Raw genomic sequence first — 62,272 nt, 5'->3', positions numbered from 1 at the left:
AGTTATTTTAAGGGACTGGCTCGCATGAGTGTGGGCTGGCAAGTCCACAGTCTGCAGGGTGGGCTGCAGGCTGGGAAACCAGAGAAGAGTTGGTGTTGCAGCTTGAGTCTGAAGGCTGCCTGCTGGCAGACTCCCACCTCCAGGAGGGTCAGACTTTTGGTCTACTCAGGCCTTCAACTGATCAGATGCGGCCCATCCATACCATTTACTCAGAGGCCACTATTTCCATGTAAATCTCATCCCCCAAACCCTCTCTCAGAAACACCTAGAACAGTGTTTGACCACACATCTGGGCACCACAGCCCAGTCAAGGTGACACGAAACCCACCCTCACAGCATGAAGATCCTGGTGGGGCTGCCACTTGTACCAAGTGGGCCCCCAGCTCTGGGCTAAGCTTGGGCTGCAGTGTAACGCTGTCGACTCACCTGGTGAGCCACAGCTTTTCGCCGGAGCCTGCCCCTTCTGGGCCCTCCGCTGACGGCCGGCAGCCGCCCTGCACGGGGGGCACACCCTCCCAGCTCCCGTTGTGTGGTGGGCCTGGAAGAGCCCTGGTGAGACCACGGGCGCATGTGTCTCCCTGGAGACGTCGCTTCTTCAGGAGCGAGCGCTTGCCAACTTGTGGTCCATCTCCGGTTGATTCCGCGTGCCATGTCTTGGTTCATTTGGGCAATTTTGTCCAGTTTCACACTTTTTTTTTTGGTGGAAATGAGTTACTTGCATCCTCACCCATCACTTCTGTAAGTCCCACTGGCTTCATGTACTCTGAGGGCCCGTCCTCAGGCACACACGCAGTTACAGGTGTGTCTTCCCAATGAACTGACCCTTTCAGCAGCACAAGACGTCCTTCTCTGTCTCTCGACACTCCTTGTCTCCAAGTGTATTCCGCTGCTGCTAAGTCACTTCAGTCGTGTTCGACTCTGTGCGACCCCACAGACGGCAGCCCACCAGGCTCCACCGTCCCTGGGATTCTCCAGGCAAGAACACTGGAACGGGTTGCCATTTCCTTCTACAATGCATGAAAGTGAAAAGTGAAAGTGAAGTCACTCAGTTGAGTCCGACCCTCAGCGACTCCATGGACTGCAGCCTTCCAGGCTCCTCCGTCATGGGATTTTCCAGGCAAGAGCACTGGAGTGGGCGCCACTGCCTTCTCCGCACCTGATGTTAATGTGACAACTCCAGCCTTGCTACGCTTGCTGTTTTCATGGTATATCTCTCCTCTGCTCATTTACTGCCAACCAGTGTATGTCTTTGTATTAAAATAGGTCCTCACATAGCCTGTGATTAAATCCTGCTTTTTCCTTCCCTCATTCCGGCGGTCTCAGCCTTTTGACAGGGCGTTTCACCCACTCACAAGCGTGCTGCAGTCACTAGTGTGCTTGGGCTGGATTTATGAAGAGTTCTGAACGTCTTTCTGTTTCCCTCTATGATTTTTGTTTGTCCACTCTCTCATTCCTTCTTCTGGATGATTTGAGTCTTTTTGAATTCTGCTTTATTTGCCACTGAGAAGAGCAATCCTGGTTCTTTAGCAAATCAAGGAAAGGCCAGACTCTGCACACACACGAGGAGGGGGATCTTGCTGTGTTGAGGAAGGTTCAGGTGGTTTGGGTTTTCACGTTTTATTCAAACATCTCCATCCCAGATCTTGGGGTCCACTTCTTCTTAATTAGCTGCTGCTGCTGCTGCTAAGTCGCTTCAGTAGTGTCCGACTCTGTGCGACCCCATAGAGGGCAGCCCACCAGGCTCCCCCATCCCTGGGATTCTCCAGGCAAGAAGCAATCTACCCTTAATAGGAGAGACTTGGTAGGACTGTGTATTCAACTCACACCATAATCTACAACTCAAACAATCAGGATTGGAGTCTGGTCCTCAGTTCTGATGACTCCACAGGTACAGAATAAGAGATTTCTTCTAGGGCTGTTACTGGGGCTCTCTGGTTTTGTCCATGACTGCACCTCTAGCTAGAAATGCAAGGCCCCAGCTTTCCGCAGCACAGCCCACACCACACGGTCTCTCTGCAGTCATCACCACCACAGCAAACCCCCATCACAGTGGCTGCTGAAATCGCCAATGTCTTGTCATCAGCTAGGTCTTTGTCCCAAGAAGCCACACAGTCATCTAAGCCTTTTCGGTGGTCCCAAGGCCGGCCCCCTCTCCCACTGCTGTGTGATTAGTTATCTGGGGCTGGGGGCCTTGCTGTCGTTGTTCAATAGCTAAGTCTTGTCTGACTCAAAGTGTTGGAACCTCAGCTGGGGATGGGGAGGAGCCAACACTGCTTTTATAAGAAGCTAGAAAGGACTGTCATCTGGTCCCATCACTTCATGGGAAATAGATGGGGAAACAGCGGAAACAGTGTCAGACTTTATTTTTTTGGGCTCCAAAGTCACTGCAGATGGTGACTGCAGCCATGAAATTAAAAGACGCTTACTCCTTGGAAGGAAAGTTATGACCAACCTAGATAGCATATTGAAAAGCAGAGACATTACTTTGCCAACAAAGGTTCGTCTAGTCAAAGCTATGGTTTTTCCAGTGGTCATGTATGGATGTGACAGTTGGACTGTGAAGAAGGCTGAGCGCCGAAGAATTGATGCTTTTGAACTGTGGTGTTGGAGAAGACTCTTGAGAGTCCCTTGGACTGCAAGGAGATCCAACCAGTCCATTCTGAAGGAGATCAGCCCTAGGATTTCTTTGGAAGTGAGAGAGTCATTTGCTAGGCAGGTTGATAAGGAGTCTAGGGGTCCCCAAGGAGAGAGGGGTCTGGAATTGTCAAGGAGAAAGAAAGGACAAACTTTTTTTTCTTTCTCCACATTCCTTAGGATTATATAACAATAATGTATCCTGCCTAAGGACAGTCTTTGGATTAAACCTTCTGTTATCTTAAAATGTAAATTATGGGAGTAGACCTGGTCTTTACAAAGATGTATCCTGCCTGAGGACAGTGTTATCTTAAAATATAAGTTATGGGAGTAAGTCTGATGAGGTCTTTACAACCTCCAGACATTCTTTGGATTATATAACTTCATTGTTAACACTAGCAAGCGGGTACTCTTTCTGCCCTCTTCTGATGCCTATGTCAGAAGCTTTCTCTATCTCCTTTATACTTTAATAAAACTTCATTACACAAAAGCTCTGAGCGATCAAGCCTTGTCTCTGGCCCCGGATTGAATTCTTCTCCTCTGGGGGCCAAGAATCCCGGTGTCTTCGTGTGATTCAACAAGAACCTTTCAGAAGGAATGATGCTAAAGCTGAAACTCCAGTACTTTGGCCACCTCATTCGAAGAGTTGACTCATTGGAAAAGACTCTGATGCTGGGAGGGATTGGGGGCAGGAGGAGAAGAGGACGACAGAGGATGAGATGGCTGGATGGCATCACTGACTCGATGGACGTGAGTCTGGGTGAACTCTGGGAGTTGGTGATGGACAGGGAGGCCTGGCCTACTGCGATTCATGGGGTCGCAAAGAGTCTGACACAACTGAGTGACTGAACTGAACTGAACTGAAGAAAGGACTGATGCTGAAGCTGAAGCTCCAATACTTTGGCCACCTGATTCGAAGAACTGACTCATTTGAAAAGCCCCTGATGCTGTGAAAGATTGAAGGCAGGAGGAGAAGGGGAAGACAGAGGATGAGATGGTTGAATGGCATCACAACTCAACGGACATGAGTCAAGCTCCGGGAGTGGGTGGTGGACAGGGAGGCCTGGCGTGCTGCGGTCCATGGGTCACAGAGTTGACACGACTGAGCGACCGAAAAATAACAAGACCCTGGGGCAGGTGCGGATGCTCAGCCAGTGTAGAAAATCATAACACCCTCGTGCTTCCATAAACGGGCTTCTTCCACCCAAAATGAAAGTAGAACCCAAAATGAAAGTAGAACCAAAGACCTTGTAAAATCGGCGTGCCCTGTGAAGGCGCTCCTGGGCGCCCAGCGCTCCCTGCAGGTTCAAGCCCTCTGCCGGACGTGTTTGGGGGCGTCTGAGCACCGTGTGCGTGAGCGGCTGCCGCGCCTGCAGCCGGAACTCTTCCGCCGTGGCCGCAGTGCTCGGGGGGAACTCTGAGGCCTGCGCCCCTGCGGCCCCTGCGCGCCCGGAAGAAGCGGGGCATTGTGGGAGGGGCGCGCGTTTCGGCGGGTTCCGTTAAAATGGCGCCCTTCTTGCCGGCGCTGCCTGCGGGGCCTTAGCCGGTGGGGGAGCCGGGAGCCCGCGGGGCCGGCGCGGGCAGCCCCGGGCGAGGATGGCGACCCCGGACCAGAAGTCGCCCAACGTCCTGCTGCAGAGCCTGTGCTGCCGGATCCTGGGCAGGAGCGAAGGTAGCGGGACTGCGGGCGGCTGCGCTGCGCCCCTGGGCTCTCAGGGTCGGGGCGGCCGGGCCGGCTGAGTCACGGCGGCCCCGGGCGCGTCCGCCACCTCAGGCCGCGGGGCCGGGCGCGCGCCCCCGCGCTTCTCCGGCCGCCCGGGCCGCGCGCGGCGCCTCCTGACGGGGGCGAGGAGCGGGTCCCGGGTGACGCGGAGGCCCGCCCGCGGCCTCGGTCCCCGCAGTGCGGGCCGAGGGGCACCCGGGATGAGCGCCGTGCGGCCCCGGGCCCGCGGGGCGTCACTGCCCGCCGGTCCTGCGCTTGTGGCGGGAGGGGGCGACGGCGCGGCCTTGTGAGGGCCCTGCGGGCGCTGGAGCGCTGGGTTATTTGTCCCCTAAGCACCAGCGTGGGCAAGAGAGTCTGCAGGTTTTGCAGGAAGACGTGAAGCAGAACCGGAGCGTTGGGACGGCCCCTGGTCCTCCCGGGACTCTTGAATTGGCCCGCGCGACTTGTCTGGCGGTCTGTGATAGCCTCAGGGGCGGACGCTGGCTGTTTCGGTTCAGCCCATGCGGTGACCCTGACTCCACACAGCTCTCGCTCGTTTGTGAAGCTTCTCTCTGCCGCTCTGTTCTCTAAGAAGCCTGGGCTTCTCCCACCTGCAGGCACTGCGCGAGGTGGCGGAGGTGCAGAAGGGGGAGGCAGGGCCGCCTCCTTCCTGTTGGCCGTGGAGGGGAGCCTCCAAGATCAGCGCGCGCACAGTGCTGAGTAGTGGGGTGCCTGGGGAAAAAGCAGGCAGGGCAAACGGCTGTTGAGGGAAAGCTAAGGAAACTCGAACGCAGACCCGAGTGCAGACGGGGGGTCCCCGGCACCCCTGGGCCAAGGTCTTGAGGCGGGTGGGGGCCTGGCTGTCTCGTCTTTTGCCCCCAGCTCTTCTGCGCTCTGAATCGCCTTTCTGATTTGACACCCGGATCTCCCAGACCTGAGGATACCCGTAGACACCAGGGAACTGACTCTGGTGGTCGGGATTCAGTCAGGTTTCACTGGGGTTTGCTTTGAACCAGCGGGCCCTCGGTTTTCCCAGAGTGAAGCCACACGCCCGTGCGTTACCGTGGTCACAGCTCGACTGTGACGCTCACGGTGCCCATCGTGTTTCTCAGAATACTTTTTTTTAACATTTGAGGATCCTGTCGATTGACTTAGCTTCACCCATTCTAGGAGGTTGAAAAACTTCTTTTCAGAAAGTTCTGCACCACCCTCTCATTTAGAATTTTGTCTAAATTAAGAGTAAATAGGCTCCTGTACACCTTAAACTTACAGAGTGATACACGTCAGTTACAATTCTACAAAATTAGAAGGAAAAAAAAGTAAATAACCTATGAGATCCTCTCAGAATAAAATATAAAATCCACTAAAATGATGCTCTCTTTTCTCCGTTCTGGGCAACTAGGATTGCCAAACAGTTGTATTCATGTTTCCAAATTACGCTTCTGTCCACTGAAGAATTTGTAAGTCTTTAATCGCTTCCCTTGTTCTGTTCTAATTTGTTCTACCTCATGAGTAAAGAAGCAGTGCTAATTGCTGCCTTTACAGGGTTTGAAGTTTTAAAAGAGTTTCATTAGTGGGTGTTTTGTTTGTTCACAAAGTAGAACATTTGATTAACTGCTTCGTTCTCTAGTGATGTTACAAACAACTGGCCTTCGGCTTTTGTGATATGCTTTTTTAATACTATGGAACTGAAGCATTATAGACACTTGTTACTTTTTATGTGAATTTCATATGAATCATTTTTTCGTATTTTTAAAAATTTGTAGTTGGCCTCAACAAACCTTCAGAAGCCAAGCCCTGAGCTCTAACGGTGCTTGACATTTTTTATAAAGTTAGTGTAACCATTATTTCCCACCTTTTCCTGCTTATAACACGTGTGGGTTTGCTGGAAACACCCAGGGCCAGCCAGTGACAGGGGAGGTCTCAGCACCCCTGAGCCTGCCCTGGAGAACACTGTACTTCCTATCACATCTTTGGATAGCCAGTGTTTCCGTTTTTGGAAACACTGTCCTTGAGGTCGCGTCGCCTCCCCTCTGCCAGAGGCAACATTCCTTTTCTCACTTTGCAGTCCTGTCTAGTCGGAGATTAAGGAGAAGAGCAGGAGTTTCTGTTAAGTGTTTAAGTGCGAATGCTTAGGTGGGACTACAGTCCCCTGCACAGTGCGGTCAGACGATGACCTGACCTGGAAGCCCTGTGTGAGGGTCGTGTGAGCCCCGTGCGGGCAGGGATGGGCGTTGTCTTGGTAGCTCATGGGCCGCAAGTGGTGTTGCTGTGGGTTTTTTGATTTTTGAAGATGGTGAAGAGCTCTTGATGAAGTTCCAAATAAAGAATAGTCTTACTCTTGGGGAAATGAATGTGTATTAGATATACATTAAAATGTGTCATGTATTATTAAAATGTTCACTAAATGTTGATTAACGGGTATGTTACTCTTTAAAGCTTTAGGCTTCATTTGAAAATTGTACTTAATGGGCTTGTTATTTTAAATGAATTAGTATTTAAAAATAATCTTGGTTTACATTTCTAATACAGTATAAATAGATAGATGTAACCCCCATAAATAAAAACTTCCAGGGGTCCTCAATCTTAGAAGTATAAAGGGGGCTTGGACTGAAAAGTTTGGGAACCACAAACCTAGAGCAGTGTTTTGGTTTTGTTTTGAGTACTGCTTTTCAGCTAGCTGTGTGATCAGAATGGCCTGTGGTCCCATGAGAAGCTGATGTGGTGCTGCTGCTCTGGGGAGAGGAGCTGGTGGCCAGACAGTGGTGGCGGGGAAGCCTCCCCGTGCCCGCTGGTGGCCTTTCCACTGTGAATCCTCTCAGTGTGGCGCTTGCTCCGAACAAGTCCATGCGCCCCATCTGCTGAGACTGTGGTGTCTGGCACACAGGCATTCTGACCTGCATCTGGGCTGGGGATTGGTTTAAGAAAAAGCTGATGGATTTTCCAAATGTTTTATCATTAACAGGAAAGACAGACTGGAAGCGTGGCTGGCGGACAGACAGGGGAACTGCAGCGTGGCTGTGGAGGTGGGAGGGACATGCGAGACACATGGACATGTGGAGAGGGTGTGAAGATGGGGGTGTGCCTCTGGTACGGAGGAGGCCTGGATTTGTGGTGGGAGAAAATTCAGAGCTTATGAAACTCTTAGACTGGGATTTTTGTCTGACATGCCTGAGCATTTTGTTAACGAACTGTTTGTAGAACTCAGGATCCTGGTAGTCAAAATAATTTTTAACTAAAATAGTTACACAGCTCTCCTTTTAAATACGTGATTTCACTGACCCTTTTAATATTTATAAAATTAAAGTATTCTTGATGTAGGAAATTGTTTGCGTGTGGAGCAGCGTGAGGAGGAAAATCCCCCTTGAGCCCCGTGACCCCACGGGAGCATTCCGCGTTCCTCCCTTTTGCTCTTCCCTCCGCGCGTCTCCCCGTGTCCCAGGAAGACTCCGTGCGTGTGTGCGTGTGTGCGCGCGCTCGCGCGTGCTGCTGTGGGGGCGGGGCGGCGCCCTGAGGAGCTGGGGGGAGGTCGAGGGTCTCAGTGAACGTGAGCGAGTCCTCGCTGGTGCTGTGAGCCGGGCTGGGGGCTGGCAGGGGCGAGGGGCGGGTTTGCGGCCGCCGTGGCTGGAGGGCGTTCGCTCCAGGGGCAGGAGGAGGAGTCGCCTGCTCCTCAGGAGACGCGCTGTGACGGGCTGGAGGCTGTGGCGTGGTCGTGGAGGGACATGCTGGAATGTGACGGGCTGGAGGCTGTGGCGTGGTCGTGGAGGGACATGCTGGAAGAAGCCGAGTCGGCAGGTGTAGGGAGAGAGCAAATTAGCCGAGATGGCGGTGGTCAGGCCCTCTCGCCCACGTGCTGTAAATCCCGGCTGTGTAACAGCCGGGATCCCCTACAGCACTGCGTGTCTCGATGGACCGCTAGGCCGCAGGCCGCGTGCGGCCTGTAAGCTCCACCTGCCGCACCCTGGGGGCGGCTGCCTTGTGGCTGTGTCCGCTCGGTCAGCCACGAGAGAACACAGTGAACCTGCAGCGAGGGCTGCGGAGCCCGTCTGTAGTTCCCGCGGCTCCTTCCGTCGTCTTCATCTTCCCCGATCCCGCCTCCACTCCCCGGGTTCAACCAACAGTGAGACACGGCGGACAGCAGGGTTTACTGATCACCGTGTTTTCTTTGCTCTCGTAGCTTTATGCCTTCAATCTCCCTTTTTCTCAGTTTAGTGGGGTTTCTGAAGGGCGTGGCAACACGCATCTGTGTTTAAGCCGTCCTCTTATCTGGAATGGCACACGTGATCAAAAGTTACTGCCCCTGTTGGCAGCTTGTGGCCACTCCTGGTGTGTGTGTGTGTGTGTGTGAATGCACACGTAAGCCCTGCTCTGCTGCTACTGTGGTGTGTGTGAATGTATGTGTGTGTGTAAGCCCTGCTCTGCAGGTACCATGGTGTCTGTGTATGAGTGTGTGAGTAAGCCCTGCTCTGCAGGTACCGTGGTGTGTGTGTGTGTGTACGCACGCGCGTGTGAGTAAGCCCTGGTCCACAGGTACCATGGTGTGTGTATGTGTGTGCATGAGTGTGTGAGTAAGCCCTGCTCTGCAGGTACCATGGTTTATGTGTGTGTACGCACGTGTGAGTAAGTCCTGCTCTGCAGGTACTGTGGGGTGTGTGTGTGTATGCACATACATGTGAGTAAGCCCTGCTCCACAGGTACCGTGGTGTGTGTGTGTGTGTATGTGTGTGCATGCACGTGTGTGTAAGCCCTGCTCCGCAGGTACCGTGGTGTGTGTATGTGTGTGCACGCATGTGTGAGTAAGCCCTGCTCTGCAGGTACCATGGTGTATGTGTATGTGTGTGCATGAATGTGTGAGTAAGCCCTGCTCCGCAGGTACCGTGGTGTGTGTGTGTGCACGCGTGTGTGAGTAAGCCCTGCTCTGCAGGTGCCGTGGTGTGGCTGGGGCTTTGCCTGCTCCTTAGGATTATCTGTCCAGTTGGTTTTCTGGCCCCGAGCAGCTTTCAGAGCTGGTGGCATGTCACGTCTTTCTTTGCCCATAAAACTCTGTTTAGCCCTTCATCCTGTTGCCTTGTGGCCCTTCGGTCCAATCAGGTAGGGCCTGGGGCAGGTGGGAGGTGGCGCCCAGCGCGCTGTCTTGAAGGAGCGGGAGCTTCAGGTGATCACCGCTGAACCTGACTGGCCATAACTTGCGTCCTCTGTTTACCTTCCAGCTGATGTGGCCCAGCAGTTCCAGTATGCCGTGCGCGTCATTGGCAGCAACTTTGCCCCAACTGTTGAAAGAGATGAATTTCTAGTAGCTGAAAAAATCAAGAAGGAACGTATGTATTTTTCTTAAGTGTTACCTCGTGTTGCATTGTTAAATTTGTCAAAGCTTAAGAATATGTACGTGCATCCAGATATGTATCTGTATATTTCTGTATGTACATATTAATGTAGGGATGGCTCAGTTCTTTCACTAGAACGTGGGGGGAGGGGTTGTTTTAAATACTGTTTCAACAACACAATTTGGGTTAAGAATGTGAGGAAGATGAGAAGACTTAATATCACTTGCTGCTTCTCTTGTGATTCACGGTTTTAATCTTGCACGCCTTTTGAGCAGATAACCTAGCATATTATCTTGGCATTTAAACAGCCATGTGAGTTGAGTACCATGTCTGTTGATTGTTGCCATCCAGACTTCCAGTGCTTTGGAACTTTCTGTTGAACATTTTCTGAGATGGTACCGAAGCTCTCCTACACCTTGTCACCTTAGAGAAGAAAGCTGTCCATGTGTTAGCACCTGGTTATGAATGGGTCTCTGACTATGTGTTCTTGGAGAGGCTTTGAGGACCAGGACCCCCTGTGAGAGCTGCTCCTGTCCTGGTCAGAGGGTCTTATTCTCTCATCGCCAGGTCCCCTTTCCTTATAGTTTCCGGGACTTAGGAGCGGGTCCCAGCTGCCCGGGACGCAGCCTTGGCCAGTGCGTTCTCCCTGCGGGCCTGGCTGTTGCAGGTGGTAACGATGCCTTCTAGGAGGAGGTTTCCACGGCACGGTTTCTACCCGCTCCGGCTGTTGCATTATTAACTATGTTTGGCTGGCGTCTGCTCGGATGTCCTGTTTCAGAGCTGAGTGCTGTGGCAGCTGGGGGTGGGAGTGAGGCCCTGGCATGTGAGGGTGGGGCCTGGTGGGGCTTGGTGAGCCATGCAGGACTGAGGTGGTTCAGATCTTGGGGTGACCTAGCGTGTAGCTGTGTGTGAGGTGGGGGTGGTAAGCTGCTTGTCCTGCTGTGAACATGCACTTTCCTTTCTTGTCTGCAGAACTGAACCTGAGAACACTGTAGCTCCTTCTTGATCTCTGATGCTTAGCACATTTTGGATACTAGTGAGAACCCCGATACTGGGTGTGTTCACAGACCGTTTGCTTTGCAGATGCACAGATCCAGGCCCCTGGTGGGCACGTTACACGCGCTGGGAGCAGCTGAAAATAGTCTGTCTTCAGAGTTAAAGGCCTGGCAGCCATGCTGTCGAGTGGGTCCTGAGGATCTGTTTTCAGGAAGGAAATTGTAACCATGTGCAGATTATTCTTCTGCGTGTTCTCTGTGGTTTGAAGCAAGGCTTGCTGTGTAGACACAGTGCTCTTCCTTTGCCAGTTACCTGCTGGTGTCCACAGCTGTTTGGGGCCCCTGCCCGAGTGCCCGACCCTGATGTGGGCCCCGGCTGCCTCTGTCAGCTGACTAACCTGGTGGCACTCTGCCTCACTGGATAGAAATGATGGGGTTTTCAAAGATTCTGTTACTTTAGCTAATGTTCACGTAAATTCTTTGATTCCAGCCTAATTGTGTCAATATTTTACAAATTTCGTTTTTTTGATGACTTGATGAAATTCCTGAAACGGAAGTGACTGGTTGCTCTGACTCTTCAGCTCAGGAGTGCCTGCAGACGTCAGTTACCTGCTGCTGTGGGGATAGTGTCGTGGGAGTGAACTTCGTGTCACTAACACGCTCATCTCCGGCCTTTCAGTGACCCGGCAGAGGCGAGAAGCGGACGCGGCGCTGTTCTCAGAGCTCCACAGGAAGCTGCACTCGCAGGTACCTCGTGCGGGATGTGGAGGAGTGGCTGCTCTGCGAGGCCGTGCTCCGTCTCGTGGAGGATCACGGAGCCTGTCTGGTGCTGCCAGGATCAGAGCTCACAGTCCTCTCCAGTCCTCTCTGCTTCGTCTGTTGTGCCCTCACAATAAGCGTAGCCTTGTTTGCTGACCGTTTTGGTTCCTTAATGCACTTGGGTTTAGTTGGATTCATTGCTTTAAGTTTATTTTTCATCTTTGATAATGTATATGAAGTTACGAAACAGGAACTTTTTTGTATGGTCATTTTTAGGCAGATAGTTTCAAACTGTTGTATCATTTGCTTTTCCTAAAATTTTCTGTATTTTTAAAAGCAGCTCCATCTGTACATTGAAAATTACTAGGGTCTGCCTATCAGATGTCATATCCCAGGGTGCTCATAAGCCTTACCAAGTCTGCAGTGTGAGAGACCTGTGTTCGATCCCTGGGTTGGAAGATCCCCTGGAGAAGGGAATGGCTCACCCACTCCAGTTTTCTGGCCTGGAGAATTCCATGGACTGTATAGTCCATGGGGTTGCAGAGTCAGACACGACTGAGCAACTTTCACTTTCAAGATCCTGAACGGGAGATTAATCAGTGAAAGCTGTCGTGTCTGATAGCATTGGCCCTTCTGTGATCACACATTTGGGTGGTTTGATTTGAACGGTTGCTTTCCACAGTTCAGTTTGGAACCCTGAATGCTTATTCCTGAAATAGTCATGTTTTAAATAGTAGCCGACTTCCTGGGGCTGGGAAACCCGTTGGGCTCGGGGCTGAAGGGGGACGGGAGGCGTCAGGGAGCCGCGGGCCTGCTCCTCCTTGTTGCTGAAAGTCTGGTTTTCCGAAACTGCAGTTGTGGTTGCTGTTGCATCCTCTCTCCTGCCCGTCAGGGCCTCTGATCAGGGCATCCGTGGAAACTAATGGGATCTCTGTGACAACCATGCACGAAACCTGGGGTGACTGCTGACTTCTGAATGCTTCAGGACCTGGGTTTCCCAGGAATGCCTGATGCCAAGACCCACATCTTAGACTTTAGAATTATTTTCTTTTTGTCTAATATTCTTTTGTTATGGCCTAAGAAATGGTGTAGCCATCATGGTCAACAAAAGAGTCCAAAATGCAGTACTTGGATGCAATCTCAAAAACAACAGAATGATCTCTGTTCGTTTCCAAGGCAAACCATTCAATATCACAGTAATCCAAGTCTATGCCCCAACTAGTAACGCTGAAGAAGCTGAAGTTGAACGGTTCTATGAAGACCTACAAGACCTTTTAGAACTAACACCCAAAAAAGATGCCCTTTTCATTATAGGGGACTGGAATGCAAAAGTAGGAAGTCAAGAAACACCTGGAGTAACAGGCAAATTTGGCCTTGGAATACGGAATGAAGCAGGGCAAAGACTAATAGAGTTTTGCCAAGAGAACACACTGGTCATAGCAAACACCCTCTTCCAACAACACAAGAGAAGACTCTACACATGGACATCACCAGATAGTCAACACCGAAATCAGATTGATTATATTCTTTGCAGCCAAAGATGGAGAAGCTCTATATAGTCAACAAAAACAAGACCAGGAGCTGACTGTGGCTCAGATCATGAACTCCTTATTGCCAAATTCAGACTGAAATTGAAGAAAGTAGGGAAAACCACTAGACCATTCAGGTATGACCTAAATCAAATCCCTTATGATTATACAGTGGAAGTGAGAAATAGATTTAAGGGATTAGATCTGATAGATAAAGTGCCTGATGAACTATGGACGGAGGTTCATGACATTGTACAGGAGACAGGGATCAAGACCATCCCCAAGAAAAAGAAATGCAAAAAAGCAAAATGGCTGTCTGAGGAGGCCTTACATATAGCTGTGAAAAGAAGCGAAAAGTAAAGGAGAAAAGGAAAGGTATAAGCATCTGAATGCAGAGTTCCAAAGAATAGCAAGAAGAGATGAGAAAGCTTTCCTCAGTGATCAATGAAAAGAAATAGAGGAAAACAACAGAATGGGAAAGACTAGAGATCTCTTCAAGAAAATTAGAGATACCAAGGGAACATTTCATGCAAAGATGGGCTCAATAAAGGATAGAAATGGTAGGGACCTAACAGAAGCAGAAGATATTAAGAAAAGGTGGCAAGAATACACAGAAGAACTGTACAAAAAAGAGCTTCACAACCAAGATAATCATGACGGTGTGATCACTCACCTAGAGCCAGACATCCTGGAATGTGAAGTCAAGTAGGCCTTAGAAAGCATCACTATGAACAAAGCTAGCAGAGGTGATGGAATTCCAGTTGAGCTATTTCAAATCCTGAAAGATGATGCTGTGAAAATGCTGCACTCAATATGCCAGCAAATTTGGAAAACTCAGCAGTGGCCACAGGACTGGAAAAGGTCAGTTTTCATTCCGATCCCAAAGAAAGGCAATGCCAAAGAATTCTCAAACTACCACACAATTACACTCATCTCACATGCTGGTAAAGTAATGCTCAAAATTCTCCAAGCCAGGCTTCAGCAATACGTGAACCGTGAACTTCCAGATGTTCAAGCCGGTTTTAGAAAAGGCAGAGGAACCAGAGATCAAATTGCCAACATCTGCTGCATCATGGAAAAAGCAAGAGAGTTCCAGAAAAACATCTATTTCTGCTTTATTGACTATGCCAAAGCCTTTGACTGTGGATCACAATAAATTGTAGAAAATTCTGAAACAGATGGGAATACCAGACCACCTGATCTGCCTCTTGAGAAATTTGTATGCAGGTCAGGAAGCAACAGTTAGAACTGGACATGGAACAACAGACTGGTTCCAAATAGGAAAAGGAGTACATCAGGGCTATATATTATCACCCTGTTTATTTAACTTATATGCAGAGTACATTATGAGAAACGCTGGGCTAGAAGAAGCACAAGCTGGAATCAAGATTGCCGGGAGAAATATCAATAACCTCAGATATGCAGATGACACCACCCTTATGGCAGAAAGTGAAGAGGAACTCAAAAGCCTCTTGATGAAAGTGAAAGTGGAGGGTGAAAAAGTTGGCTTAAAGCTCAGCATTCAGAAAACGAAGATCATGGCATCTGGTCCCATCACTTCATGGGAAATAGATGGGGAAACAGTGCAAACAGTGTCAGGCTTTATTTTTCTGGGCTCCAAAATCACTGCAGGTGGTGATTGCAGCCATGAAATTAAAAGACGCTTGCCCCTTGGAAGAAAAGTTATGACCAACCTAGATAGCATATTGAAAAGCAGAGACATTACTTTGCCAACAAAGGTCTGTCTAGTCAAGTCTATGGTTTTTCCATTGGTCATGTATGGATGTGAGAGTTGGACTGTGAAGAAGGCTGGGCACCAAAGAATTGATGCTTTTGAACTGTGGTGTTGGAGAAGACTCTTGCGAGTCCCTTGGACTTCAAGGAGATCCAACCAGTCCATTCTGAAGGAGATCAGCCCTGGGATTTCTTTGGAAGGAATGACGCTAAAGCTGAAACTCCAGTACTTTGGCCACCTCATGCGAAGAGTTGACTCATTAGAAAAGACTCTGATGCTGGGAGGGATTGGGGGCAGGAGGAGAAGGGAACGACAGAGGATGAGATGGCTGGATGGCATCTGTGACTCGGTGGACGTGAGTCTGAGTGAACTCTGGGAGTTGGTGATGGACAGGGAGGCCTGGCGTGCTGCGATTCATGGGGTCGAAAAGAGTCGGACACGACTGAGCGACTGAACTGAACTGAAGTCAGGCTTAATGTAGGGGAGGTGTTCACACATTTTATGATGGCACTATTCTGATAATCGCTGTGTTTGGGAAGCTGGCTCTTGAGAGGGTTATTTCAGGGAGGACATGCCGTGCGTCGGGAATAGGGTAATCTAAAAGCTTGTGCACTTCGGGACTTGGGCTTAGATTTCACGGGTTAAAGCCTCCCAGGGGCTTGAGCTCTGAGAACGTTCTTGCCTGCTGATGCAGCACTGTGCGGTGCCTGAAAAAGGGTGCGTTTTGGCGCCATGTCGCCAGGTGGGTTTTAAAGTGCGTGTCTATTTTGGGAAATTAGGATAACTTAGGAGAGGGGAAGGTGAAGCTGCGGAGTAGCACAACATTTTCCTTGTAATGTTTTCTTTCTCAACAGGGAGTTTTGAAAAACAAGTGGTCAGTTCTCTACCTCTTGCTCAGCCTCAGTGAAGATCCGCGCAGGCAGCCTGGCAAGGTGAGCTCTGTTTCACATCGTGGTGCTGTCTGAAGGCACGGTGTCTATTGGGACAGTTGTGCCAATTTTTGATCGGAATTGGCTTCTGTACTTAAGAAAATAATATTAGAAAAGGAAAAAACTTGTCTAGGTGTCTAGGCGGCTATGAGGGTCAAGAGGTTTTTTTTTTTTTTCTTTATTTTTAAGGGCGTTTTTAGTCATTGTGCTGTGTTCCCTTAAGGTGTCTTTGAGAATCATGTTATAATGTTACTTCAAATACTGCCTCTGGTTAGGTAGAGCAGAGCTATCGGTGCTCACATTTTTGCTGTGTACAGTTGCTGTTAGCCTCGCTTCGTTGTTCTTTGAGTCAGAAGAGCTTTTAGGGTTTTCTTTTGTTTTCAGATGCCATGATGAGCATTAATTACTGTTACATCCTGAAAAGCGCATTGTCTGTGGGTTCAGGTTTTGACCTGTGCAGTGTTTTGAAGGTGTGATTGGGCAGCTGCCTGAGTCCCCGAGGGTCTGGTATAACAAGGTGCCCCACTCCAGAAATCTGAGAGCTTAGGAGGTTGGAGAGCATGCGCAAAGGAGTCAGGTTTACCTGGAAAGCCACAGCCTTGAGTAACGAGCCTTCTTTCCTTATATAACAACGCCAGACTTTAAAGCTATTTTGAGTAATTGTTTGACTTTTAGTTTGCATAGGTTCTGAATAGAGTGTTTAGTTATCAGACCATGTGGGCTTGGGAAGATCCTCTGGAGAAGGAAATGGCAACCTACTCCAGTACTCTTGCCTGGAAAATCCATGGACGGAGGAGCGTTGTAGGCTATAGTCCTTGGGGTCGCAAAGAGTCGGACACGACTGAGTGACTTCACGTCCACTTTCACTTTCAGGTGGGAGTCTTGGGATTCAGGAAGCTTTCTAAAACTTTTATTGGTTCAAGCACACTTCAGAAATACGACTAATTTACCGTTTAATGAGTTCAGCACATCTTTATCGTGCTTTGCAGGTGCCGCGTTTGTTTGCTTTTTTGTAGGTTGAAGGTTTGTGGCAAATGTGCCTTGTCGGGGGATGGTTGCCATTTTAAGCGGGAAGGTGTTTAAGACGTGTGTGTTGCTTTAGAGGCTTGCTGCTGTGTCCGCTCAGCAGACGGAGTGTAGCGTAAGCATGACCTGCAGGTGCACTGGGAAGGCGGACGTTCGCGTGACCTGCTCTGTCGTTGGCTTTCCGGAGCCGGTCTGGACTCTGTCTGAGGTCTGCCTGTGCGACTCCAGGCAGAGAAACGCAGCCAAAGGGAGATGGAGTGTGAGTTGTCTTGTTGGCTGGGGAGAGTCATGTGATTCTGTACCTGCATTCGTGATGTGCTTATTTTCAGGTCTCCAACTATGCCACGCTGTTCGCTCAGGCGTTACCACGCGATGCCCACTCCACGCCCTACTACTACGCCCGGCCTCAGACCCTGCCCCTGAACTACCAGGAGCGCAGCGCCCCGTTGGCCCAGAGCTCGGGCAGCCTGGGGAGCAGCGGCATCAGCAGCACCGGCGTGCACACCCTCAACGGCCCGACCCCGCCGCCCCCGTCCCTGCTGCCGGGGTAAGCGGGCAGCCGCGTGGGGCCTCCGCTGCGGAGGCGGGAGCGGCCTGGCTCTCAGCCCGGCGTTCAGTCTTCAGAGCCTCGTGCGTGTCTGGGGTGTCTCGGCCCTGGGTCCGATGTGCTCTGTGGTGGGAGTCAGCCGTCTAAGCATGCCCTCTGGGCTGCTCTCGTCTGCGTTGACGGTCAGGTCGGCCGCCTCCTGACCTGGTAACGCACGTGCTGCGGCAGGGCCGGCTCGCAGCGAGGTGTGCGGTGCCTTCGTTGCGGGAACTGGGTGTAGGCTTGCGCAGCCGCCATCAGACGATGTTTTCCACGTGAGCGTAATCCGACAATATTTCTGTCGTTGTATTAGTCAAGTGAAATTTTATTAAAGATACTGGAAAATAGAATGTGTGTGCAGACACAGGGATTATATACAGAGTCTAGGATTTTAGAAAGACAGCATCATATACCCCAAAATTTAATCTCAGACTCATATTCTGGCTGAAAGGGTCTGGCTGAAACAGACTTTCTTATTTTCACCTTTAATATAAGTAGTTGAAATAATTATTGTCATGATACTGACGAAAGCTGTATAGAGAACTGTGAACTAAAGTGGTCTTTTAGACTTTTGCTTAAATTTAGAACTATACGCAAAACCATAGTTTGATTTAGTGTCTCCCTTGCCGGGGGTGGGCTGTTCCTGGGTCCTTTCGGAACCCCCTGGTGGGCCGCCGCGTTCTGAGGCGGGTGGGCCTCTCCCTGCGGTTGACGTTGCTGTGTGTTTCACGCGGACTGCAGATCACACTGTCTGTTTGCATCAAGTGCTGTGAAGGCTGAGAGAGAGGACAGGGCAGCGGGCAGTGCCATTGGTTTTTACTCAACAAACGTGGGTGGGTTTCCAGGGTAAAGTCAGCAGTGAACCCTAGAGTCTGAGCTGGGAATGTATGTGGGTGTTTGCAGGCAGAGCCGGGTTGGCCTGTGATAGCGCCAGGAGGGCTGTGCAGGAGGCGGGAGGAGCCGGGGGGCTGTGGTCGGGGAGGGACGGCCGCGTGGGTCTCAGGCTCACACGGGCCAGTGGCTCACGTGGTGACTCAGGAGGCGTGTCTGCAGCGTCTCAGTGACCTCTGTGACTAGCCCGGTGTGCGGACCCAGCAGGCCCCTCCTCTTTTCAGACAGTCTCACCTGGGCCCGGGGACGGGCGACTGTCTCCGGCAGCAGCTGGGCGCCCGTCTGGCGTGGACGTTGACTGCAAGCCAGCCTTCCTTACAAACCACTACCTCCAAAGGTGTCCCCAGCGCGGCTTCCCGCAGCATGACGCGGCCGCGGAGAGACGGGGATGCGGGCGGTGAGTGAGGACGGGCTCCGGGTTCTCCAGGGTTTGCAGCCGAGACTGCCCCATGCGCCGCGTGCCGCGTGGGGGTGCCTGTGCTCAGGGGCCTTGGCGCCCAGCCCCGCCCGTGCTCAGGACTGCCGGGCGCGGCCCTGGGTGTGCACCCTCCTCCCCGACGACAGGCCAGGCCGGCCTTTTTACCTGGTGTTTGTGGAGGGTCGCCCGTGCTGGCGGCCGCCCCGAGGGCCCCCAGCTGTGCTCGGACAGGGCCTCTCCCACTGGAACCTCGCCTCTATCTGGGCCTTGTCTTCTTGTGATATTGGGTGACAGTACGTTCTGAGCTGGCCTTTGTCCAGGGTTTGCGGGGCTCATAAGCCTTTGCTCTGGTGGGGGTGGGGCCAGGCTCACGAGCCTGCTGTGTAGTCGGTCAGTCTTCTAACACCGTGTGAAATGGTCACCCATGCCTCTGGGACTGATTTGTGCTGCTCCTAGGTCATACGTTAGACTCCCACAGATTGCTTTGTCTTTTTAAAAAAGACTTGGAAGACAAACTATATGATCTCCATATGCTTTTCAGAAAATCCTTTTTTTTTAAAAAAATATAACTTCATATTCTTTTTCATCTTAAACTCATTTAGCTTTTAAATTTTGTTCTGGTTACAAATATATTACCTAAAACGAATTGTGTCGTGCAGTTCACCGTACGGAAACCATGTTACAGGTGCCGTGGAGGTCACCGAGGCAGCCCTTGTCAGAGACATCCTGTACGTCTTCCAGGGCATAGACGGCAGGAACATCAAGATGAGCAGCGCTGACAACTGTTACAAGGTGGAGGGAAAGGTACGGTCCCCGGACCCGCTGCAGCCCTCCCGAGCCGGGCGGCTGTCCCCAGGGCCGGGCGGGAGCTGCTGCTCCGTGACGCGGGTGGTCTGCAGGCGGGGGTCCTGGCCCCTGTGTGCACCTCCTCCCTCCTGTGATGCTGGTGCCAGGGCTACCTGACGGACTGCTATCCTGGCATCCGTGCCCTGTCATGGGTCCCCTGTGAGGCGCTCCTGCCCGGTTTTGCTTCCTCTGGAGCCTGCCTTTCTCACAGTCCTTCTGTTGACGGTCCGTCCTTCTGCGTCTCTGGCTGTGACTTGGGCGGCTGACGTTGCAGACAGACCTTGCCGCGCTGGGCCCTCCTGGGCGGTGGGCCTCCAGCCTGACGCTGCCTGCGACAGGGTGCCATCTGTGTCCCGGTCTCACTGTCCTCACTTCGGGGACGCTGTTAGTGATCTTCAAGTTTCCTGTGTTGAAGCCTAAGAATTAGAAACACGAGAGTACAAGTGGTTGGAAAGAAGTAACAATTAAGATTCCAGCGGTAAACGTATTTTTTAAACTGTTGACGTGTTTGCTTTTTAGGCAAACCTGAACAAATCCTTGAGGGATACGGCTATGAGGCTGGCCGAGTTGGGGTGGCTGCACAATAAAATCAGAAAGTACACGGACCAGAGAAGCCTGGACCGCTCGTTTGGACTTGTCGGCCAGGTGTGTTCTTGGGAACTTGGGTGGCGCTCACCTCAGGACGCGCTTCATGTCCTTAGAACCTCATGTGACGTCATCCTGAGGCGGGTTCCTTTTCCATGAAGCAGGTTTGATATGATACACTGTGTCAGCCACAGTCCTCTCAGGAAAAATAGAAAACATGGTAAATATTGACACAGGTAACCAAACAGGAAAGTTGTTTAATGAATATTTAGGAACACTGACCTGTCCGAGTCACTTTACGTATTTTAATGATTTCCCTTTGACCTAAAATTCTCTCAGTTAAAAAATAAATTTGTTTAATTGAAGGGTAATTGATTTACAGTGTTGTGTTTCAAGTATATATAAAGGGATTCGGTTATATACATGTGTTAAGTTGCTTGTGTTGTGTCCGACTCAGCGTGACCCCATGGACAGTAGCCCACCAGGCTGCTCTGTCCATGGGATTCTCCAGGCAAGCACACTGGAGTGGGCTGCCGTCCCCTCCCCCGGGGTCTTCCTGCTGTGCTGCTCACCTGAGGCTAACATAGCCAGGTTACAGGTGCGGCTAAAATACAGCATCAGGGTCTAAAGGAGTCACCCCTCAGGTTAGGAGCAAGGCGCCGCGTCTCTGCTGCGCTCCCGCAAACCCAGTGCTGAGACGACCCCCGACCCCGTTAGTGTGTGGTGGCGGCTCACCTGCACGAGCGCGTGGACAGAAGCAGGCTCGTCTCGGCCTGAGCTGTGCCTCAGAGAGCCGGCCTGCGCAGGTGTGTGGTGGCTGTCCCGAGCGCGGCGACCACGTCCGGCCTCTTTCTCCACAGAGCTTCTGCGCGGCCTTGCACCAGGAACTCAAGGAGTACTACCGGTTACTCTCCGTTCTGCACTCCCAGGTAAGCCCTTGTTTCTATTTCATCACGATCTGAGATGTTACAAAATTCCACTCTCCACAGTTCCTACACTTCCTCCTACGTTAATCGTAAGATTTGGCGGTCTGTGGGGTGTCCTGGAGTCAGCTTGCGGCTCACTTTCAGGGTCCTGTCCCCCTGAGGCAGACCGCCTGTGTCCTGAAGGAGCTGTCCTCCCCCAGAGGCCCTCTGCCTCGTTGACGTGAGGCTTGCCCCTTCCCCCGGACTTGACTCGGGTCGAGACGTGACTGAGCTCCTGGTGGCTGCACGCAGGCGCTCTTCGCTCCTGTTTTGCAGCTGCAGTTGGAGGACGATCAGGGTGTGAATTTGGGCTTCGAGAGCAGCTTGACGCTCCGGCGCCTCCTGGTGTGGACCTACGACCCCAAGATAAGACTGAAGACCCTGGCGGCCCTGGTGGATCACTGCCAAGGTCGCTCTGCTCGGATTTAAGGCAGCTCTAGGGAGTATCCCTGAGGCTTGCCTCTGTGTCTGCCCTTTATGCGTAACAGCCATAAGGCTGCTACCAAAGACAGACGGATAGACTTGGGCTTCCGGGGGGAACAACCCCTGGGCCAGGATTTACACCCGTGGCGCTCAGGACTTCCCTGAGATGAAGTGGGGGAGGGGGTCTGGTCCCCTGAGGCCCCCAGGTCACGGGCTCGTCGGAGCTGCCCTCACTCCGCGGCCTCTCCTAGGCGCCCCCGCCCCCACCCCAGGTCTGGCTCAGCAGCCGTGTCCTACGCCCCCGTGCGTGTCTGCCTGGGCCTCTCCCGCCCCCGTCTGGGTCTCGGCGCTCTGCTCAGCGTGCGTGCTCTCCTGGCCGGGAACCCCTTGCCCTCTTCTCCTCACTTTGTCTCTGTGTCTCGGCCTCAGCGTTTGTGTTCACTGTGGCTTCTGTGTCCCCAGGAAGGAAGGGAGGCGAGCTGGCCTCGGCCGTCCACGCCTACACCAAGACGGGGGACCCGTCCATGCGGTCCCTGGTACAGCACATCCTCAGCCTGGTGTCGCACCCCGTCCTGAGCTTCCTGTACCGCTGGATCTACGACGGCGAGCTAGAGGACACGCACCACGAGGTGAGGAGGCGGCTCCTCAGGGCGGCGGGGCGCCGGGCACACCCCGAGGTGAGGCGGGCCTTCGGTGTCTCCTCGGAGCAGCCGGGCGCCGGGCCCATCCTGCGGTGTCTCCTCAGAGCAGTGGGGCGCCAGGCGCACCCACGGGCCAGCCTGTCCTCCCGACACCGCATCGAGCAGAGCTGTGTGTGCTTGGTGGGAAATGGTTCTCCCCGTAACTCAGGAGCCTGGACCACGTCCCTGCTTCTCAGCGCGCTGGTGGCAGAGCTGGGGTCTGGGTGTCCTGCGTCCTGGTCTGTCCTGGAGGCAGGCATTGTGAGTTCTGATGCTTCGCGTGGTTACTGGTTAGCTGAGCCAGGCCATTTATATGTGTATTTGTATTCTGCACGTTGAAACACGCTTAGTTCTGCTAGAAAGCAGCATATTTGTCTGAAAGTCACTGTTACTCAGAGTCGTCCAGTGAAACCACAGGCTCCTGACCAGAAGTAGAGAGGGCTCCCCGCTCGACCTTGTCACTGCGTTATGTTAGTAAAGAAGGGGACTAAGTGGAAGTTGTAGCTTTTAACGCACAGTAAGCAGTTAAGAAACGCGCAGATTCTAGAATAAACGTGGCCCTGACCTTGGCAAAGCCCAGGGGTTGGCAGGTGGGCGTGGGCGGAGCAGCAGTGGGAGGTCCTGGCCCTTGTGGCTGGGCTCCTGGGTTCACCTCGGCTCTCGTGGCTGAAACTGCCTGTGAGTGATGGAAGCAGATAGGACCGCACGGCCCTGTCCCTGGTGTGAGTGCACTCGGGGCCCCGTGCGTGTGCTCCGGGCTCCCTGTCCCTGGTGTGAGCGCACTCGGGGCCCCGTGCGTGTGCTCCGGGCGCCCTGTCCCTGGTGTGAGCGCACTCGGGGCCCCGTGCGTGTGCTCCGGGCGCCCTGTCCCTGGTGGGAGCGCACTCGGGGCCCCGTGCGTGTGCTCCGGGCGCCCTGTCCCTGGTGGGAGCGCACTCGGGGCCCCGTGCGTGTGCTCCGGGCGCCCTGTCCCTGGTGGGAGCGCACTCGGGGCCCCGTGCGTGTGCTCCGGGCGCCCTGTCCCTGGTGGGAGCGCACTCGGGGCCCCGTGCGTGTGCTCCGGGTGCCCTGTCCCTGGTGTGAGCGCACTCGGGGCCCCGTGCGTGTGCTCCGGGCGCCCTGTCCCTGGTGTGAGCGCACTCGGGGCCCCGTGCGTGTGCTCCGGGCGCCCTGTCCCTGGTGGGAGCGCACTCGGGGCCCCGTGCGTGTGCTCCGGGCGCCCTGTCCCTGGTGTGAGCGCACTCGGGGCCCCGTGCGTGTGCTCCGGGCGCCCTGTCCCTGGTGTGAGCGCACTCGGGGCCCCGTGCGTGTGCTCCGGGCGCCCTGTCCCTGGTGTGAGCGCACTCGGGGCCCCGTGCGTGTGCTCCGGGCGCCCTGCAGCCCCTGTGGTGTGGCTCCTGTGTGGACACGGCACTTTCCCCGGTGCCTTTGTCTGAGCAGATGGTGTTCTTGTGGTTGTGCGTCTCCAGCAGCGTGAACGAGGTGCCCGTGCCTTTGTGCACCTCCCTGTGTGTGTTCGCAGCTTCTCTGGTTGGTCCTGGGAGGTGGGCTGGCTTGGGGGTGGAGGGTGGCCGCACCCGCAGCTTTGATTTTGTCTCCCGCGCTGGGGGACTGTCCCCCACCCACCCTGCACCCCATTGGCTTATCCCCCTTCTGTGCGCTTCACGTGACTCGCCATGAGCAGGACTGCTTTTCATCTAACCCCGGCCCTGGGCTCATCGCGTGGGCCTCCCAGGCAGCCCTCTTGAGCACCACGTTCCCCTGCTGTGGGGACACTCCCCTGTCCTCTTGCTGCTGCAGAGTGAGGCCCTGCGTCCGGCCTTGGCTGCCTCTGGGTGGGACTGACCTGCCCCCCACGGATGAGTTTTCACTCCTTTTCCCTGAAAGAAAAAATCCCAGGTGACCCCTGAGCTGTGCTACTCCTGCAGCAGCACTAAAAGTGTCTCTGGGTCCACTAGTTGGACGAGACCAGAGCCCTGAAGGAACCTTCTGAAAGAGGCATTTCTCCAGAGGAGATGAGCAGGTGGTCCGTAGGCTCGTAAAGGGATGCTCAGCATCACTTACGGTTGGAGAAATGCAAACCGAGACCACAGTGAGACGCGATGGCACTTCACGCCTGTCGGGTTGGCGTCGGGGAATGGCAAATGATGGCGAGTGAGGGGCAAAGGGAACCTGTGATGGCGATGGGCACTGGCGCATCCCCATGGAGACAGCACAGACCTTTCTCAACAAATGCTGCTTCTGGGTGTTCACCCGACAAACAGAAACACTCGTTTGAAAAGAGGTGCAGGCTGATGTTTGTAGCACCGTTACTTCCGGTTGCTAAAGTGTCGAAGTAGCTTAAGTGTCCCGTCAGCAGGTGGATGAGCAGAGAAGAGGTGTGTGTGCCGTGGAGCGCTGCGCGGCCAGAGGAGAGTGGGGTTTGCCGTTTGCAGTGACACGGACAGGCTGGGAGGGACGTTACGCTAGTGAAGTAAGACAGAGAAGGACAGGTGCCGTGTGAGTCAGCGCTTACACGTGGGATCTGAAGATACAGCAAGCTAGTGAAGTAAGACAGAGAAGGACAGGTGCCGTGTGAGTCAGCGCTTACACGTGGGATCTGAAGATACAGCAAGCTAGTGAAGTAAGACAGAGAAGGACAGGTGCCGTGTGAGTCAGCGCTTACACGTGGGATCTGAAGATACAGCAAGCTAGTGAAGTAAGACAGAGAAGGACAGGTGCCGTGTGAGTCAGCGCTCACACGCGGGATCTGAAGATACAGCAGGCGCATGAGTGTAACGGGAAGGGAGCAGACTTGGACGTAGAGAATAAGATGCGGTTTGCAGAAACGAAAGCACGAGTCTGTTAGGACTGTGACTGAAAAAGGAGAATGTCCTCGGTGCAGTAGCAGAGGAGCTGGAAGCCGTGACTTAGTTTCCTCCTTCGCGTCCTGCGTCCTTTCTGCCGTTAGCCGTCAGGCTGGTCCCCGGGTTGGTGAGGCTGAGGAAGCGGACTGGGCAGCTTCCGAGCGCGGCGGTTCTCAGGGCAGAGCCGCCCCGAGAAGGTCACTCCCCATGGCACTGCTGGGTGGGCCACGCCTGCCATCTGAGCTGTGTGCCTCAGGCAAGGCGCCTGTGCTCCAGATCTGGGCCCCTGCAGGGCTGGGGTGGATACCCCGGCGGGGGAGACGCAGTTGTTTGACACGGGAGGGCGGGAAAACTCTGAGTCAGCTTGAACTGAAAATTGAGCCAGGCCCAGAGGGCTGGGAAGAGTCCCTGTGGATGAGCACCGCCCCCACCCGCCCTCCGTGTGCAGAGCACAGGTTGTGAATGAAGGACCACTTCGTGTCTTAAGGAAAAAGCTTGTCTTAGCACCCACCCCTTTGTTATAAGAAATGGGGAATAAGTGATTGCGTTTAGAGAGAGCTGTCCAAGGTGTCCTTTAGAACAAGTTCTGTTGTAAGTGGTGGGTCCCCCTGGATCTGGAGTTCTAGGATTGCTTGTTTTCTGCTGTGCAGTTAGTGAGCACTTGGCGGAAGCATCACTGTGTCGCGTCTTATTGCCTCCTCACTTGCAGTTCTTCGTGGCATCGGATCCAACCGTGAAGACGGACCGGCTGTGGCATGACAAGTACACGCTGCGCACGTCCATGATCCCGTCCTTCATGACGATGGACCAGTCCCGGAAGGTGGGCTCCTGTGGCTTGGGCGTCAGGGTGTGCCTGCCTTCACGGACAAGGCCGGTCTGCGGTGAAACACGTCTTGTGGCCTGTTAGGGTTTGCGTTCTTGAGGTGAAGTGTACGTTAATTGCATCAACGTGTACTTGTAAGTGTTTGTTAATAGCAGTTTTTTCAGGTCCTGAAATTTCCTTGATACTATCCCCGGTGTTCCTGCTGTTTAATTTTTAGTCAGTAGAAACCTGTGGCTTGTGAGTGTTTGTAGAACTTGGATGTGTGATCATTTTGATTCTGAACAAAGGTAACTCCAGGGTGTTTTCCTCTTCAGGTCCTTCTGATAGGAAAATCAATCAACTTCCTGCACCAGGTGTGCCACGACCAGACGCCCCCTACAAAGATGATCGCCGTGCCCAGGTCTGCGGAGCCCCTGCAGGACGGTACGAGGGCGACGGTGGCAGGGCACCTGCTGCTCCACGCTGGGGGTCTCTCCTCGCTCGCTCACGTGTCGTCAGGGTTTTTCAGTAGAATCCAGTGTTGAGATGTGTTTTGTAAATGGTTTTGGGTTACATGGATGCAAACCTGCATTAAAAAGCTGCTGGTGTGAATCAGCTCCAGGTGCTCCTCCTCCTCTGTCGGAAGCTGGGGGACACCAGCTGAGGCTCGGCCTCTCTGGGCCCGTGTGCTGTCCCCCACCTGCCCTGGATGCTGTCTGGCCTCCCTGCGGCCTCTGATGCCCTGATGTAGCTGCATGCTGACGGCACCTAGCCATCACGCCAACAAGTGTCATGGCCAGGACGCCTGTAACACGTGCCGTCTTGGGTTTATCCTCGACACCATCATGCCTGACCCACCCCGTGCCCTCTGAACCTGTGTTTCAGTGCGGCCTGGAGTTGGCTTTGTTGTGGAAGGGCTGTGACCTTTAAATCTGTGACGTGGTGAGCAGTACCCTCTGGGCTCCCCCAGATGGGAACACAGGTGTCTGCTCCATGTCCGGCGTTGGCAGTGTTTTGGGGTCACAGCTGGGGATGCTGGTGGCCCCGACAGCTCCCATGGTCTGTTTTGGAGCCATGGGGAGGCATGGGCTGGCACGTGTGCGTGTGAGGAGCCGCGGGCGGGCGCGGGCTGGCGTGTGTGTGTGTGAGGGGCCGTGGGCTGGTGCGTATGAGGGGCCGCGGGCGGACGCGTGTGCATGTGAGGGGCCGCGGGCGGGCGCGTGTGCGTGTGAGGGGCCGCGGGCGGGCGTGGGCTGGCGCGTGTTCGTGTGAGGGGCCGTGGGCTGGCGTGTGTGCGTGTGAGGGGTCGCGGGCGGGTGCGTGTGTGTGTGAGGGGCTGCGGGCGGGCGCGGGCTGGCGCGTGTGCGTGTGAGGGGCCACGGGCGGGCGTGGGCTGGTGCGTGTGTGTGTGAGGAGCCGTGGGCTGGTGCGTATGAGGGGCCGCGGGCGGGCGCGGGTGGGCGCGTGTGCGTGTGAGGGGCCGCGGGCGGGCGTGGGCTGGCGCGTGTGCGTGTGTGTGAGGGGCCGCGGGCGGGCACAGGCTGGCGCGTGTGCATATGAGGGGCCGTGGGCGGGCATGGGCTGGCGCGTGCGCGTGCGCCTCTCGTTCCTCCTCCTTAAAATGCGATCATGTGTGTGTGTGTGCTTTCCCCTTGTCTTCACAGCTGCAGATTTATTCACAGATTTGGAAAATGCGTTTCAGGGGAAAATTGACGCAGCTTATTTTGAGACCAGCAAGTACCTCCTGGACGTCCTGAATAGGAAGTACAGCCTGCTGGACCACATGCAGGCCGTGCGTCGGTACCTGCTGCTCGGCCAGGGGGACTTCATCCGGCACCTGATGGACTTGCTTAAGTAAGACCGTGCTGGACGTGCCCACGCGCGTGCGGTAGATTTCAGCAGGGCCAGGGTCTTGAGTTGTTGTAAAGAACGGATGGCATTAGAGGAAATTTGCTGCCTTCGCGTAGAGTCTTGGGGATGAAGCCTTGTCACGTCGTCATGTTATTCCCTCCAGCCCTGTTTGCCTTGTTCGCAGAGGCTCATGTGCCTGTGAATACAGGCCCCGATGGATGTGTAAGGGGCGCGTGCCCTGCTCTGTTGGCTTAGATTTGGGTGAAAGTTGTCTGTAGGGCAAATGGGAGCAATCGTGAGTGTGGGGGGGGCGGGCAGGGGTGAGGGGGTGGGCGGGGCCACGGGCGTTTCTGAACCTTTAGGGCCACGTTACAGATCTCGTCCTCTGGGTGACTTACCCGTGTTTGCCTTCTGCTTGGTTTTAATAATTGGAGCATCTCACCCTTGATATCAAACAAAAGCTTAGTTTCTTCTCAAAGGTGTGTTTCCAATTTCTAATTTAAAAGGAGGCGCCATCCCTGGCCAGCTTGCCTCAGGTCACCTGAGCGACACTGGGGTTGTTGGTCTCCTCAGCCTTTCCTGCCGACATCCTGCGCCCTGAAGGCTGCGGGGTGGTTTCTGCGCACCGCTGGGGAGGGCGGGCTCGGCCGCAGAGCTCTTAGTGTGGTGTGTGGGGACGCAGGTGGCGCTCATCCTCGGGGTCTGCTGGCGGTGCGGCTCTGGGCGCCTGCACGTCCCATTGCTCTGGTGTAGCCGAGGCCTGTGCTCCACGGGGAATCTGCAGGCGGTGCCGGGGCCTGTGCTGCTCCAGGACCGGCTCAAGTTAGGAGCCGTGTTTGCTAACGTGGCGCGTGTCAGTGTTCTAGGAATCAAAACACTCAGGACCCAGTTTTAAGCTGAATCAAAATTCATTTTTAAAGGACTGTCTCAGTCCCCCGGTGCTCGACGGAGTCTTTCCGTTGATTCTGTGAAACTTCTGTTCCCGTGCTGTGTTGTTTCCACTTGGCTTTTTAGTTTTTATAATTTTGACTCTATAATTTTAAGTTTCTCCAGAGATTATTGTGAATTCAAGTAACGTTCTCTTTTACTTTTATACAATCTGTGAAGACCAGAGCTTGCCCGTCCAGCTACGACTCTGTACCAGCACAACTTGACTGGAATTCTGGAGACCGCCGTCAGAGCCACCAACGCCCAGTTTGACAGCCCAGAGATCCTCAAGCGACTGGACGTGAGGCTGCTGGAGGTGCCGACGCTGGGCCCCGGGCAGCGTCCCCATGGGGGGTGGAGCCCTGCTGTCGTGTCTGCTCTGGTCTGGGGGGTGGTCTGGAGGGGGAGGGGTGAATCTGGGCTGGATATGCCCTTCATCCCCACGCGCGCCCATCACCGTCCAGATGCAGGGCGCCATGTGGACAGAGGTGTGCGTCTCTGCTCGCGCACAGCTGGCGCTCCACACGCTGAGTGTGTTTAGAAACAGAGCTTCGTTTCCTGTGTTCTCCTTGGGGTGTGACCATGAGGGCCGTGGCCGCGTCGGGGTGGGAGGCCCTGCAGTGGTGTGTGCTCTCTTGCAGGTCTCTCCGGGGGACACCGGCTGGGACGTGTTCAGCTTGGACTACCACGTGGACGGCCCCATTGCCACTGTAAGACCCGCGGGTGGCTTCAGAGCTGCTGCTGCTCTGACAGAGATCACTTCTCTTGGAAGTGATCACTTGGCACCAAGACATACCCGCTGAATGAACACTCCAGCCAGGATCGTTTGTGTGTGTGAGTGTGAGTGTGAGTGTGAGACAGTCACTGGGTGCTGAAGTGCTCTAATACTTTAAAAATTATTAAACATATCATTTATCCTGTCATAGGTTTCAGCAGGTACTTAATAAATGGATTATTCATTTTGTTCCACTATTCTTAGACTGGAGCGACTGATTTAGGATCATTTGAAGCAGACTACGAAGTGTACTTTGGGAGCCGCATTCTCAGTACTTGGATAAAGCTTGGTGTCATTACTCCTCTAAGCGACCACGGGAGTGGCCGTGCGGGCGCTCGCAGTGCTTTCGCTGTGTTCAGACAGAAGCGCTGTCTGCCTGAACGGAGCGACCACACGGCCCTCCCGCCTCTGTAGGTAGACACCCTCTTCACGCCCAGTCTGTCTTCTGAGACTCGGTGAATGTCCTTGACCGAGACCCCTCTGGCCTTGCTTGTCGCTTTCCCTCTGAAGTATTGAAGATGGACGCCCGTTTCTTCTCATTCTTGGGAGATCCCGTTGAGGCACCGCATCTCTGGCTCTGCAGCGTCTCCCTTGTGGCCTCTGCGGGTGCCGTCCGGGCTGGCCTGCCTGTCCCCAGCGGCCCGGCCCGGCCAGGTGGACCGTCGGTGCCAAGGCTGGGCTCCCCCGCGGCTGCCGGCTCTGCCGTCCGTCTGCTCTGAGGTGCCAGCCGCCGGGCCATGTTTTTACACTCATATTCCCAGATCAGAGCTACATGTTTTCAATACATATCTGCTCTCAAGCTCTATCTTTGGTCATATGCAAATTAGTTTTTTCCTCATTAATTTACATCTTAAACAGTTTTAGTAATTTTAGCGTACAAAACCAGATATTTTAACAAGTTGTTGGAAACTATCATATCATACACCACGTTAATATTGGATTTCGATGTGTTTTTTCTGTAGTATAAATGATACCGTAGCAAAGCCAGCTGCCTCGATCATTTCACAGAATGTGTCTGGAATCATAGCTGAACGGAACGTGGTGCATATGTGGTTACTTGACTGTTGTAGTATCGAGGTTGTGCGCTGTGTGCCTTGTGCATAAACGATCGATCATGCGGTGTTATGTCTTCAGAATTTCAGGTTTTTAGAAGCTCGAGTAGAGTTAGGAAAAGAAGTTAGTATCGTAGATGTATTTGAAAAGAAGTTTGGGATAGATCCTACCTGTGGCTGATAGGCGTGGGTTTCCATGCCATCTCCAGTGGGTTGGTGGTCCGATGAGAGAGTCTGGGTTGGAAGGACGAGGGGTCTTGTCATTGGTTGGTGGGGGTCTGCCCGGGACTCGCAAGGAAGTGGCCGCTGCCCATCTGGTCTTTGCCCTCCAGCCCTAGGGTGGGCGTTCGTCTTGGGTTGGTGCGTGCTCAGCTAACGTCTGTCACACGGAACTTCTGGGCGTCAGGCCAGGCCGTTGAGTGTGCTCTGGCACGCTAGGGTCAGGAGGCTGTTCCGCAGTGCAGCTTCCTAAACGTGCCATGTGTGCTTACCTACTGCTTAGGAGGTGTGAGAGCGGCTCTGTGTCCTCTGGCTCTTTGTTTCAGGAGTAAAAAGAAGACGGAGCCCCGCCCCGGGAGCGTGCTCGTGTCCTGGGATCCCGTCAGTCTGTGCTCTGCTCTTTGCAGGTGTTCACGCGAGAGTGCATGAGCCACTACCTACGGGTGTTCAACTTCCTGTGGAGGGCCAAGCGCATGGAGTACATCCTCACAGACATCCGGAAGGGGCACATGTGCAACGCCAAGCTCCTGCGAAGCTTGCCAGGTAACCGCCCGCCACGCGTCTCAAAGCGGAGTCCTTAAAGACATTGAGAAGTGGTTTCTTCTTGTGCCGCTGGGTTTGTCTTTGTGAAGAGGCTCGTTTGTAACATCCTAGCTTGACTTCAGTGCAAATCAGGAGAAACACATTGAGTCAAGTTAGCTTTTTTTTTAGGCCATGACGTTTCTTTCAGAATCATTTAGTGTTCATACATGTTTAAAAAACTATTAAGGAAAGAAAGCCGTTTAGTAAGTCACCGGCTCATTTAAAATTCACTTAGTGTTTTAATTAAAGACTGTCTGGAAATTGCTTTATATACTGGTTTGGATCATTAACCAGAACATGAAAAGATTTTATAATTTTTACAATTAAAAGCTGTAATAAAACTCATTGTCAGATAAGTTTATTTTAATTTTATAAATATTGAATGACTTCAGTTGTGAGTAATTTTGAAGTCTTTATATTGAAAGGGATTTGGTCAGAACCTTCGAGAAAGTATTTCCACCAATGATGTCACCAGAACAAGCGGTCATACCCTTAGTCCTTTGGTGGTGGAAGCAGCTTCTTAAAGGGGCCCATGTGGGCTCTGCCTGTTCACCAGGCGGAGGCCCCCGAGTTCAGGTCAGGGGCAGCCCCTAGGCTGGGGCTGGCAGGCACCCAGCCCTGTCTGATCGTGGGGAGTCGAGGGCTTGCTGGGTGCCCTCACTGCCTGTATCCCCGGGACCCAGCCCGTGGCCCGTGGTGCCCTTGTGCTCCTGGCCCGGCTTCCTCTGGGCTTATTTCCAAGAAGGTAGGTGGTGGGGCCCCTGAAGTATCTGGGGCGGAGGCCAGAGGGGACGTGTGCCGTTAGATCCTGCCGTGGCTGTGACGGTAAACCCTTCAGCGTCCACCTTCTAGTGGCCGTGCCGTGCCTCGCCTGTGGGCCCTTTGGGAGGAGCACCCCTGTGTGTTCCCAGCCCACCCCACCGTCCCTCTGCCCTGCCCTCCTCCCTGTGGGCCCAGGGTTCCCATTCTCCCCATTGTCTGATGTGGGTCCGTTCGGTGTGGTGGATGGACCCTGTCATTATTTCTCTCTTCTAAATAAGAACTGTAATACTTAGAGATGTGGGCAGGTCTGAGCTCTGTAGCAGTCGAGCGTGTTAGCTGATTGTGGTGCGTTTCGTCACGGGAGTGTCAGCAGTGTCTGTGTGAACTGGCTGCTCTCTTACTTTGCCTAATCATCAGTGAGTTTACTCCTCGGAGATAACTAATGCATTCATTTGATCAATTTTCTGTGTAATTTTAACATAATTCTGTTATGTCGTGTTGGATTTCAGCTTCTTTCACTGAACCTTTTCCCTTGTCATTAAAACCTCTGTAAAACATTTCTGATAGCTTAACATTCCTCATGTGGACGTCGTTTATATTTTTTCCTTGGTTAGTAGTTTTTTTTTTTTTAACTATTCTCCACTAATATAAATAATGTCATAAGTGTTTTATAAATATATATTTATATGCCTCTGAATATTTCTTTAGAATAGGTGAATTGGAAATGGAATTGCTGGGTTAACAGGTATGACTCTTGCTCTTACTTTATACTTACTAATATTTATATTTGTTAGTATTTACATTTTAACTCTCTTGGTACATATTGACAGATTCCTTTCTAGGGAAGCTGCACCAGTTTAATTTAGATCCTCATAAACACGGCTCTCACTGGTCGAGAGTTGTCTGTGTTGCTGGTGGGGGTTTTTTTGGGAGGGGGTGCTAACATCGGATATTACGTTCAGATTGTCAATTTGATAGGTGAAAATTGAGGTTCACTTATTTATTTTTATTATTTGTTATTTTAAGTTTATTTTTTTGGCTATGCCCCAGAGCATACAGGATCTTAGTTCTGACCAGGAGTGAGACCTGTGCCCCTGCAGGGGGCTTGCAGAGTCCTGAGCACTGACTCGCAGGGAGGACCCCGAGCTCGTGTTCGCTTCCTGTAAGGCTTTAAGATCACCGGTGGCTCTTCTTGGTGTCATTTGTGTTCCTTATTCCAGCAGATTGCCCTTTTTGCCCGTGATTCTGCCGGGGCACAGCGTTCTTATTTTTAACTTAACTTACACGGAAGTATTTTACTAGTTAATGGCCAGGCAGCTTGATGAGCAGAGATCCATCGGGTGGTTTGTCTTGCTAACACAGCAGGTTTAGAAATGTCCTTCCCACTGTAAATGTGAGGCAGAAATACGGGGAGACTCCCAGAACGCTCCTGCAGACAGCGTGAGCCCCTCACACGTGCGCCCGCCTGTCTGGCCACACGCGCAGTGTCAGTGGTGGTCACCCGGGGGCCCTTTCGGTGACGCTCGTCCAAGCCCATTGTTCACGCCTGAAAATGATTTGCTTAGGAAAAGTTTTTGATAATGGTCTGCCTAGATGATTAAGTCCATTTATATATATTTAGCTGGACAAAAGAGAATGTTGATCTGAAATGGTTTAAAGAGTTTTTTTTTTCTTTAAAAAGAAATGGAAATTCTTTCATTAGATTCAGTGAATCTCAAAACTGTTGCTGTTAGTGGCAACTGGATTTATATTTCAGATGCGGTGTAACCAGAAGAGATGGACGAGTGCGTCCAGACCACTGGGGACGAGCTTCCTGTGTTCTTTCTCAGCTTCTGTGTCGGGGGTGGGGGGAAGTGCAGGGAGGCCCCCTCCCCAAAGAGTAGTGTTCAAATAGCCCCTTTTTGGTCCTTGTTGGAAATAAAACTGAGCAGGGAGGAGTGGTTGGCTCCCCGTCCCCTCGGGACCGTTTTCCTTTCCTGGCGATGAGTGTGGTGACGGTTGCCCTCACCTTTGGAGTGGTCCAGGCTGTGGATGCCGCTCTGAGGTCAGTGGGCCTTCTCGTGAGCTTCCCTGTGGACGAGTAGGTCGTCCTCATCTGTTTGCTGGCTTCTAAGCCAGGCGGTTAGCACTCTGCCCAGCTGCTGGGCAGCACTGCCCAGTGGGGCCATGGCCTTGGCTGGTTCCTGGTCTCCTGCCTCAGTGCCACACCTGGGCGCCGGGCCGGCCGTCAGGAAGGGGTCTGTGTAGCGCTCAGGGTCCCCAGTGGACGGTGGATGTCAGATGGGTCTGCAGGAGGCCTGACCCTGATCGGAGGCCCTGAATACAGGGGGGACCTGAGGTCTTACCAGTGTCCTCTGGCTCCAGAGCCTCGAGAAATGAGCCACGAGGGTCATTGGTGAAGTTACTTTTAAACACTGCTGCATCAGCTGTAGATCCAAGTGGAAGCAGGTGATCTTGAATTTGTGAGTACCTGGTTTTAGTGTATTTTTGTATTTTTAACAACTCGCAAGGCTGTTTCCGGTGCTTCTCCAGTTGGCAGAAGCGTCTGGTGCAGATGCTCAGAGGCCAGCCAAGCTGGGAGGGGTCAAGCCCTTGAGAGCTGGTGTGTCTAAAGCCAGCCCTGAAGTTCTTCCTGCAGCCTTGAGAGGGCAGTAGAGAATCACACACGGTCTGCCGCCTGGGTCAGCCGGAGGGGAGGTGGCCCTCGTGGTGTCTGTGCAAAGCTGTCTGCTGTCCACTGAGTCCATCGGGAGGTGTGCTTACTTGTGTCCTTACTGGGTCCTTACTGTCCTTACTGGTCCTTACTTCACCCACAAGGGTGAAGGTTGCTTTGCTCTTGGGATTTTTAGAATTATGTGCGTATTTGTGGATCAGTCGTAAAAACAGAAGTACTTATGTTTTAACTGTGCTTTAAGTGTATTCCCAGGGCACCGGGTAAAGAGACTCAGGGCTGCTTCAGATTTCTCGGAGTGAAGGACCAGCTGACAGCTTGTGAGTCCAGCGGCCTCGTGCCTCAGCTTCTCCCCGGCCAGGAGTTGCTGTGGCCCGCAGAGCCCCCACGTGTGGCCTGGCCTCAGCTTGAGGGGAGTGTTAGGCTCACGGCGCGCAGTTCTCTTCACCCTGCTCGTGTGTCTTGCGTGGTCACTCTTCTCTGAGGAGGGATGCAGACGGTTCCTCCCGGAGCCGCAGCTGCAGCGAGCGGGTTGTCTGGGCAGCTCAGCACAGGCCTGGAGCAGCCCCAGTGGTATGCCAGATCTCACCCGGGGCACGGCTCCTTGTGGGCGTCCCTCCTGCGCCAGTCCCTGATGGGGCCTTGGGGACAGTGGTATCCCATGATGGTCCGGCGGAGTCCCTGAATAAGTGGAAAGTCCAGGCAGACAGCGGCTGCTCCCTGGTGACCCTCCAGCCTTTCGCTGGTTTTGTAAAGAACGGGAGTGGAGTCTGGACTCTGCCCATCCCCTCCAAGTTCACGTTCCTCCCAGGTGACAAGGTCATATTCCTTAAGGCGATGTCATTTTTGTCTCCAAATAGCTAGGGAATAGTAAAAGTCTCACCCACTGTAGGCAGGCTGACTTAACTGTAAAGAAACCATAAAATTGATCTTATTCAAGATACTGCGTTATTATAAAATAACTTTTTAATTTTCAAGTTCAGTTAAACTTTGTTTTTTTGCATTTCTTGTCAGATCCTTGTGTTCTGTGGTAGTGCTGCTCAGTTGGGTGGCCCTGTCTGTCTGTGCATGGAGGCTGGCTCGGGAAGGCTGCCGGCCGTGGGGCCGAGCGGCGGGGCCAGCCCTGCAGGAGGACCGCCCTGCCCCGCGGCCTGCCCGGAGTCTGACAGTCGCCCTGCTCTCTTGCAGAGTTCTCTGGGGTGCTGCACCACTGCCACATCCTGGCGTCCGAGATGGTCCACTTCATCCACCAGATGCAGTATTACATTACCTTTGAGGTAGGTCCCGGTCAGCCCTGCACTGTGGTCCAGCCGCCCTGCGCAGTGTCCCTGGGCCGGGCCAGGCTGCGCTGCCTGCTCCCTCGGGCCTGGGTGTCGGTTCCAGGTGCTCGAGTGCTCCTGGGACGAGCTGTGGAACCAGGTGCAGCAGGCGCAGGACCTGGACCACATCATCGCCGCTCACGAGGCCTTCCTGGGCACCGTCATCTCCCGCTGCCTGCTGGACTCCGACTCCAGGGTAAGGTGGCCGGCCGAGCCCGTCACAGCGTGGGTCGGTGTTTGTGTCTGCTGGGGCAGCGGGGCTGAGGCAGGAGCTGGCGTGAGGCGGGGAGAGCGTACTGGTGCCCGCCCACCTCTGGGGCGGGGGAGCCGTCCTGAGGGACGGGGACCTCTGACACCCACACAGCCCCAGGCAGCTCAGGAACGAGCGTTGAGGGCTTGCTCCTCCGTTGGGGGCGCAGGTGGAAGCCTGACCTCGGGCCCTGGCTGCAGTCAGGACAGGCCATCTGTCAGGATAACCCCTTGTTGCTGACTGTCCCTGCTGCAGGCCCCGCTCTGAACGTTGTGTCTTACGTGTGCTGAGGCTTCTGGGAGCTGCTGAGGCTTCTGGGAGCTTTGATTTTATTCAAAAATCTAGGGAAATAAGCAGCACTTTGCTTTCACTTGAGATAAATGTGAAGTAGGAAGTAGAATTTCAAGTGCATCTTTGACGTTTAACTATGTGACGTCAGTGACATGTCAGGCTTACTGAGGGCCGCTCGCCAGTAAACCTCTGCTCACCTCAGGGGCCCTTTTGGGGAGCGTGATGTTTGCACGGCTTTCCTTCCATCTGAGTTTTTGAGTCTGCTGGTTAGCCACCTGTGACTGGGCAAAGATACTTTGAATTAAGCGAACGTACTGTCACACTTGTTCAAAACCGCCCTTTCATTCCTGGTGCAAAGCATGGTATGATACTCTTTTCTAAAAATCCTTGCAGAATCTGTTTATATTTTTTAAAGATTTTCTCTCATATTCTCTGGGTCTGGTTTTGGCATGTGTCACCAAAAAAAAAATGCTTTCCCGTTTCTTTCTGATCCTCAGAGTAGCTGCACTGCAGACATGGCTCTGGGCTCCAGGGGTTGGGCGGCACGTGGGGGCTCGCGAGGTTGGGGCTGGGAGGTGGGGTGGGCAGGGCTGGCTCTGGCCGCTCCCGTCACTGTGGAGGCTCTCGGGACCGATGTGGATGAGTGAGAACAGTTAAGACCCCTTGAGAGTCAGAGTCGATGTCTGGGTTTACAGTGGTTTTTCGCTAATGGTCAGTGTATTATTTGAAAAGCGTAGTGATTAATACGTATGTGGGGGGCTCTGTTCATAAGAGAAAAGGCTGTTCTCTCTCTCCAGGCTCTTCTCAACCAGCTGAGAGCCGTGTTCGACCAGATCATTGAGCTTCAGAGCACGCAGGATGCCATCTGCAGGGCCGCTCTGGAGGAGCTGCAGAGACGCCTGCAGTTTGAGGACAAGAAGAAGCAGCGGGAAGCTGAGGTGTGGTTTGGGGGTGGCTGGCATGTTGGTTTAGGTGGTAAGCAGTAGCCATGGAAACTGCAAGCCCTCAGGGACTCTGCTGCGGTCACCTTGTGTCCCGCCGGGTCCTGAGTGAGCTGGGTGGTCACCATCACCCAGCTTAAAAACAAATGAAGGCCAAGTGCACAGGAAATTCAGGTCTCTGGCCAGTGTCCCTCAGGGAGTGTCCAGATGTCTGTCTGCGTCGGTGTCTCCGCTGGGCGGTGCCTGGCTGCACACACACATCTGGAGCGGGCAGACACAAGTGTGCACACAGGAACTGGATTTCTGCACTTGGGCTGTTTTTAGTAACCTCACTGCAATATTTCATTTATAACCTTGAAGTACAAATACTGAATAAGTTTGGGTCTTCGTGGGATTTCTTGTATTGGGTATAATCTGTACAGGCTCTGGCTTTTTCAAGGTGCTTGTTCTCGGGGTGGTGACAGATGGCTTTTCAGCTGACACAGTTCGGTTGTGTGTTGAGTATTTCCTTGTCTATGTCGGTGGGGGTGTAACTTGAAAGAATCCAGCATGTCTGGCACGTTGTCTCCCGTGTATGTGGAGACAGGTGTTTGAGGGCCATCACCTCGTGGTTCTGACACACGGGGCATGGACCTGTGGCTGGGAAATCACCCTGCTGCTGCACCGTGGGGAAGAGGCCAGGATGCCACTCCGAAGCCGTGGTGTGCACAGGTGTGTGTGTGGGGGGGGGTGGGGTCAGAGAGCAGAGAGCAGGGTGGGCTCCTGCCAGAAAATTAGACTTCCAAGCACGAGACACATAGAAGGATCCTGTGTGTGTCCTGGACACGTGTTCACCCTGTTTGCGTTGCCAGGAGCAGGGTTTGTGGCTGAGACATCAGAGCTGGTGACACCCCCAGGGCCTCCTGGGCAGGGCAGCCTGAGGCTCACGCCCGTCACCGGCTTCCTGCCTTTGCTGACTTGCCCTGCCAGAGCCCCGTTTCCTGATTCGCAAAGTGGGAGTAAGGATAAATACACACACTCCCAGGCGCCCGTTCTCACGTGCTCATGCGTGTCAGCTGCTGGGCAGGCAGGCGGTGTTGGGAAAGCCAGCCGTGCTGACTCCCAGACTGCCCCGGCCTGGAGAGCCTGCCCTTCCTGGGAGCCGTGAGCCTGCACTCTGGGCCCAGGCCCCCCTGGAGATGGTACCCGCTGTGCGTGCCAGCGCCTTGCGGAGCAGACCTGCATGGTGAGGCGGGTGGTTCGGTGTGTTGTGTCCAGATGGCAGGAGCCGGCAAAGCTGAAACCGTGCCTGAGGAGTGATTGACGTTCAGGAGGCTGTGACCCAGGAAGCCACCATCAGACCTGAGGCCCCTGCACGTGGGGGGCCTGTGCGGGGGGCCTGGGGAGCTGCTTTCTGCTGCCTCCGAGCTTCCCGGAGCACCCGTGGGTGTGGTCAGGTGTCCAGGACGCACACAGGACCCTTCTGTGTGTTTTGTGTTGGGAAGCCTTGTTTTCCAGCAGGAGCCCACCCCTCTCTTTGCTCTCTGACCTCCCCGCCCCTGACACACACACCTGTACAGACGTGTGCACACCATGGTCTCGGAGCGGGCGTCCCGGCTTCTCCCCCGTGGTGCAGCAGCAAGGTGATTTCCCGGCTGCGGGTCCTTGACCGCGCGTGTCAGAACCACGAGGAGACGGCCCCGAAATAGCTCCCCCACCCACGTCTACCCCTGCCCGTGTGCCTCTTCGTCCGGAGTCTGACCTCTGGTTCTCCTGACTCAGGGCCAGTGGGGCGTGACGGCAGCAGAGGAGGAGCAAGAGAACCAGCGGATCCGGGAGTTCCGGGAGTCCATCCCGAAGATGTGCTCCCAGCTGCGCATCCTGACCCATTTTTACCAGGTGCGTGTCCAGACCTCGTGCCGTCCCCGCAAGGACATGTGCTGTCGAGGGGCGGACAGGCCTCACTCAGTCAGTGTGGCCTCTTCTCTGCGGTCAGAGATGGGTCGGAGCTCCCAGGCGTGTCCCCCAAGTGGAGGAGGATCTGTGGTGTGAGCGGGCCCCTCTGGTGACTCAGCCCTTGCCCTGAGCCCTGAGGCCGTGGTTCCCAGCGCGCGTCTGCTCCTTAAGTTCTCAAGTGTCTCCCATCAGGCTTCCTGACTCTCTGCTTTCTAGCCACGTGGAAGGTAAGCAGTGTAGCGCGGGGCTTTCCTGCTCAGAATTAAATCAGCAGGTGCCCTTTCCGTGCTTGCTTTGCCGTTTCACTGATTCTTGTAGAATTTAAGGGCCAGAAGGAAAATCTGTTGGTTAGTCCTTTCCCATGAAGCTGCTGTTGTGAATTTCATCGACGGTGTGAACCCTGGTCCCGGAACCCTGCCAGGGTGGGAGTTGCTGGAAGCCCCCACAGGGCTGCACGGCGAGGGCTCCGCCCGCACCTGAGCGAGTGCGTCCCCCTCTGTCTCCGCAGGGTGTGGTGCAGCAGTTCTTGGTGCTGCTGACAACCAGCTCCGACGAGAGCCTGCGCTTCCTGAGCTTCAGGCTGGACTTCAACGAGCACTACCGGGCACGGGAGCCGAGGCTGCGTGTGTCCCTGGGTGCCCGGGGCCGGCGCAGCTCCCACACCTGAGGCCCAGTGCAGGGGGCCGCCCCGGAAACGTCCCCGGGACGCCGGCTCAGCCAGAGGTGGGGCGGGCCTCTAGACAGCGGAACTGACCGTGTTCGTGACATCACTAAGTTAAACGGGCTGGCTTGCACTATCCGAATTTATTTTTTAAAGTCTTCATATGTAAAAGATACCATACTTTGAGGCTTCTTAAGTCCTCCACGATATAATTTATATTTGTCACTTTTTAAAAGATCACACTTTCTTTCAGAGAAAATTAAGGTGATGGATATTCATCAGTTAAGATGGTAATGTCATTGCTATTTTTTTAACATCCTCTTTAGAGGCAATTCTTGTTAATATAACCAAATTAAATTGAAATCTAATGTCCCTACTAAGGAAATATAGAGAGCATTTTATTTTGGTTTTTAGTGTTGTAAAATATTAACCTCTCTAAGGACCTTTCTATCAGTGTGTTTACACATTTATTCTTTTTTTCTCTTCCTTCAAAGTTTACATTTTTGTATCTCATTTACTCTCAGATAACTTGGGAAATAGAGTAGAAAAGAGCAGAGTCCTGATGCCTCAGTTCTTTGAACCATCAGCTGAAGCACCGTGTAAATATGGATGCCTGAAAAGTTAACGAAGTATTTTATTTTCAGGATTCTGATAAGCATTGAAAAGAAATTGTCTTTAATGAAGATTTCCTTTTTCCTTGCCTATTTTTTCATTGTAAATATTTATATACTGCTGCCCAGATGTTGGGGGGACATTTTTTGTAAAAATGTCATATCAAGTCACATAAATCCACCTTTATTATGTTGCGTAAGTGAAAACTTAGACAATTAAAAGCAATTATCTTTCAGATGTGTTGGTTCTTTCTTGACTCGTCTGTGAGGACAGTTCACCCCCAGGCTCCAGGGCCAGGTGTCAGCAGGGTTTGTGCTTCAGCACGTGAATCACCGTCTGTGAAGCCAGGAAACTAACCGTGTGCGCCCCTCGGGCTCGGGTGAGCGAGGGCCCCCGCACTGGGGGGTGGGGAGATCGGTGTTCCAACACCCACACTGGCTCCTCTGGGCGCAAGGTCCTGCAGGACAGAGGGGCAAGGGGCCCCGGCTGCCCAGCAGCGGACCCAGGGTGAGGTTCCGAGCTCCCTAGGATACACGTTTACTTTCGGTTTAGAAATTCGCGTGGCAGAGCTGGGAAGCAGGTTCCCCAGCGCACAGCTTCCCGGAGGGGCTGCCGTGCGCTGCTAGACGGACTGCCCAGAGCCCACGGGGCTCGGAGCCTGCCTCTGCTCTGTCTCGAGCGTCTCCCAGAGATGAGTCCTTGGCAGAAAGCACGTTCGCACGCCGCTCTGCATCTAGAGAGCTGTCAAGCAGTCAAGCCGGCCTGTGGGCTGAGGAGGAGCTTCCCGGGGCCAGGGCTGCGGGCCGGGGCCAGTGGAGGCTCTCAAACCTCAGGACGGGTTGTGGGTCTGGCCCCCAAGGGTCAAGCAGCCTGTCACCCAGCAGGGTCTTGCCCAGAAGAGTTGGCATTGAGTGGGAGCTCCACCTGGGGTGGGGAAGGGGAGAGCCCACTGAGTGAGCTGTCTGGAGGCAGGAGCCCTCACAGCCCCAGGAGGTCACTGCTTCCACCAGAAAATGATCACTGCTCTCAGCTTCCAGGTCGTCACGGGGGAGAGCCTGTGTGGGGTCAGCGCACTGTCCTTGGTCAGGGGGCCTGTGCCCAGTGGACAGGAGCCCCCCACCCCCGCTGCCCCTGCTGCCACCCAGGGAGGCCAGCTGCTGAGGCCGAAGCCCCAAGGCTGAGCTTCTGCTAGAGGACTCGCTGTTTGTCCTGCTGGGCGAATGGCCTGTCCCCCGGGCCTGGTCCCCAGCAGACACCATCATGGGCGACGCCCCATCTCTGGGGAGGTCGTGTCCTCCAGACTGGACTCTGGGACAGGAGGGCACAGCCCATGGAAAACCCCACTTGCAGGGAAAAGAGTTGGGTCGAATAGCCACGGTCACACTCAGACTGGGTCACAGGGCGCCAGGTCCGCATGAGGGCGAGAGGGGCGGAAACCACAGCGGCCACGGGGCAGGGGGGTGGTGCAGGCCCCCCGCCCCGGGGGCGTCTCCGCTGCTGTGTGTTCTGGGGGCACCCAGGCACAGCAGGTGCCGTGCCGGGGTCACCTGGCCCTGCGCTGGGGCTGAGCGCCCCGGGCCTTGGGGTCAGATCCCCCACCTGCTTGGAGGGGGCACCGCGGGGGTGCACCGCCGCAGCCTCCTCATGCCTTGCCCAGCCCTGCCAACTCGGGGAGCAGGGCGTGAGCACACGGGGATCTCTGCCTCCAGAAAATTGAGTCAGATGGTATGGAAATCCGACCAAGTGATTATGGATATTGTTCTGAGGCCATGTTGCCAGGTGTCTCTTCAAGGAGAGAAATGTATTTCTCTGCCTTTATTCCGGTTTAAGGTCTTAATAAAAATGCAAGGAGCGAAAGTCGCACAGCAGCTTGCCTGGAGCCCAGCTTCGTGCTGCTGACGGCGGCTTCTGCCTGGTGTCCTCCCAGGGGCTCGCCAGCTCCACCACTGACCTCGCCCCGGCCCCCACCCCTGAGGGCCCCAGAGGGCGCGACAGCCTGTGTCTGCCTCGTGGGGTGCCGGCTGGCCGCCTCCGTCAGGCCTCCCTTCCCCACCGGAGTGCAGACCAGCCTCGCGGGGGACCTGCCCTGCTCCAGGCGTCCCCTGCGGCCGTCACGGCTTCCTTGTTACCCGGGCATCTGGAGATGCCCCTGTGAGCACAGGGCTGGTCCCACTGGAGGTTCGTTACCCCACGGGGGCTGGGCCTGGCCTCTGCCTGCTCCTCTCTGGACAGCTGCACCCCTGCGACCCAGGCCTTCTGGACCTGGTCTGACAGGCGTGGGCAGCTGGTGCCCACCTCTAGCCCTCCTCTGGTGCTGAGTCTCGCTTGGGGTGAGAGTTGGACAAGAGTTTCCATGAAGGCCCTGGACCTCCTGGGCACACCGGGCTGCCGGGGGTGGCCTCGAGGCCCTTGCGTCTCCATCCCCTCCTCCTGGCCGCCACGCAGACCTTGCTTCCTCCCAGTTCAGGTTTTTGGTGGGGACGACGTCCGCGTGTAAGGCTGGAGTGTAGAGATAGTGATCAAATTAGTAAATGACAAGCTTTTCCATTCCAGGTTGTCCTGCCTTCTTCCCTGGGTCGCCCTCCCTTAGAGGTTCTTCTTGTCCTCTTTAGCTCAACAAAGGCAGTGCAAGCTGCCCTGGTAATTGTGCAGCAGAGGTCTCTGCAAACACATTGGCTTAGCCGCGGAGAGGTTGACTTTCAGCTGAACACAGCGCCTTTTCAGCTGAATGGGATCCAATGGAAAGACATCTGTGGAGGGTTTGCAGACAGAAGGAGCACAGCAAAGTACCCTGGCCGGCCGTGGTGGGGGCAGCGGGGGTCAGACGGAGGTGCTGCTTCCCAGATCCTCTTGCATCCCCCACCATGTTCCTCCGTGTTCCCATGCTCATTTCATAAAACCAGCATGGAGCCCCAGTTTGCGTTTCCCCAGCCTGGCAAACGTGGTGATGCAATGGCATTGTGTGTGTGCGTGTGTGTGTGTGTATGTGTGTGTGTGTGTGTGCGCGTGTGCGCATGCGCGCGCGTATGCATGTCGCACATGTGTGCACACTTTGTTGCCAGAGGAGGGAGGTGGGAAGGCTGACATCAGGCCTTCAGACTGGCTCTTCATGGACAGGATCCTCGAGGGTCTTAAGCCTTGCCCTGTAGCAGAGAGGCAGGTCTCCATGCTCTTCTCAAATGTATTTGTTTGTTTCTTGTTTCTTTACAAAAACTAAAAGAAAACCACCTACCCTCACCTTCTAGCTTAACATTTAAAGGGACTGCTTAAGGTCACAGAACAGAACTCTGTCCTTCTGCGGAGCGGTTACCAGCATGACGTATGTACATACATATGCTCTTTATTGCCAAGGGTGGGTGTGTGCTCACGCAGTCTGGGTGCCCCGCTCAGGGGGCTCCCTTGGAGCGCACAGCCCTGGACTGCTCTCCAAGACGCTTCTGGGCCGCTCTATTCCTCTGCCACTTACTGGAGAGAGTTTCCTGTGTGGAGAGAGATTTCGTTGAGAAATTGTAGGACTTGCACCCCTGCCCTGAGCCTCCCGTGGGATCCCAGCGGCTCGACTGGCAGTGCCCTGGTCTGCGGGCAGCAAGGGGAAGGGCTGTGAGGCTACGAGGTGAGTTTGCGTGGAGGAGGAGTAGGGAGCGTGGGTTTAGGGGAGGTTAGCGAGCGAAGAGCAGAACCGCAGCTTCAGAGGCACGAGAAGCAGAGGCCGATGTGTCTGAAAAAGCCTGGGAAGCAGGTCCCAGGCGGGCGGTGCCGGCGGCGAGGGGCGTGGCTGCCCACCGGTGCAATGACCTCCCTGGGCCTGTGCGCCGGGTCATGTGGGTGGGTGATAGTGCCCCTCATCCCGTTATCTCTGGAAAGAGGCTCAGTCTCGCTCAGTTCAGCCAAGGAGGGTGGGGAGCCCGCAGGTGGCTGGTGACCCCGGGACTGTGGACCCTGGTATGGGGCTCGCAGGGTCCCCCTAGGATGGAGTGTCCTCTCCAGAGCCGCGCACGGCTCCCGTGGGTCCTCCGAGTGGGCTCAGTGCTTCCCTTCTCACCAGGGGGGTGACCCCTGTTGTCACCACATCGTTGTTTGCTTTACCTGAAGATTTTCCGATATTTTGAAGGATCGTGTCCAGAACTGATTGTTTCAATTGTTGATCAGTTTTGGGGTACTTCTTTCCTGGGGGAAAAATTAATAGAACAGTCAAGTCTTTTGAAAGTTAAGGCAAGTTTCCAAACGTCTTTTCAACGTTAGAAAACCATGAGCTCCGAGGCAGCAGCACCTCACAGAGCTCGTGACGTGCTTGTGGCCTCGGGCAGGGCCGGGAGACATCCTTCCTTCCAGGCAGCCATCACCAGGGCGTACAGGTGGAAAAGTTCAGTGCATCTTAGAAACTGGATCCAGGATGTATAGAAATGAAGCTGTCGTGACCAGCTGGGTTTATTCTGGGAACACAAGGCTGGCTCAACACTCAAAAATCAATTTCGTGTAATTCATGATATAAACAGCATTAACAAAACAAAACAGTTGATCATTTCCAAAGATCAGCGATTGGTGAACGAGGACTTATGGGCTGTAAGTTATTATGTTAAAAGCTGTGACCTCTGTTCCTTGCCTCTGTTCTCTTGATGAGAGTGGATCAGCACCTTTCTAATGAATGAAGTTTTGTTGAATGAGAAGCTCACCCAGGCTTCTGTGCATTGTCTCTGGCTGCTTCTGTGCCAGGATACAGTAAGTAGTGAGAGCAGGAGTCACGTTGCCGCCAGAGGCTAAATTCTTTACTGTCTGGCTTTTTACCAAAAAAGTTCACTGTGCCTACAACAGGTACCGAAACAGACTTGGCCAAAACTCAACACCCATTCACCCATCAAAACACTCAATAAACTCGGAGGAGAAGGGAACTTCTTCAGCCTAATGAAAGGACTCTGTTAAAAATGCCCACAGCTGACATCTTTAGTAAAAGCGTCCTTGATGTTTTCACTCTAAGTTATGAAAGAATGTCCATTCTAACCACTCCTATTTAACATTCAGCATTGTATTGGAGCTGGGTAATAAGGCAAAAAAAATAAATAGAAGGTATATATGTGTGTATATGTATATAAACTGTCCCCAGATGGTATGATCATAAAGAAAATCCTGACGATTCTGCAGGCGGTTTCCCGGAACTGAAGGGCGAGTTGTCCAGGGTGATGGTTACAGGATCAGTGTGAAACAATCACGCTTCCATACGCTAGAAGCAGACAACTGGGGATGAAAAGTACCATTTGTAACAACACCAAGAATTAGTAATGTGTCTATAAATATGATCAAATGTATGCACGGTTTTAATCACTAATGAGAAGTCATGGGAGACCTAAAGAAGCGAGGTCACTGCGGGTTCGAAGACTAGATAGTGTCCAGATGTCGGCTTCTTCCTGAGTGGTCTGTGGAGTTGCAGAAATCCCAATCAAATCCACATCTGACTTTTTTTTTTTTTTGGTAGAAATTAAAAAGCCGTGTCTTAAATTTTTATGAGAAGATGAACCAGAAGAGCTAAATTGATTTAGAAAATCAAGACCAAAGTAGGATTCACACTACCTGATTTCAACTGTTGTGATCTCACAGTGGCTGGTACAGTGTGATACCTGAGAAAGAAGGGGTCTTCTGTCAGTGGGATAAGAGAGAGCCCAGAAACAGACCCAGTCAACCCAGCCATCGGCTGACTGACACCGTCTGGCAACTCAAGAACAAAATGTCAGCAAAAGCAGCTCAACAGAGAAAGCTGAGCTCGGGCAGCAAACGGTGCTGAAACCGTGGAACCTCGATGTGCGAGAAAGACAGCGCAAGACGTCCGTACCTTTCATAATGTGCTCCACGAACTGGGCATAGTCCCAAACGTAAAAGAAAAGAACACAGAAAGTATTTGTGACTTTGAATTAGGCGAAGATTTCGCATATTTGACACCAAAAACATGATCCAGAAAATGAAAATTGATAAATTGGACTTGATCAATATTAAGAACTTCTGATCTTTGAAAAGCAATGTTATGCAAATGAAAAAGCAAGCCACAGTCTGGTAGAAAATATTTTCCAATCACATATCTGATGAAGGACTTGTATTCAAAACATACAGATGCTTCTCAAAATGCAGTAAGAAAAGAAACTAATAATGGACAAAATATTTGAACAGAGGTTTGTCCGAAGAAGATATGTGTACGCGTGCATGCTCAGTCGTGTCCAACTCTTTGCAACCCTATGGACTGTAGCCCACACCAGGCTCCTCTGTCCATGGGGTTCTCCAGGTAAGAACACGGGTGGATTGGCGTTTCCTACAGGCAAATAAACAGGACAAGATGCTCAACATTATTGGTTACTCAGTTTAGTTCAGTTGCTCAGTTGTGTCCAACTCTGCAACCTCATGAATCCCAGCATGCCAGGCCTCCCTGTCCATCGCCAACTCCCGGAGTTCACCCAAACTCATGTGCATGGAGTTGGTGATGCCATCCAGCCATCTCATCCTCTGTTGTCCCCTTCTCCTCCTGCCCCCAATCCCTCCCAGCATCAGGGTCTTTTCCAATGAGTCAACTCTTTGCATGAGGTGGCCAAAGTATTGGAGTTTCAGCCTCAGCATCAGTCCTTCCAATGAACACACAGGTCTGGTCTCCTTTAGGATGGACTGGTTGGACCTCCTTGCAGTCCAAGGGACTCTCAAGAGTCTTCTCCAGCACCACAGTTCAAAAGCATCAATTCTTCAGCTCTTAGCTTTCTTTACAGTCCAACTCTCACATCCATACATGACCACTGGAAAAACCATAGCCTTGACTAGACAGACCTTTGTTGGCAAAGTAATGTGTTTGCTTTTGAATATGCTATCTAGGTTGGTCATAACTTTCCTTCCAAGGAGTAAGTGTCCTTTACTTTCATGGCTACAATCAGCATCTGCAGTGATTTTGGAGCCCCCCAAAATAAAGTTTGACACTGTTTGCACTGTTTCCCCATCTATTTCCCATGAAGTGATGGGACCAGATGCCATGTCTTAGTTTTCTGAATGTTGAGCTTTAAGCCAACTTTTTCACTCTCCTCTTTCACCTTCCTCAAGAGGCCTTTTAGTTACTCTTCACTTTCTGCCATAAGGGTGGTGTCCTTTGCATATCTGAGGTTATTGCTATTTCTCCTGGCAATCTTGAAGCTTGTGCTTCATCCAGCCCAGTGTTTCTCATGATGTACTCTGCATATAAGTTAAATAAACAGAGTGACAATATACAGCCTTGACGTACTCCTTTTCCTATTTGGAACCAGTCATTTGTTCCATGTCCAGTTCTAACTGTTGCTTCCTGACCTGCATACAAATTTCTCAAGAGGCAGGTCAGGTGGTCTGGTATTTCCATCTCTTTCAGAATTTTCCACAGTTTATTGTGATCCACACAGTCAAAGGCTTTGGCATAGTCAATAAAGCAGAAATAGATGTTTTTCTGGAACTCTCTTGCTTTTTCGATGATCCCAGTGGATGTTGGCAATTTGATCTCTGGTTCCTCTGCCTTTTCTAAAACCAGCTTGAACATCTGGAAGTTCACGGTTCACGTATTGGTTACTAGAGAAATGAAAACTGGCACTACAAGGAGATGCTCCTGCAGGCTCATTAGATTTGTTAAATAGTCGAAATATCAAATATTGGGGAGGGTCCAGGAAAATCTGTTTCGACAGTTTTTTACAAAGTAAAATGCAGTTACCATGCCTCTAGATGTTTATTTAAATGAAATGAAAATTTGTCTTGACCCCAAAGCTACTGTATAGACGGTTGCAGTGGCTTTATTTATCATTCCCAAGCCTGACAACACTTCAAATGTCATTCCCCTGGTGAGGAATGAGCAAGCTGTGGCTCAAGTGGAGCGTCACGGAGGAGGAGGAAGGCGGCAGACGCCCGCGTGACTTGGCAAATTGCTGACGGAGGAAACCAGCCTCGGTCTACACAGCAAACGACACCTCACCTCGTGTCGACATTCCGGGAGAGGCAACGTCGGAGGGACGGGAAGCAGGCCGGCCTTTGTGGGGGGCAGGGGAAGGGGCTGACTACACGGAGGCATGGTACCCGAGCGACGGGCCTTTTCTGGGTCTTGTTCTCAGCGCTGGCGACACGGCACTATTTGTCAGAACTTGAGGAAGTGGGACGCTAAGGAAGGTGGATTTCACTGCATGCAAATTATACCTTCATGAAGGCCGACATTTCTTACAATCAAGGCTCTGTCTGCCCAAGTTCTTTACCTGTATTTATTTAATCCTCACAACAGCTCTACAGATGAAGCTCTGTTGTGTGTGTGTATGCTCAGTCATCAATCCGAAAGGAAATCAGTCCTGAATATTCATTGGAAGGACTGATGCTGAAGCTCCAGTACTTTGGCCACCTGATGTGAAGAGCTGACTCACTGGAAAAGACCCTGACACTGGTAAAGACTGAAGGCGGGAGGAGAAGGGGACGACAGAGGATGAGATGGTTGGATGGCATCACCAACTCAATGGACATGAGTTTGAGCAAGCTCCGGGAGTTGGTGATGGACAGGGAGGCCTGGCGTGCTGCCGTCCACGGGGTCGCAAAGAGTCGGACACGACTGAGAGAATGAACACAGCAACAACATGGTCAGTCATGTCCGACTTTTTGAGACCCTGTGGACTGCAGCCCACCAGGCTCCTCTGTCCATGGGATTCTCCAGGTAAGGATACTGGATGGAGTGGGTTGCCATTTCCTTCTTCAGAGGATCCTCCTGACCCAGGGATCAAACCTCTTGCGTTGGTAGATGAGTTATTTACCGCTAGCCTCAGCTTTGGAGAAGGCAATGGCACCCCACTCCAGTACTCTTGCCTGGAGAATCCCATGGACGGAGGAGCCTGGTGGGCTGCAGTCCATGGGGTGGCTAAGAGTCAGACACGACTGAGTGACTTCACTTTCCCTTTTCACTTTCATGCATTGGAGAAGGAAATGGCAACCCACTCCAGTGTTCTTGCCTGGAGAATCCCAGGGATGTGGGAGCCTGGTGGGTTGCTGTCTCTGGGGTCGCACAGAGTCGGACACGACTGAAGTGACTTAGCAGCAGCAGCAGCCTCAGCTCACAGATGATGGCACAGAAGTTCAGGGAGGCGAAGCAGTGTCACAGGATCAGGAGCAGTTTCATGGAGGCGGCTTTATCTCTGGCAACTGGAGGAACTTCTAGATAAGTCTGTTTCTCTGGGCGCTGGCTGCTTGCTTCTAGACTGAGCATGTCAGTTCCACCGTGAACACACACCGGCAAGGCAGACCCTGCCTCGTTCTCTGCGGGAACGTTTCCGGCTCATTAAAAAGCAGGAGTGGAGCCCCCAAGAGAAAGGCAGGAAGGAGTGTGGTGGGGAGCAGTCAGAGACGCTGCCCTGCCCCAGTGGCCTCTGGGAAACTCTCTGCTGGGGGCTCTCCTGGCATCCCCCAGAGGGGCCCCTTGCAGGTTCCCGGGCTCTGGCTCCAGGACTTCCCAGGCGGGGCTGCGTGGCCTCAGATCTCACATCCGAGAGCTGAGCTGTTGCCCTGGGTGAATCTCCCTCCACGTTCCTGTCCGACAATCAGGTTCCAAGCAGACATGCACTCTCAGCCACAGATGAGAGCTGCCTTGCTCTGGTGTGGCCTGCAGGCGCCCTGCCCGAGCAAAAGTCAGTGTAGGCTCAGACGCCGGAGGACCTGAGTTGTGGCTTCTCCAGGGCCACAGCCTCCTCACGGGGTGCTCGGGTGGACTTGAAACCGCAGTGGGCTCTGACCACCCAGAGCTGCAGCGGGTTTGTCCTGAGCAGCCCTCTTCTCGGAGACGTGGGTGTCACCCTCATGGGGCCGTGACCTGACAGCGTGGGAGGAAGGAACACAGGAAGGAAGACGAGCCTCCCTGAGCCTCAGTCCGTTTCCAAATCGGAGTACAACGGCCACATATTAAACCTCATTTGATTAATGTTTGACTCAGGAATCCTTGTTTGGGTTTACCCCATAGTTACCAGTTTGCTTTAAAATTCTGTCGATGTGGAACTCTCAGGATTTACCAGTCACATCAGCGATGCCCATCAGCTTAACTCAGGCATTAAAGTTAGTTTTTGGTAACACTCCCTAGAAAGCAATACCCAAGTATGTGCCGTGCATTTAAAGTGATGCTGAAATAAAGGAAAGGAGATGAAAGACATATGACGAGGACCATAGAATGCTGATAAATGAAATTGAAGATTCCAAGAAAAAAAGGAAAGATAGGCCCTTGGATTGGAATAATTAGTCCAGTTAAAATGGATATATTACTCAGAGCCAGCTACAGATTTAACTCAATCCATATCAAATTACCCATGACACTTTTCACAGAACCAGAACAAATAATCCTAAAATTTACACGGAACCACAAAAGACCCAGACTTGCCGGAGCAATTCTAAGGAAAAAGAACAAAGCTGGAGCCATAATCCTCCCGGGCTTCAGGTAAGCGCTACAGAACCACAGTAATCAAAGCCATGCGGCACTGATGCAGCGGCGGACACACAGATGCGTTTAACAGAAGAGAGCCCGGAAGTAAACCCACACACCTACGGCCAGTTCATCCACGACGAAGGAGGAAGACTATACAACGGAGAAAGGACATCTCTTCAGTAAATGGTGCTGGGAAAACTGCACAGCGACATGTAAAAGAATGGAATTAGAACGTTCTCTCTCTGTCAGGATTGAAGCACCCGGAGGCTTGCTTCTCCTGGGGCTTCCTCAGCGTGGACGCCAGCAGGGCACTCAGGGAGCTTCCTGAACTGCGGTCGTGGTTCCGTGACGCGTGTAAGTCAGACAGTCCTCTGCACACCTGAGCGAGCACAGTGAGGCGTGTCAGTTCTGCCTTCATACAGCTGGAAGCGAAAAAGAAAATCGCTACAGCGTCGCCTGAAGAAGCGAGTTACAGAGTTTATACCGTATGTTTCAACTGTATTTTAAACATTAGCCTTGAAAAATGACTGAAGGGAAGGAATAAAAGGAAAGATCTTGATGAAAAGAATGGCCCTTAAAATATGAGCTGTCCAAACTCACTCTTAATTAGAAAATGGCAAATTAAAACGAGATGGGAACACGCTCCTCACCCATCAGCTTGGCGGTAGCTGACAAGCGTGAGCACGCACGGAGGGGAGGCCGGGTCCCACAGCCTCTCCTCTGCCTGCGGGTGCGAGCGGGGAGGGAGCTGCTCTTACCGTTGCTGTGGAGACTGTCTGCAGCGCCTGAGGACGTCCGTGAGTCGTGGTGACCCTCGGGGCCACTGGTTCCGTAAGACGCGTCCACACTGGGCTCTTGGATGAAGAACATGGGGAAGGGGAAACATTTGCGTGGTTACATATTTATCTACATCTTGGCTCATACTTTTTTTTTAGAAGTTTGGGTTAAAACACCACTCTTGTTTTCAGATTTTATTGGGAAGTGTTTTGGGAAGTTATTATGTATAATGAATACCAGGGTCAGGCGTTATCTGACTACGAAGATTACAGGTCACTCCTTTTTTGACCCCTTATCCCAGTCCTAAGAATTTTCCCTGGAGATTCATCGCCAACGACAGAAACATTCACACGTGCCAGGCTGTTCATTGCAGCGGTGTGTGTGGTGCTCATAGCTGCAGAGGGTGGAAACGAGTGAACAGGCGGTGCACAGGTAACAGGGCACTAGAGTGGCTCACTCTGCCCACTCGGTTGGCTGCCTTCTATGGGGTCTCACAGAGTCGGACACGACTGAAGTGACTTAGCAGCAGCAGCAGCAGCAGCAGAGTGGCTCACACCCTGTGGACACCGCGCAGCTGCGAGAGCTAGACGAGACCATCCTCACGTGGAGTGATGCTCAGGTTTCAAGATTGAGTGGGAGAAAAAGGCTAGAGGGGATTTACGGTGTGAACCCTTGGAGCAATAAAGGAGGGACACACGAATATCCCTCATCTCCTCATCTGTGCAAAACGAGACCCAGCAAGGACAGGGTGGAACTGACAAGGCTGGTCCCCTGTGGCCAGGTGGGGTCATGGGGTGGGGGGGTGCCACAGAGTCAAACATAAATGAAGTGAAGTGAAGTCTCAGTCGTGTCTGACTCTTTGTGACCCCATGGACTGTAGCCTGCCAGGCTCCTCCCTCTGTCCATGGGATTTTCCAGGCAAGAATACTGGAGAGGGTTGCCATTTCCTTCTCCAGAGGAACTTCCCGACCCAGGGATTGAACCCGGGTCTCCTACATTGTAGGTAGACGCTTTTACCGTCTAGGCCACCCGGGAAGTCTGTAAACAAGTATTTATAATTAACAGGAAGAAGGGACTGACATGGAGAGCAAACAGCAGCAGGGAGCTGATGATGGAAAGAAGCCACGTGTGGAGTGCCTGGTAGGGAGGGGCAGCCCCGGGCCACCCTAAATCACGGGTGTCATTCTGCAGCGGGGAGCCTGGGTCTTCTCTAGGGTTGGGGGGGCAGCATCCTGAATCCAGGACTAAGCAGTGATTGAATATGTTGTGGAAAGTGGGGGCCAGGTTTCTGACAAAGTGGTACCAAAAGGAGCTTCAAGAAGGGTCCTGGAAGAACCCTGTGGTGCTCGAGGGGTGCACTGTGGTTTAGAGTGAAAGAAGGGGAGCAGGGAGGCAGACGGGACCCAGCACAGAGGTGCGTGTCTGTGCGTGTGGGCGTCTGTGTGCGCGCGTGTGTCTGAGTCTGCTTCTGCCCAGGACGTGCTGTGCTGCCAGAGAGTGAGGACGTGCCTGAAAGGCCGGGGCGACGAAGGACAGAGAAACTAAACAGAAGGCGTTCCAAGGCAAGTTTGGGGCAATGTGGACAAAGAAAATAACGCATTAACGTGCTAAAATTGACAGAATGAGTAAATATTTATGAGTGTGAGTGGATATTAAGAAGCGTTTAAGTATGCACATACATGCACACATATTTATAAAGGGCAAGCTCTTTCTAAAGCAGAATCCCAATCAATAAGCAGAGATGCCTGATAGAAACAGAACGCCACTGCTTGGCCAACACCACACCGGACTGCGGGCGACCCAACAAGTCCGAGTGTGCAATGCCTTCCGAGACGCTAGAAATATCAGCCCTCTGCCTGCTCCGTATTCCAAACACCAGCCGCCAGCTCACTGGAGAGCCTGGGGGACGGGCTGCAATGCACATCCCCAGGCCCCGCCTGCGGAGACACTCAACCAGCCGGCCAGAACGTGTTCTAGGCAGCTCCCCTCCCGAGCAGTGGTGATCTGCGGAAAGCAGCCTCGCTCTCCAGCCTGGGCTGTTCGTTCCAGGAAGAGGCGTTTCTGTCTGTACCCTGCAGTCCTCCCACCACATCTGAGCTCAGGTGGGGGCCTGCCAGGGTGCATTTACCATTGAGAATTTTGTCCTCAGTCTCCAGAGATATTGGTGACAAGTCTGCAAACTCGTGGAAACCCTCAGGAACACTGAGTTGGTCACTCTCATCAATGCGGGCATCTTGAGGAGGAGCATGGAAGAAACGGGGGAAAGCATGAATGCAGGGATGCTCTGACCCACTCTGCACTTTGGAACTTGAGACGGGGACGCTAACACGCTTTCCAGCTTCTCCTGACAGTGTGCTCCAGTGAGTCAACACGCACAGGCGGGCATTCTCTGACCTCTGTGAACCCAGCCGTTTGGCGGATGTTCTGAGAGGTGATCCCAGGAACTGGCATTGACGTCTGGATGCAGAATTTCAAGAAAACGCTGACCTTCCCTGCTGCTGAACGCATTCCATGCCCTGTTGTAGATTTCAGACACACGGCTCTCACCGCCGTTGCGGGTTAACCGCGTGTTCTGTTTGGACCTCAGGGTGCTATTTCTCTTTTCTGTGTGTGTTTGGACTACACTAAGCTGCAAACTCTGGGAGATGGGGAAGGATAGGGAAGCCTGGCATGCTGCAGTTCGTGGGGTCACAAAGAGTCGGACACGACTGAGCGACTGAACAACAACAAAACTGCACTTGGGAAAAGCACGCTGTTTTGTTCGCTACCAGCTCTGTGGCCGGGGGCCAGTCCATTCAGACCCTAGTTTTGTCCCCTGTCGGCTGGAGTCAAGTCCCCGCCCCTGCTCTCAGGAGGCTTAGGGGAGCGTCACACTCGAGGGGTAGTCGGAAGCTCTGGCCTGCATGCATCCTGGGGTCCTGCAGCGGCTAAGCCCCACATGCACCCCAAGCACCAGGCCTCTCCTGCACGTTCCCCCAGAGACCTCCCAGATACAGGAGCTTGTCTCTGCCCGTCTGGGTTTGACCTTCCTGCCTCGGGAAGATTACAGAAAATATGGGACTACTGTGTCCTTCACATCTCCATCTGCCTTTGCCCCAGGAGTAGCTGATCTCAAAGATGCTGCCAAGATGGGACTGTGCATACACACCGCAGACCTCCAGGAACACAGGCAATTAAGGCTCGAAAAGGTGAATACTTGCTTTTCTCCTTGAATAATCTTGTTGATGCCGTTGTTCCACCACTTTGGATTTTAGGCATTGATGATCTGTTTGGCTCCAACATCTCCTTGACTAGAATTTCATCTTGGGAAAAGCACACAAGGATGCCTGTTACACCCTTCTGCTCCACGCAGCCCTAAGGCAGTCGGTGAGAGCAGGACTGGACACAGGGACCCAAGGACATGGGGAGACGGACTTGGTTTCTAAAAACCTTGTTCAGGCGCGGGGAGACCACTGCCTCCCTAAGTAACTTCTGGAAACCTGAGCTCATCCGGGTACGTGGACACCCTTGCTGGAGACAAGATGCTGGAAACCTGACCCTGCCTGGTCATGAATCTCCTTCTGCCCCAGGGGCCGCTCTGTCCCCTCTGAGACACCCCGCCTCTGTGATCTGCGCCCCGGGAGGCAGGCAGGTGCGAGCGTCTTTCCTGATTTCTACCCAAGGCGGCCGGCCTGCTTTCTGCCTGCGCATCCCCGTGCCCGCCCAGGGAGCGTCTAACGCGGGCCCTGGCCTTGGTGTCGGGCAGCCCTGGACCACACCTGGCTCTGTGCTCACCGGACGTCCTCTGACGTCTCTCGGGCCTCGGGCTTCCTTGTCTATACGACGGGGTCTGCGCTTACCTCATCAGGATTTGTTTGAGGTTCAAATGAAGCCGTGCGTGTAGGACACGGTTGACACAGTCCGGGTCCAGGGTGGGGGCTATGTGAACACACGTCAGTGCCGAGGCCCAGGTTCAAACCCCGAGGCCAAGCCGACCAGCCTGTCCACGCGCTGGGTCTGTGCTGACTCCCGCCCAGCGGGGTGACCAGCCCACCCCGGCTTGCCCTGCTTTTCCTGTTTTAGCAAGGAAGTCCCACATCCCAGGAGCCCCTCGGTCCCAGCAAGGAGGCCGGCTGGGCCCCCGGTTCCAGCTCATGTGGAGACACATGGAAATGTTCACACTTGTGGGTGTCATACACGTAATTGTCTCTGGAAAAAATCCCAGGTAGCGATGAGCCCAACAGACGTGCAAGGTGAGAAACGCCTGTGCTTTTAAACCTCGTGTATTTTCTACTTTAAACTTTCCCTTTAGAGAAATGAGATGTTGAATGTGCAAACGGACAACGACCGGACCTGCATCACACAGCGAGCACACTGACCCCTGTGTGAGCGCCCGCAGGGCAGCCAGCGGGCTCTGGACGTCACACCTGCAGGACGCTGACCGCCGTCCCCGCGACGGTCCCGGAGACCAGACACCCGCAGTGGCACCGTCAGACCCTCCAGGACAGCGTGAGTCACAGCTGCTCCCTGACCTGCGGAGCAGGGTCCTCCCCAAGTGGGCACCTGACCACAGCCCCAGGTCTAAGCTGCAGCCCCCCTCAGCGGCGTCCCCATCACCACTCCCGTCTGGCGGGGCCTCAGACCCGGCCACCTCCCTGCCTGTGCGGCTTGCACCAGGGTGTCTGGGCTACAGCCCCCAGCCCCCCGCCCCGCCCAGACGGCCGTGTTTGGGAGGAGGAGTTTCCTTACCAGATACTCCAGGCATATCCTCCTGAACTTGTGTATTGTTCGTTGCAGTGGTTGAACCTGAGGTGGGGGAATAAGGAGCCTCGTAGGTTAACAATGTTCCTCGAACTGGCACCAACTTCTCTCCAAATAGGTTTGGTTTTGTGGGCCCACCAGCCTGCTCGATGGGGGGAAGCCCTGCACAGGATCTGGGGACTCACGGCTCGTCTGGAAGGAGGTTAGAGGGTGATGACAGGTGGCCCTGCTCTGGGAACCAACCCCGCTCCTGGGCAGGCTCACTGGCACCGCCCTCGGGGAGGGTAAGAAGGGGCATGTGCATCCTTCTGTGAAAACCACACTCTCCTCCCCGATGACAGGTTCTAGCCGCGAGCCTGTCTGGGGCTGAGGACGTGACGTGGAGGAAGGGAGACGGGCACGGCCGCCTGCCCTCTGCCCCTCTGCTTGGGGACCTGAGAGTCCAGCCTCTGCGGCTCCTCGTCTATAAACAGCAATCCCGTTGGGGGGCTCGGTCCCCTGGGGCTGGCCTCTGGAAGCCAGTCCTCCGTGGGGCCCTAGACCCCTGGCTCCACCTTCCCGGCCTCGCTGACCTGAATCAGCCATGCGGGGCCGGGCAGGGTGCAGAGACCCTGAGCACTGGTCCCCACTGCACCCCCAGGGCGCCTCCCACTCTTCTCAGAGCTGGTGTTGGGGTCCACGTCCTCCACTCAAGGTCAAGATCAGCCCTGTCCTTCAGCCCCAGGGAGACCAGAGAGCAGAGGCCACCCCCCAGGACCCCCAGGACCCCAAGGAGACCAGAGAGCAGACGGCCGCCCCCAGGACCCTGGGAGACCAGAGAGAAGACAGCTGCCCCCTGGACCCCAGGCAAGGCCACCTTCCCGTTGCTTCACACAGAGCGCTCAGGTGGTGTCTGCAGGCGTTCAAGTTCCAGCACTAAACCAATGACGACGCTGATTTTGAAATGGTTTTAATGACGGACAATCTGCATAGCAATCGCTCATCTGCGCACACGCGGGCTCAGAACAATGCAGGGAAACTGCACAGAAAGGTCTGTGCTGTGATAACAATCGCTTCCCAGTGAGCTGACCTCTGTCAGCACCGCAAACAAAAGTACAGTCCTCTTCGGAGGCGACGTTAGCGAGTCATTACAGATGGGCACAGCTGCTCCTGCGAGCGCTTTGTTAAAAATATTCTTCTCATTTCGCGTCTGTCCCTAATTATAATGGGGCCATTGTGCAAGCCCGCCGTGCGCGTGTGCAGAGAAATATTGATGTTTGTGACGCCTGCCTGGCCCGTCAAGTGTGGCTGCCTGTCCGCCTGCGTCTCCTCCCGCCGTCCAGGGTCCGCAGGCCCTGTGCCCTGTGCCCTGTGCCCTGTGCCCACGCAGGGACGACGCTGCTTGCTCCGTGTTTGAACGTGCGCATCCTGGCCCTGGCACGGGCTCGCCGTGGAGCGCTGCGGGTGTGCTCTGCTCCACCCGGGGAAAGCAGGACGGTGACCTCTGCCCTCCCGGGGCCATGGCCACCCCCTTCCTGACCTCTGGGTCAGGCCAGCCCGGTGTCCGCCGAGGCTGGAGGTTGGAACAGAGACTGTGCCCAGGACCGGCCCTGAGCTCTCTCAGGGTCAGGCCAGCCCGGTGTCCACCGAGGCTGAAGGCTGGAGCAGAGACCACAGCCCGGGACCAGCCCTGAGCTGCCCTCGGGGTCAGGCCAGCCCAGTGTCCGCCAAGGCTTGAGGCTGGAGCAGAGACCACAGCCCGGGACCAGCCCTGAGCTGCCCTCGGGGTCAGGCCAGCCCAGTGTCCGCCAAGGCTTGAGGCTGGAGCAGAGACCACGGCCCGGGACCGGCCCTGAGCTGCCCTCGGGCTTGCTATGGACGCTCTGTCGGGACGAGGAGCCAGACAGGCTTAGGGCCGCGTCGGGAGACTTGGGTCAGTCCCGGCGGGAGCCATTCCCGTGGGTGCCAGGGGCGGGGAGCCACAAAAGCCGTGGCAGCGGGGAGCCAGCGCGGGGTGAGCCCCCATCGCTGCCCATCACAGACCCCGTGCCCCAGCACCCAGAGGATGCCTCCTTGCAGGCGCCTCAAAACTCAGTGTCCTGAGGAAAGATCGCTAGAAACGCCAGCTTCTTCACGGCAAGGTCAGGCAGGGGACCCCCTGCCCTCCCGCCAGACCCGGAGCGGGCTGGGCCTCCCTGGTCACTTGGGGCCGGGCTGAAGCCGTGTCCTTCTTGGTAGAGCTGCTTGAGCCCTGTGGGGACCTCCAGGGCTGCTCATCCACTGGGCACCGTGCAGGGGGCCTGGCAGGGCCTCGTTCCTTGGGCTCGTCCCTCTGAGGAGGGTGGGAGGGGGCCTGGGCTCAGGTGTCCCGGCAGAAAAGTGGGGTCACGGGGGACCCCGCCCCCTGCAGTCCTCGGGCAGCGATCCCATCCCAGGAGGGCAGCGTCCACTGTCGCCTTCCTTGACCCAGGGGTCGGGATGCAGCGGCCGGAGCCCAGCGGGGCCTGCCTGGGTGGGATTCGAACCCGCCGCCTGTAAAGCACGTTCTGAGACCCGGGGGGAGGTTTGGGCATGGGCCAGGATTGGCCCTGCCTGGGAGCTTTCTTCATTTTGTTAGTGCTTCAGTGACGCTCAAGGTGCGTAAAAGAAAAATGCCCTTATCTTAGCAAGACGCATTTGCAGGGAATCGTAAGACATTTTGGGCGATGCTAAAATACTCCAATAACCACGAAAGTGTGTGTGTGTGTGTGTGTGTGTGTGTGTGTGTGTGTGCCAAACAAGATGGCAAAATGTGTACGACTGAAACCAGGGAATGGAGTTTCTTTCCACGACTCCTCTACTTTTGGGTAGGCTATAAATGTCGATCGTAAAAGTTAAAGTATATAATGCATGCTACTCCCCCATCCGAAAAACTCTTGGAATATAGGAGAGCTGTGCAGCTTGCTCCATCCTCCAGGAATAAGTGGTAAATCTGGAGCGGCACGCAGGGGAAGGGCCTGGGAGAACCCCTTGCCCCCGGACTCACCCGGGGCCCCCGTTTCCTCCCGGCCACGACTGCGCCGAGGCTGTACCTGAGGTCACGTTGAGCGGCGGGAGCTCGGCTCCCTGCCCGCAGTGGAGCAGCAGGACCAGGAGGACCACTCCTGTGGTGGCCGCCATGCCCCTCGAGCAGAAGGAGGACCCTCTCCTGAAGGCCCCTCAGCTTCTCCCGCCTCCGTCTCCAGGACACAGTGGAATGCCCAGGGTGTGTGACATCACGGCAGGAGAGGAGCCGGGTCCTGCCCGTGTGGGGGGTCGTGACGGGGAAGAGGGGGCCCCCTGGGGCCGAGGGGAGCAGGGACCCTTCTCCTCACCCCTGGTGAGCTCCTTCTTCAGGCCTGTCGGCCCTGGGACCTGGCAAAACCCAGCAATTCAGCTTCGGGCAAAAGAGGTGGCTGGAAGGAGGCTGGGGCTCACCGAGCCGCGAGCTGGAGCCGGCAGGGCAGCAGGGGTGGTGCCCAGGCCTCCCCACGTCCCCAGAGCCCTGCAGCAGCAGCCCCCTTCTCCACCCCTGGGGGAATCTCGCTCCACTCGCACTGGTGAGACGACCCCATGGCAGGCCCTCACGCGGGCTCAGCTGGGCCCTGTGTGTGCACAGTCATGTCCGGCTTTGCAACCCCATGGACTGTAGCCCCCCAGGCTCTTCTGTCCATGGGATTCTCCAGGTGAGAATACTGGAGTGGGCTGCCATTTCCTCCTCCAGGGGATCTTCCCCACCCAGGGATTAAACCCACATCTTCTGCATTGGCCGGTGGACTCTGTCACTGAGCCTCCAGGGAAGCCCGTGGGCCTTAAGCCATCCCACATCCCAATCCTGGACCACCTCCCGTGTCTGGGGTCGGAGTGGGGTGGCTGGTTCCCCCAGGGCGGGGTGGGCCCAGGTGGACAGTCCTCCAGCCACAGGGTGGTGGTCCTGGACACACAACAGCCGTGCCCCCTAAGCCTGGGACGGAGCCTAAAGACGGCGCACCTGCTGGAGGACTCTGGCTGTTTTTCTCGAGGATACCGGGAGCTAATGTGGACGTGCGGGCAGCAGTCCACCTTGAGGAGTGGCCCTGGAGGATGCTGCGAACGTTGCAGCGTCTGTAGCCTTATTAAACGTGAACAGAGCTCGCGTTTGCAGGTGGCATGGTGGGTTCGTGTCCTACATGGGCCAGTCAGTGGTCTGAGGATCTTGGACCAGCATCCTCGAGGGGAAAACAGCACCATGGAAGGACCCACAGTCTGAGCCGCTGTCTGTGGCAGCCAGAGGCAGCAGGGAAGCCAACATCTGCAGTGACCGTCCGGAGGGAAAGAACTGCCCACAGCAAACCGAGGAGGTGGAAGCTTGGCTGCAGTAACCAGCCCCGGAGGTGAAGCTGTCAGTCACCATCCAGGTCAGCCCCCGCCTGGACCGGATCAGAAACCGACAGTTTCCCTTCCCGAGGTTTAGCCTCCACTTGCAGCTCAGACCAAGCAGAGCCAGCCGGTTCACACACAGGAAGCTCTGGACGTCTCCCTGTGAGGGTGTGGGTAGCCCCGCCTGGGGCAGGGGTGTCCTGAAGACTCGCTCCAAATACCCAGAGCTGTCATCTTGCGGGTTCTGGGGGTGGAAGCCCCCGCCAGGGTCCCGGGACGACGGTGAAGGTGAGCGCAGCACCACCTGCCTCCCGGGGGCCCCGGGGAGCTGTTTCCTCCTCCTGCTCCTGGGAGGCGCGCTTTCCTGGGCTGTAGTCCTTGCCCTCCCTCCTCGAAGCCCGTCCTGCCTGTCCTGCATGACTTGTAGAGCCCTGGTTGGCGCCTGCGTGTGCCAGGCTGAGTGGGCCACACCGCCTGCACAGATGGGACAATATTCTGGATGTTTCCGTGAGGCTATTCAAAGTGAGATTTATGTTTAAAGTGGGGGGCTTTGCAGTTACAGTAAGACATATACTGTATAATTCCACTTATATGAAATACTTGAAGTGGTCAGGGTCATAGAGATAGAAAGCAGAAGGGTGGAGGAGGGGTGGAATGGGGACTGTTTAAAGGGGACAGACTTTCTGTTTCATAAGATAAAGAGAATTATGGGGCTGTTCCCATTAAACGGTTTAACTTATTTGTATAAAATATGAAATTACAGAGTTAAAGGTTGGCGGTAACGGGCTTTTTAGAAGCTAATAATTCTAAGTATATTCTGCTCTTCAAAGAAATGTCTTTTTTTCTAAAAAGGAGCTATGGGGATAGATGGGGGTGATGACTGAACAGGCCCGTGACTGTACTGTATATCTCTGAACCTCACACCTGAGCATGCTTCTAGTGTGAAGTTTTATGTCACGTTGTTTTCCAAATTGGGAGGGAAAGCTATACAGAGAGAAAGTGCATGGAAGAGTCTGTGGCATGTGTTAGGTGCTCAGTAAATGCTAGGCATGAGAGGAAACTAAAAAATAAACTGGGTGATTGTGGGTGCTCCTTGTCCAATCAGTTGAAGGCCTGGATAGAAAAAAAAAAAAAGACTGAAGTTCCCCAGGCAAGAGGGACTCTGCAGACGGAAGGCAGCACCAGCTCATCCCTGGGTTTCCAGCTTGCTCGCCTGCCCTGCCATCACAGTTGTGAGTCAGTTCCTTAAAATAAATCTTTATATAAATACCTATGGGCTTCCCGGAGAAGACAGGTTAGATTAACTTCTAACAGTCCATCCCAGAACTCAAACCTGAATATTCACTAGAAGGACTGATGCTGAAGCTGAAGCTCTAATACTGTGGCCACCTGATGTGAAGAACTGACTCAGAAAAGACCCTGATGCTGGGAAAGATTGAAGGCAGGAGGAGAA

At 54.0% G+C, this 62,272-nt stretch overlaps 2 protein-coding genes across 21 annotated transcripts; one reads left to right on the top strand and one right to left on the bottom strand.

Moving 5' to 3' along the window:
• Nucleotides 1–4,113: 4,113 nt before the first annotated feature.
• Nucleotides 4,114–40,758, top strand: TUBGCP3 (tubulin gamma complex component 3). 20 transcript variants are annotated; one of them, XM_086330603.1, is made up of 23 exons: nt 4,114–4,306; nt 9,547–9,654; nt 11,335–11,402; nt 15,533–15,610; nt 16,963–17,180; nt 18,339–18,507; nt 19,214–19,332; nt 19,894–20,019; nt 20,820–20,888; nt 21,201–21,333; nt 21,810–21,976; nt 25,583–25,693; nt 26,011–26,119; nt 27,340–27,529; nt 28,634–28,769; nt 29,095–29,163; nt 30,907–31,042; nt 35,703–35,791; nt 35,898–36,029; nt 37,172–37,312; nt 38,875–38,937; nt 39,077–39,193; nt 39,759–40,758. In XM_086330603.1, the coding sequence occupies exons 6-23, from the start codon at nt 18,474–18,476 to the stop codon at nt 39,915–39,917; spliced, it is 2,100 nt and encodes a 699-aa protein (XP_086186729.1). In that variant the 5' UTR covers nt 4,114–4,306; nt 9,547–9,654; nt 11,335–11,402; nt 15,533–15,610; nt 16,963–17,180; nt 18,339–18,473; the 3' UTR covers nt 39,918–40,758. The 20 variants fall into 20 exon arrangements, with proteins under 20 accessions (XP_086186729.1, XP_086186724.1, XP_086186718.1 ...); XM_086330598.1 differs by having other exon boundaries at nt 21,177–21,333; XM_086330592.1 differs by having other exon boundaries at nt 18,335–18,507.
• A 3,089-nt stretch (nt 40,759–43,847) lies between these two features.
• Nucleotides 43,848–59,601, bottom strand: SPACA7 (sperm acrosome associated 7). Its single transcript, XM_086328704.1, has 6 exons — nt 59,514–59,601; nt 56,452–56,508; nt 54,924–55,025; nt 53,852–53,956; nt 51,705–51,800; nt 43,848–44,690 (listed from the first exon to the last, which is right to left on the bottom strand). The coding sequence occupies exons 1-6, from the start codon at nt 59,599–59,601 to the stop codon at nt 44,488–44,490; spliced, it is 651 nt and encodes a 216-aa protein (XP_086184830.1). The 3' UTR covers nt 43,848–44,487.
• Nucleotides 59,602–62,272: the final 2,671 nt, after the last annotated feature.

This window comes from Bos grunniens, chromosome 12 (assembly GCF_055505025.1).
Source record: "Bos grunniens cultivar Pamir isolate PY7600 chromosome 12, Bosgru_T2T1.0, whole genome shotgun sequence".
Lineage (NCBI taxonomy): Eukaryota > Metazoa > Chordata > Mammalia > Artiodactyla > Bovidae > Bos > Bos grunniens.
The sequence above is the reverse complement of the archived record's forward strand: the minus strand, read 5'-3'. Positions and strand labels throughout refer to the sequence as shown.

What these genes read in the sequence shown, in the direction of transcription:
- SPACA7 (XM_086328704.1), bottom strand. Translation starts at nt 59,601, where the DNA reads ATGGCGGCCACCACAGGAGTGGTCCTCCTGGTCCTGCTGCTCCACTGC. An exon ending in AAGATTATTCAAGGAGAAAA is followed by an intron (nt 53,957 to 54,923) that starts GCAAGTATTCAC and finishes CTCCTCCTCAAG; the next exon opens with ATGCCCGCATTGATGAGAGT. An exon ending in AGACAGTCTCCACAGCAACG is followed by an intron (nt 44,691 to 51,704) that starts GTAAGAGCAGCT and finishes TTTTTCCCCCAG; the next exon opens with GAAAGAAGTACCCCAAAACT.
- TUBGCP3 (XM_086330591.1), top strand. Translation starts at nt 4,231, where the DNA reads ATGGCGACCCCGGACCAGAAGTCGCCCAACGTCCTGCTGCAGAGCCTG. An exon ending in TCTCCGTTCTGCACTCCCAG is followed by an intron (nt 20,889 to 21,176) that starts GTAAGCCCTTGT and finishes GGCTGCACGCAG; the next exon opens with GCGCTCTTCGCTCCTGTTTT. An exon ending in CGATGGACCAGTCCCGGAAG is followed by an intron (nt 25,694 to 26,010) that starts GTGGGCTCCTGT and finishes TTTCCTCTTCAG; the next exon opens with GTCCTTCTGATAGGAAAATC.